This window comes from Carica papaya, chromosome 6 (genome assembly GCF_054855325.1).
Source record: "Carica papaya isolate Zhongbai chromosome 6, ASM5485532v1, whole genome shotgun sequence".
NCBI classification, from domain to species: domain Eukaryota; kingdom Viridiplantae; phylum Streptophyta; class Magnoliopsida; order Brassicales; family Caricaceae; genus Carica; species Carica papaya.
Window position 1 is genome coordinate 18,350,068 of NC_142314.1, and position 72,089 is coordinate 18,422,156.

Below are 72,089 nucleotides of genomic sequence, written 5' to 3' on the forward strand. Positions count from 1 at the left end.
ATAGTATCTCTCGTTTTTTATTTAGGAAACTATTCCTAAAGCACAAAGTTCACACCCTGAAGAACTTATACCATTAAGGTGATCCACTAAAAAGAGGAGAAAGGCAATTTCATATGATTATAATTTATATCTCCAAGAACATGAGTTTAACATTGGTACGATGAAAAATAATCATATCAACTTCTATCAAGTCATGAAAAATTCTAACTCTTAAAAGTGGATTGATGCCATGAATGAAGAGATAAAGTCCATGAAGGATAATGACTTTTGGGATCTTGTCCCATTGCCTAAAGAGTCAAAATCCATTGGTTGTAAATGGATAGTTAAAATCAAGAGGGATTCAAAGAGGTACCAGACTCGTCTTATCGCTAAGGGCTTTATATAAAGAAGGCATCGACTATAAAGAGACTTTCTTTTCTATTTCGTCAAAAGACTCTTTCAAGAATTTAGTAATTTTAGTGGTACATTTTGATCTTGAGTTACATCAGATGGATGTTAAGACAACATTTCTTAATGGTAACATTGATGAGACAATTTATATGGTGCAAGTAGAAAACTTTGCATATAAAGATGCACAAAAAATTATTTGCAAACTAAAAAAATCTATCTATGGACTTAAGTAGGCTTCCCCGTCAATGGTATCACAAATTTTATTAAGTCGTCATCTTGTTTAGCTTCGAGATGAATTTAGTGGAAGATTGTGTATATCACAAGTTCAGTGGGAGTAAGTATATTTTTCTAGTTTTATATGTCGATGACATACTACTTGCCAGTAGTGATATAAACCTATTGCACGAAATAAAGAGATTTCTGATAAAAAAAATTTGAGATGAAAGATTTTAGAGACACCTCTTTTGTATTAGAGATCCAGATACACTAAGATCGCGCTTGGAGTATTATTAAATTATAACAAAAAAGCTATATAAAAAAGTTTATTAAAATGTTTGGCATACAAGATTGTAAACCAGGTGACTTTTCTGTATCTAAAGGAGATAAATTTACTCTAAGTCAATATCCCAAGAATGATCTAGAGGCTACGAAGATGCAAAAGATTCTTTATACTTCAGTTGTGGAGAGTCTTATGTATACATAGGTTTGTATGCATCCAAATATTACGTACATTATTGGGATGTTAGATAGATATTTAAGCAATCCAGGAATAGATCGTTGGAAAGTTGTCAAACGTGTCATACGGTATTTTTAGAGAAAGAAAAGTTATATGCTCATATACAGAAAGTCAGATCAGTTTGAGATCATTTGTTATTCTGACTCCGATTTTGATGGATGTCAAAACAATAGAAAAATTACATAAGGCTATATTTATTTGCTTGTTAGGGAAGCTATTTTCTGGAAGAGTACTAAGCAAATACTTGTAACTTCTTCTATTTTGACAGTAGAGTTTGTTGCTTGTTAAGAGGCATCCAATCATGGAATATGACTGCGAAATTTTATCACTGGACTGCATATTATTGATGACATAGAAAGACCATTAAAGTTATTTTGTGATAAGAACTCAGCAGTTATATTTTCCAACAACAATAGAAGCCCGATGAAGTTAAAGCATATAGATATCAACTTTCTCGTTATTGAAAAAAGAGTTCAAAATAAACAGATATCGGTAAAGCACATTAGAACAAACTCCGTGATTGTGGATCCGCTCACTAAGGGATTACCACATAAAGTCTTTCATGAACACACTACTCATATGACTGTTGTATCATTAGATGATGTATAGGTTCAGTGGGAGTCTTGTATCATAGTTGTATTTATTTGGTAAAACATGTCATAAATTTTGTACTTTGGTTTTGGTTAATGTATATATGGTTTCATTCCAGTTTTTATATTTTAGTCTTGTTTATATATATTATCTTTGATGATCCCACTAAGGTTAAGGCACGACCAGTTAGAAATAGTCATACTTAAACCACATAGCATGTAATTTCCATGCTACACATTCATGTTTGATCCATGTCGTTCGGCTATACATTAATATGTGACCATTGATCGGTTTAACTATGTTAGCTGTAGCGAATGCCGCTTTGATCTATGTCACTATGATCGATGGACGAGATTATTTGGTGATGCATTCAGGTATTGATAGCACAGTTCTGAGTACTCCTACGGTTCTTTAATGCATAGTTAATGTGTCACCTAAAGCTCAAGTGGAAAATTGTTAGATTTTTTCTGACATGTGAGTTTAATGTGGACCTTGATATGCGTATAAGACTATCAATTTAGTGGACTCGTTTAAAAGAGATCAAATATGGTTAAATAATATTAAATCTTAATACATCGAGTTTAAGTATGAGCTTGTAATGTGTAAATACTATTTGTATAATATTCTCATTTTATGATGGGCGAAATGAGAGTTACAAAAGTTTGTCGATATAAAAGGCAGTTATGGTCCCCGAATCATAAAATTGTCATTTTATTTTTTTAAAATCTCATCATTAAAAAAAAAAACTAATTTTTAGGCATCGTATTGATTCAGAATATTCTACAATTGGAATCGAACAATTCTTCCGCGATGGATTCAGGTATGTTTCCGCTTACATTTCTCATTAATTAAGTACGAGATTGTGTATTTAATTTTTACAAATCAACGGATTTGAAAAATATTTTTATTCCAACAAATCTTACTTCGATTAGTACTCATAAATAAAAGCCTATATAAACGCTTAAGCTCTTAGTTTGTAAATATAATTTTTTAGATTAATAAAATTAAGCGTTGTACTTTCTTTAAGAATTAGTGTTGGCTAATGCTTTTAGTGTTGTCAAGTTCTTCAAAAGGTATGGAGCTTTTTGAAGTCTTGTTGAACCGAGAAGTTAAGATCGACTTATCTGATAAGCCATGACGTCTTTTTTTTCGTTTTTAATTTTTCTATTTCTTATTTTTGCATGCAATATAAGTGGATGTAGATTCAAATAGAAGGGAGTTATTTAAACAGTTAAATTTATTATTTGCATGCATTGGTTCAGGTTTTAGGAGTCAAAATGATCATTCTCATACCCTCTCGCATCACATACATTATGTCTAATTACTTAAATATCCTTGTAATATAAACAAGGAATTTCTTTTTATCCTCGCTTGTAACACCCAAAAATTGTATTTTTATTATTTAATATATTTTAATTTTTATTAGAATTTTTGTTTAATTTTATTCTATTTTAATATCTAATTTATAAGATTTTAATTTAATTTAATTTAATTTAATAAAAATAAAAATAATAATAAAAATAAAATAGGGTAAAATTATTTTTGAGATTTAATTGAAATTGATTTTGGGAAAAATGGGTGAAAATTTGGATTCTGTGGGTGTTTTTGAAAAGAAAATCGAAAACTAGAGGGTCAAAATGTAATTTAAAAAAGTTGTGCTACGTCAGCAGCCACGTCAACAGCCTAGTCAGCAACCTCGGCCAACCAAAACACGCCGCGGGGTAAGGAAGCTGATGCGGGAGGCCATGTGGGATGGAGCCACGTGGGCGATCCGCGTGCACGCGATCGAACGATCCAGATCTCACGCATACGGACGGTCCAGATCTCACCCGCACGGACGGCCCAGATCTCACGCGTGCGGACGGTCCAGATTGAATCACGCATGGACGGCCCAGATCGTATTGCGATGGACGATCCAGATTAAATCATGATGGACGGCTGAGATCAAAAGGAGAATGTTATAAATAACCTCACCCACACCCAAACCCAAACCCTAGCCGTTGGTACCCTCGCTGGAGAAGAAGAACCAGTCACCGGAGGAGCCGGCCACCGCCACCTGCCACCGCACCGGAGGATTTTTCGACTGCCAAATGAGATAAATTTTCTCTCCTTGGCTTGTTTTTCAGTGCTGAATCCGCCTATGGCCAAATTGAAGCCAAACCACTGGCCAATCGGCCGGAAAACACCGTCAAAATCCAGCGGCACTGCCGCAGCTTCTCTCAATTTTGGCCTCCAATGAGGCACTTCCCGGTTCCCGTTCGATGCAGTTTTTATACCACTGTGATTACCGTCCTTTTCTCTACAGGTTGACCGGAGCAAAACATCAAATCGCGACTCGCGCCGGAGAAGCCGCCACACCCGAGAGCTCTACCGCCGGTAAGTCTCAGTTTTTCGTAATTTTTTGGCCCACCGAGGGCCCTAGGGTTGTTTTATCGCAGGAACCAATGTAAGTTTGGTCGAATTCGGCCGAAAACGGCCAACCCGAGGCGGATTGCCGCCGCGTGTGGCGGTGCCGTTGCCGGAGTACGGCGGAGCCTCCGTGCCAGAATTTTGATATTGGCCAAAAAGGGGCCTGGATCTGATTTGGGATTTTTTGGGACACGTGCAAGTACTGGTAGTGTGTTTCAGTTTCTCGAAAAAAATTTAAGAAATTTAGGGACAGCCCGTAGGCGCAGTGAGAACTCGATTTCAGACTCCGAAATAAGTAAGAATTTCTCACCCTATTTTCTATCACGGTATTAAAGCTCAATAAATAATAAAACGGTATTTCATGAATTATGTATAATTAATTAAGGTTGCTAATGGAGCCCGAATCTGATATATTTTTCGGTCAGTTGTTGATTGATCTATTTTATAGTTTAGAATGCAACATGGTATCTGATGTATTTATTTTATGGTTCTGTATGCATGAATCACGGTTTCGTTTATTATGGTTTGAATTATTGTGAACCCGTTGTTGTCTTGTTTGGTGTTCATTACTGGTTTACGTGTTTATGTTTGATTGGATAATTGAAACAAAAAAAAAAATGAAAAAAGGTATGTGAATTGATAAATGGATAATGTCGACAGCCCAACTAGATATCCTAGGAGATGGTGGACGGACCGGGTCCGTAAGGAACCCTACCGGGAACGTGGTCTCTCATATCGGACGGGATATGGAGACCTTATGTGTTTTGGCGTCCATACCGGACGGGGTGTGGGGACGACCCTAGAATCAAGTTATCAATGGGAATGGTTCACGTGTAACGGGAACCCCCTATGGATCTTTATGGATACTAGTAGGCTGATAAAAGAGAAAAATTATTGTCTGATGATTGAAAAACGAGAGTATGATATGTGTTATGTTACAGAGTCTGCATGAGTTTATGATGTTTATGATGTTATTGTGTTTCATAAATTTTCTTCATGAATCTCATCGAAATAAGTGGATAGTAAAAATTTTTATTATTGATAAATGAATTTATCATGAATTATGCTCCATTGGTTATTTTTGTTTTCTACCAACTTTTACTCATGTGGCAGTGAGATAGTGTGATGTTTTTACTGGGCTAGTGTAACTCATTCCTTACTTAATTATTTCAGATCAGGAGGTCTTGGTTCCCAAGCCCGTCCCGCAGGAAGACGGCGAGTAGATGACTAAGGACTTCATAGATTTATTTATAGCATTCATTACTAATATTTACCTTAGTTTATTATTTCACACGTTGAATACGTTTTTTATTATTGTATAAGGGATGTTAATCAGAATATTTATTTCGTTTCCGCACTTAAAATTTTTAATACATACATTTTCTTTTAAATTTTCGGGGTCGTTACATCGCTAGTTTAAAAAAAATTAATTTACTGTTAAAAAATTATGATACTTTAAATATGAAATTAATTCTACCTAATAAACGACTTAGATAAAATATTAAATTTAATGTCTTAAACTAAATTATTGTAATTTCTTAAAATATATAAATTAAAATTAAGTAAATGGTAAGACATAGTTAAAAATTTAATTTGAAGTAAAAATTATCATATCAATAATATTATGAAAAATGATATATTGAAATGAAATTTGATAATTGTTTGGTAAGCAATGAGACAAGAATATATATACCCTTGGAACCATACATTTAAGGTTACAAGTGTAAAAAACATAATTTTAGTTTATTGGTGACTCTGAATATATATTAATTTAATTATAAAGTCTTTGAAATGATTTATTAATTTAATTATATAGCATGATGGTATGCATTATAATGGCTTTACCAAATATTAATTAGAAGCTACCAAATTAAAATTCATTTAATTCTTTAGATAATTATTTAATTTAAGCTTGTTGGAGACTCTATGTTTATTAAAAGTACCCAACTTTAAGATAAAGTTAGTTTCATACTTCATTTCTTAATTGTACATTTTATAAGCACAAAAAACATGTATATAGCACTATTAAGTATGCATTAGGAATTGTATGCATAAAATATGTACTATAAGAATGGTGATTTAAATAGTTTTTAGCATATAATATTATCCAGATACAAAGTTAGAAAAAAAAATTGTTTACAATATGATTTAAAATTATCTTAAAAACAATAACAAAAAATGTTTCATTTTAAAAACTAAGTTAAAAATTAATTTTAAAAACAAATTATAAAGATTTAACATGACCCCGAAATGAATTTAATATAACAAAAATGAAAAGAAAAAGGCATGAGTTATAGCCTTTCTTTACCTTATATTGCAAGTCTATAGCATTATGGTTTTTGGTTAATCTCTACATGTAAATTGACTTCATTTAATGTATGATATTGTATAATTTTCATAATAGTTTATTAATATATGGTATTATATGGTAATTACAGAATATAGTAATGACAAAATTATATCAAGTTTGGAAAAATTGTGAATTAATGTATGTTAATGACAGTTGTGTTTTTTTAATTGATAGTATGATATAATTGTATATTTGATCAAATTATCTATTTTTCTAATATCTTATTATACGCAACAATAAATGAAAAAATAAAAAGAGAAAATATAAAAAATATATATAATTATATATATCATATATATGTATATACATAATTAAATATATACATATATATAATTAAATATATATGTGTATATATAATAAAATAAATAAATAAGAAAATAAGATGAAGTTATAAATGTAAATAACAAAAAAGAGTAAGGGTATAAATGGAAAAAAAATCATCCAAACCACATAAAACCATTGATTCAGTGTTTTAAAAAAAATGAAAAAATTTGTGATTTTGAGAACCATGCAACAACTACCAAAAAATCATGTTAGATGTATAAAAATGAAAACAAATAAAGGTAAAATCATTAAATTATCATATCATATATTAATAAATTATTATCTAGATATACCTTTAATATAAACAAGTTGGGGTTGGTATCCGTGTTCAACAACAACTTCCCTATTTTTGAAATTTACACTCTACCTACCAAAGTAATGTGGATATTTTCAAATGATCTATTGTCATATATAACATAAGTACATACCACAGTATATATATATATATATATACACTAGTTATATAGAGAAAAAATCTAGTAGTTAATATTTTAGCATTAAACTTAAATACTATGAGTTTAAATTTTACGAAAAGTATAAGATATATTATTTTGAAAGAAATATTTTGTAGATGTTATATTAATTATTGTTAAAAAAATATACTATATTAATTATAAATTAAAGAAAAGTTTTTGCTTTTGGAAGATAAACTAAAATTGTAGATGTTATACTTATTATAGATTTAAGAAACATTTTTTATTTTTAGGAGATAAACTAAATATGTAGATGCCATATTAGTTAAATATTGAATAAACATTTTTTATTTTTAGAAGATAAACCAAACATGTAGATGCCATATTAGTTAAATATTTAATAAATATTTTTATTATTGGAAGGTAAACTAAATTCATAGATGTTATATTATTTTTTTATAAAATGTCATATTTCAGTAAGTAATTAAAATAATTAATTTTTTTTTCAATAATATTAAGTTGATTTTGTTATTATCAAAATTTTGTTTTTCTAATAAAAAATAAAAACTAAAAAATACATTCCAACCACAAAATTTTACTTTTAGAGAAAATAATTCAAAAAGCTTTCTAAAACAAAAGTTTAGGGATAATGATGACTATAAATTCTTTTACCGATAATTATTTATGTGGGAAGATTTTAACCTATAAATTTAGATGGAAATTAAAGTATATAAAATAAAGTTTTCATTATCAACTTTCAAAGCAAAAAGATATTCATGGTGGAAGTGTATGTTTTCTCTCTAGGTTGTGATCCTTTTGAATTCCACTTGATACCTTTTATTTTCTCTTGCAATCGTTTACTCATCTTTATTTATCCTATATATTAAATATAACCCAAGATGTCCTCTTTTCCCTTTTGTCCATTTTTTATACATTTCAATTGTTTGCTTTTTCAGTGTCCATTACCACATCTTTTTCTCTCTATCTTTTATTGTTCTAGTTTGCCGGTCTTTTCTTAATCTCCACTTCCTCAATGTGAACAGTCTTTTCCTCTAACCATGCGTTCTTAAAGTGCATGTTCTGGTGTATATTTCTTTCATTCACATAGTTTGTGTAACGGCCCCGGAAATTTAGAATGAAATATGTGTATTAAAAATGTCAAATGCGGAAGCGTAATAAAAATTTTGATTAACATCCCTTACGCTAAAACAAAAAACGTGCTCAAAGTATAAAAGAACAAACTAATTAAAAGAGAAATTCGAAAATAAAAATTATAAATATAACTACGGAGTCTTCAGGTGTCCCCTTCGCCATCTTCCTGCGGAACGGGCTCAGGAACAATGTCTTCCTGATCTGTAATTGTTAAATAAGGAATGAGCTACACCAGCCCAGTAAAGACATCACACTATCTCACCGCCACGGATGTAAAGGTGGGTAGAAAACACAAAAAGACCAATAAAGCATAATTTATAACAAATTTTTTTATCAATAATAAAATTCTTTACTGTCCACTTACCTCGGTGAGATCCATAAAACAACATACGAAAGTAATAACATTATCATCATCATGAAATCATATGAACTGTATAACATAATACTTACTACGCCTTTGCATTTCAATCATTACACAACATATTTTCCTCATTTACCAGCCTACTAGTATCCATGGGGATCCATAGGGATCCCGCTACCCGTGAACCCTTAACATTTATAACCTGATTCCAGAGCCGTCTCCATACCCCGTCCGATATGGGCACCAAAACCATGAACCTCAATACCCAATCCGGTATGAGAGTGAAACGGACCGTCCCCATACCCCGTCCGGTATGGGTGCCAAAACACCGACGGTCTCCATACCCCGTCCGGTATGAGAGACCACGTTCCCGGTAGGGTTTCCTACGGACCCGGTCCGTTTACCATCTCTCAGGATATCTAGTCAGGTTGTCCACATTATCCATTTATCAATTCATGTAACCTTTTATTCTTTTTTTTTCCTCAGTCACCATCATCAAATCACACACAAACATGCAAACCAGTAGTTTATGCCAAACAAGACAACACATAACATCAGGTTCTCAGTCATTCAATCCATAATCAATAAAACAGTGATATATGCACACGAAACTATAAAATGAGAACATCAGACATCATACTGCATTTAAAACTGTAAAATAGAACAAACAACAACTGACCGACAAATACACAAGACTCGGGCTCCATTAGCGACCTTAAACAATTTCACACATATATTGATTCATGAAACATCGTTTTATCATTTATTGAACTTTAATACCGTGATAGAAAATAGGGTGAGGGGTCCTTACTTGTTTCGGGGTCTGAATACGGCTCTACAGTGCGCCTACAGGTTATCCCTAATTTTTCCTGAATTTTTCCCAGGGAGCTGAAACGCACTACTAGTACCTGCACGTGTCCCAAAAAATCCCAAATTAGACTTAAGGCCCCTTTCGGCCAATATCGCAATTCCAGCACGGCGATTCGCCTCGGGTTGGCCGATTTCGGCCGAATTAGGCCACACTTGCATCGGTCCCTGCGATAGAACAACCCTAGGGCCCTCGGTGGGCCGAAAAATCAAGAAAAATCGAAACTTACCGGCGCGGTACTCTCGGGTGCGGCGACTCCTCTGGCGTGGGTCGCGTTTTGATGTTTGGCTCTGATCAACATGTAGAAAAAAGAACGGTGATCACAGTGGTATAAAATTTGCATCAAACGGAGGTCGGGAAGGGCCTCATCGGAGGCAAAAACCGAGGAGGGACGCGGCGGCGCCGCTGGGTTTCGGTTGAGTTTTCCAGCCGTTTGGCCGGTGGTTTGGCTCCGGTTTGGCCATAGACGGACTCAGCGTCGAAAAATGAGCAAGGGGGAGAAAAATTACCTCGATCGACGGTCGGAAACCTCCCCAGTGCGGCTGCGGGTGACGGCGGCCGGCTCATTCGGCGAGCACTGGCGGCTAGGGTTTCTTTGGTCAGGTGTGGGTGGGGGTATTTATACCCTTTGCCTTTTAATCTTGACCGTCCATCAAGATTGAATCTGGGCCGTTCGATCGCGATTTCATTGGGATTAAATCTGGGCCGTTCATCGCGATGCAATTTGTGCCGTCCGTGCCTGATTGAATCTGGACCGTCAGTGCGCGTGAATCTGGGCCGTCCGTGCGCGTGAATCTGGGTCGTCCGTGCACACATTTGATCTGGGCCGTCCATGCGCGCGGGAACGGATCTGGGCCGTCCGATCGCGCGCACGCGGATCGCCCCCGTGGCCCGTCCCCTGGTCAGCGTGTCCCTGTCACGCGGCGCGTCCTGGTTGGCCGGGGCTGCTGACCGGGCCGATGACGTGGCTGCTGACGTGGTGCAACTTTTTTAAATTACGTTTTGACCCCTGGTTTCTGATTTTCTTTTCAAAAATACCCTAATAATCCAAATTTTCACCCTTTTTTCAAAAATCAATTTCAATTAAATCCAAATAATATTTTTACCCAATTTTATCATTATAATTATTTTTATTTTCATTGAATTAAATTAAATTAAATTAAATTAAATTAATAAAATATTTATTTTCATCTGGGTGTTACAACTCTCCCCCGCTTAAAGAAATTTGGTCCCCCAAGTTTTCCTCTTACTCTTGGTCGAACAAATGGGGATACTGGGCTCTAAATTCTGATTCTAGCTCCCAAGTAGCCTCCCTGGGCGTGTGGTTCTGCCACACGACCTTTACAAATGATATTTCTCGGTTGCGGAGTATTCTGCTCTTTCGGTCCGTGATACCGACCGACACTTCTTCATAAGACAAGTCCTCTTGGAGTGGAAGCGGTTCATGAGCCAAGACATGAGAAGGGTCCGGATTGTACTTACGTAGCATGGATACGTGGAACACGTTGTGGACTCTGGAGAGCTCTGGAGGCAGTGCTAGTCTGTAGGCAGCAGTACCAATCCTGTCTAAGATTTCGAAGGGTCCAATATACCGAGGGTTTAATTTTTCCCTCTTGCTGAACCTACTAATTCCCTTGAAGGGAGTGACCTTAAGAAACACCCGGTCGCCTTTCTCAAACGCTAGGTCTCTCCTCCAGGTATCTGCATAACTCTTCTGCCTACTCTGAGCTGTCTGAATGTTATTCTTGATTTTAACTATCTTGGGCATGGTTTCTTCTACCAACTCCGGGCCGAACAATCTTCTATCGCTCACTTCCTCCCAGCAAATCGGTGATCTGCAAGGGCATCCATATAACGCCTCATATGGAGCTATGCCGATGCTTGCTTGGTAGCTGTTGTTGTAGGCAAACTCTATCAGAGGTAGATGGTCGTCCCAATGGCCTCCGGAGTCAAGGACACAAGCTCGGAGTATATCCTCAAGCGTACGAATTGTCCTCTCTGATTGTCCATCAGTCTGGGGATGAGATGCAGTACTAAGAGCAACTTTGTTCCCATAACTCACTAGAAGCTACTCCAAAACCGAGAAGTGAACCTGGGATCCCTGTCGGACACTACTGTCACTAGAACCCCATGCAATCTGACTATCTCCCGAATATACATCCTTGCCAACTTGTCCAATGAATCGGTCATCCTGATGGCTAGGAAGTGGGAAGACTTGGTAAGTCGGTCAACGATTACCCATATGGCATCATGTCCTGAACGCGCCTTGGGTAGCCCCGATACGAAGTCCATATCAAATCAATACCAATAAAAACCTAGTTAAAGGACATCCACCTCAACAAGGCTTAAGACAAGGAGACTTTGTATCTTCATACCTTTTTATATTATATATAAATGTTGTATCTCACTTCTTTTTACATGTGGAGACCTAAAATAAAATTTATAACTTAATATATAGCACCATCTATCTTTTTTTTTTTTTTTACAAATGATTTGTTGTTATTTGGCTTAGTTATAACTACTAGATTTTCTTTAAATCTTGCACCTCTTTTGTTATCTCCTAATTTACCTATATATAAATGAAGTACAAAAGAGGTGCAAGATTTAAATAAAGTACAAAATTTTCATTTGTATCTTATCTAGATATAAATCCCTCTAGTGGCGCATGATGCATAAGGCTCTTACCTATCTTACCTAGATATAAATGAAGTACAAAAGAGGTGCAAGATTTAAATAAAGTACAAAATTTTCATTTGTATCTTATCTAGATATAAATCCCTCTAGTGGCACATGATGCATAAGGCTTTTACCTATCTTACCTAGATATAAATGAAGTACAAAAGAGGTGCAAGATTTAAAGAAAATTTTGTAGGTTACTTGATGTTGTACTTCATTTGTATCTTACCTATATATAAATTCCTATGGTGGTGCATGATACATAAGTCTCTACCAATTATGTTTTCTTTTAATCCTAACATTTTTTTTTTGGATCCATGTAGGTTATGTGAACAATCAAAATAGATGATATTACCCATTTACTTCTAAAATGTCAACTAGATGTCTTTGCTATGTTTTCCTATGGACTCCCAAATATACCATTTTCAAATATCCACAATCAATGAATGAATTGCCACTTTACTTATAAATCAAACCCACACTACCATACCCTATGCTACTTAGGCCAAATAAATTTTTCATTATGCCTTAATCATGATATATTACCTTCACTATTAGAGAAACCAAATAAACATTCAAATCTCATCCTAAATCCTTTTGGATATATCCAAAACATAAATGCTACCCATCACTATTAAATAGACATACAAAATTCTCAATCAAATAACAACACAATATTAAACATAATGAATGAGCAACAAATGTAACAAGTGGTTACTTATGCATCCAAAAGCCAAGACGATTAGTTCATTTTATGCCTTTATTCTCTAAACCGAGACACGTTGTACCCTTCAACACATGCATTGCTAAACTCAACATCATCAAAGGCTTTTTTAGAGAATTTTAGTTGGTTAAAAGAACAAATAAAATGATTAGAGTTTCAACAAGTGAATATATATATGTAGATCATTTTATATATGATGAATTATCTTTAACTATGGGCTCCAAGTTTAAAACCAATCTAATATTTTATGTATAAGGTCAAGACCACTCTGCAGCCTAACTTGATTTTGCATGGTTTTCTATTGATCTTGGTAAACTTTTTATGGCCAGAATGTGTTAACTTGGACTAATACTTTGGATAAATGGAGTTATCATTAAATATCATACTTTTTTGAATAGATTTAAGTTCATGTTAAAAAAACAAAAAAGAAATTCATTTACTTTTATAAAGGTTATTGTTCTTTAGTTTTTATCTTTGGAAATAATAATAAAATTAAAAACACATTTAATAATACAAATATAAAATAATTTTTCAAAATAAAAATGAAGACATTAAAGAGTCAAAGGCTTGAAAAAAAAATCTTTCCATGTTTCATCGTTAAAAAAACAGTTTGAAAAGAAGAAGCAACCCTAAAAATTTTGGGTCAGATTGGGTACCCGACCCGTTACCACATATAGTGTCAGAGGCGGCGCCACACCCTACAACGCTCTTTCTTATCGATGGGAGCTCTGCGACTTTTCCCCAGAGATTCGATATTAGCGTTAAATTGAAGGAGAAGGCGCAGCAGCATCTTCTTCTGGGGTCTAATCTTCTTTTTGCTCCTTTGACTTCCATTCCTTTTGCAGTGGCGACTAGGCTTTATCGCTCTCGTACTCTACCTCCATTTCTCTTCAACTTTTCTTTGTTTTCTTCCGCTTGTTTTTCTTCTTCGTCTCTCCGGACCATAGCCATGCCGGGTGCTGAGTCCCAGGAGATACAGTGGCCTGCGAAGAGAGTGAGGGATACCTTCATCAAGTTCTTTGAAGAGAAGAACCATGTTAACTGGAGATCTAGCCCCGTTGTTCCTCATAATGATCCTACTTTACTCTTTGCTAATGCCGGTATGGTTTTAGGTTTTTGTTCCTTCTAATATTCTCTTCAGTTGCATTCAAAATCATGGATTTGTAATCTGTTTTCTGGTGGATTTGATAATTTTGGATTCCTCAGTTCTTCAGAAAACATTTTCGGTTTTTCGTTTCCTGAACTTACATGCGTTTTATAAGTGAACTATCTAGAAACACACTATTCCTTTCATTTTCATGAGCAAATATATGCATTGACATGTTAACTCGGAAAATGAAAACTAAAAACTAAAAAATGCTTTATATATTAAACAAATATTTAAAGTATTTAATTAAATTAATATTTTGAATTTCAAAAACTAAATTTATATCTTCTCTGCAAAATAAAAATAAAAAAATTCAACAAATAAGCGCTAAATGAATTAGGAGCATGTTGGACAGTGTTGATTCTATATGGTGTTTATATTTTAATTATAACGAGTAAGATAATGAATCATCCAAATATTATTTTCTTTCTTATTCCATTATTGAAAATTTGAACCTGATGTTATTTTCTTTCTTCCATTGCTGTCAGTTTGAATGATGAAATTGCAGTTCAAGTCGATTAATATCTCAATATCTTGTCCCGCTATCTCAATTAACTAATTGGTCTTTTAACTTATGTCAGGAAGTTCAATGAGTAAAGTAAAATAAAAATGAACAAAGAATTGTCGCAATCAAACTTTAGTTGAAACTTAGGCCCTGTTTGATTCTTGAAGACAGTCAGTTTTCTGTTTTCATTTCCTTTGAAAATGAAAATTGAAGAGAAGATATGTTTGGTTGGTGAAACTAGGAAATTGTTTCCCGAAAAGAGAATGAAAATATTGGAAACTTGGAAGGAAAAAAGTTTAAAAATGAGAACTGTTTACTTTTTTATTTTGTAAAATTGAAAACTAGAAAAAGCTTTTTAAAAACAAACAATAGCCTTAGTTTCTGATATTTTTTGATAATTTCCACAAAGAGTTTAAGAAATTAAGCATTTGTTACCTTGAATAGATAATTTATCATTAAAACTTATTAAATTTGTTCTTTTCCCTCCTTTTCTTGTAATTCAAGAGAATGGAAAAAATGAATCTTTAAGGGAAAATGATTGTTTTGGATTATTCCTGCTTTTGAGTGTTCTATAACTTGAATTGGGGGGGGGGGGGGGGGGGGGGGGTTGGGGGTTGGGGGGGAGGGTGAGAAAAGTAGCTAAAATTTTTTGGTAGTGCTCTGTTTGCAGGTTTATGAATGTTATGGTTAGAACGAGATCATGGTATTTTGAACATTGTACACCTTCTGATCCAGGTTCTTTGGGACAGAATGATGATTTTGGCCTCTTTCTGACATCTCTATCCCTGTCCTACATAGAACCTTTTTTTAAGGGTTGGGGGGTGGGGGAACTGATTTTCGGTGGGTTTTTCTGTAACTATTTCTTGATTCAGAGTTTTTCTTTTAGAAGGCTCCAGGAGAATATTTTATTTTCTGTCCTTGTAATGTACCCTTTCTTGTTCCTAATAATACTTCTTCTTTCTGCCAAAAAGAAAAAAAATTTAAGGAAAAAGGAAGATATTCTCAACATGGTGCATGTCTTGAGTTGGCTTTTATGTTTCATTCATTTGGAAGGAACAAGCATTAATGGGGTGTTTTTTTTTTTTTTTTGAGATAAAAAGTTGAAGTATATTATTCACAAAGTACCAAATGGGTACCAACCATGTACAAAGATTTACATATTAGTTAGGGTATCAATGATAAACCCAAAATCCTCATCACTAGTCATGTCACGCCCCATAAACATAAACCCAAAAAAGGGAAACCATATTAACGGGGTGTTTTTGACAGGTATGAACCAGTTCAAGCCAATATTTTTAGGAACAGTTGATCCAAACACTGCATTGAGCAAATTGAAACGTGCCTGTAATACTCAGAAGTGTATCCGAGCTGGTGGGAAGCATAATGACCTAGATGATGTTGGTAAGGACACTTACCACCATACCTTCTTTGAAATGATTGGGAACTGGTCATTCGGTGATTATTTCAAGAAAGAAGCAATTGAATGGGCCTGGGAACTTCTCACCCAGGTATGTCAAAGCATGCTATTTTCTTTTGTACTCTTGTTTTTCATTAGTTAGACGATAAAACGCTATGCATGCTGCTTCTATTTTGAAGTGCTCTTATACTGGTGATTGTGGTTCATGGCGCTTCATGTTTGAATCTGACAGTCCTTATGTTCACCTTCAGAATTTTGCTTATTATTTTTCCTGTTGAGGTATTCCGTAGGTATATGGCTTGCCAGCTGATCGAATTTATGCCACCTATTTTGGTGGAGATGAGAAAGCGGGTCTTGCGCCTGACACTGAAGCCAGAGATATATGGCTAAAGTTTCTTCCGTCTGGAAGGGTGCTCCCATTTGGTTGTAAAGTATGTTCTTATTTTTCTTGTTTGTCGAAACTTGTTGGGTGAAATTTCAGTCATTCTAAATCTTCGGAATGAAATGAAATTTCCGTTAATGACACTATATTTAAGATATTATATGTAAACATATATATCTTCAGTTCAATGTAACAAATAATATTGCATTTCCCACATATCACTTACTTCGCGTTGTATGTTATTGTTATATTGTTAACAAATACATCCACTGGAATTTATTTTGCATTGCATGTTATTATTATACTGTTAACAAATATTTCCACTGAAATTTAGTGATGTTGTTTCTTTCCGTTTGTAATGTTCATTGATTTTACTGTTCTGGTGTAGGATAATTTCTGGGAGATGGGTGACACAGGGCCCTGTGGGCCTTGCACTGAAATACATTATGATCGAATTGGTAATCAGGATGCTGCATCCTTAGTTAATAATGATGATCCAACGTGTATTGAGATATGGAACCTTGTGTTTATTCAGGTGCTGCCTTGCACTTCTTTGCCTTGGGTTACCCTTGATATGAGGTTTACTGATTGTTTTTGAAGTTGTCAAGATTTTGGATGGCCCATTAGTGGATAATGTTTTTGATTGATAAAGCATGTCAATATTTTTTCTCTTTCTAATGCTTGGAAACTACGTATACAAAATTAAAATTTTTATTTTTCTGTTAATTCATTTACAGTACAATAGGGAAACCGATGGTTCCTTAAAACCTCTGCCTGCTAAGCATGTTGACACTGGAATGGGTTTTGAGAGATTAACTTCGGTGCTCCAGAACAAGTTGAGCAACTATGACACTGATGTGTTCATGCCCATCTTTGATGCTATCCAAAAGGTAATGTTCAGAATAATTATGATGGTTGTTTGCTAGTATTTCCAACTATTTTCAATGTCAGTCAGACTACTTAATTATATACCCAGAGAACTCTTGTTTCCAGTTGAGGTAGCTTTTATTGGATCTATTTCGGTCTAAGCCTTGTAGCTCAAGTCATGAGCATGCAACCTATGTGCATGCAGTCACTGTCAATATTCATTATTAGCACTGGGAACAAATAGTCTCTTGAATCTTCGTTTCAGCAAGGATTCAGACTTCTCCTATAAAAATGTATAAGTTTCTATTTGCATATGTTGCCGAATTGGCTTTTTTTTTTGCTTTCAGATACTATTTGTTCAACTTGTCATCCAATATCATCATCATCATTATGAACAGTTTTCATTATAGTGATTGTCATCTAACTAAGGTTGTCATGTTCATAGGCTTTGATGGTAGTAAAAGATTAAATTTCAAGTGTGATTTATCTTCATCCTTTTTTAGCATCGTGGCCTTCTAGTTGATATTTTGTTACTATTTTCTTTTGTGGTTGGAAAAGAATGCCAGCGTCTGTAAAGGTTCTTTCCAACTTTCCCTGTTGCTATGGGATGTCAGGGATTGTTATTTTTGGTGTCACTTTGAGTTACAGCTCATGACTTCAGGGGTTTCTCTTTTGAATTTTGACTTTTTTCCTTTTTATCTTTTCTATTTTCATACTGTAGGAAGGGTTTTTTTTTTTTTTTAATAAAATTCAGCTATTATTTACACTTCTTTTCTCTTCCTAATATTTATTCTTCTTTTATCCAAGATAATCATAGTTTTTTAGCAAAGGTCTTTTCCCATCTATTCCTGCTGTCTTTCCTTTATGTTTTTCGATTTCACTGCTTATATGATTTTGTTTTTTATGATGTTAGCTGGTCTGCCATCAACTATTGGACTGTGATGATATGTATCCAAGTGATGGGTCAGTGTTTGACAGTTAACTTTAATGGATAAGTAATGATTCCAAGTGAGGGAAGAAAGCAAAGCAACGATTCTAGATGCAGAATTTGAAATATGATAGAAAAATTTAATGTTTTACAGTCATCCTTTAGTTCTCTTGAAGTTTATTGCATTCGGTTGTGAGTTAAATTGAGTTACACATATAATTTTGAAGTGGTATAGTGATTTAACGTGCATTCATGTCCAAGTTGTCATTTTGAAATTAACCCTTCGGAAGTGTATATTTACATTGTTTAGGCAACAGGTGCTCGAACATACTCTGGAAAAGTTGGGCCAGAAGATTTTGACAAAGTTGACATGGCATATAGGGTTGTCGCAGACCACATTAGGACTTTATCTTTTGCCATAGCTGATGGATCTTGTCCAGGTATGTTTTGCACTGAGTTTTCACATTTCTTTGTTTCTCTTGTGCAGTCATTTCTTTTTTAGTAGAAATACAACTTTTTTTAATATTAGTGTTCTTGTGAGCTATTGTTGCCTTTTATAATTGTTTGAAGAGTAGATTAGTTTTAGTGGCCAATAATTGAAAATCCTAGAGATTACGAAGTTGTTCGTGTTTAGGAGTCTCATTTATTCATCATAGATTCTTGGTAATTTTTTTTTTTGTTTTTTTGAAATATCATAGATTCTTGCTAGTATATATAAGTATTAAACAGGGAATAGCAGTGAGAAGATACAAGATTAACTAATAATCTCTTGACTGATATTATCTTTTGGTGACTTCAGCTTTATTTATATGAATGTTTTTTCGTTTTTTTCCTGAAAATTTGTGTATAACATTCTAGGATGATGGACCACTTCCAATATTAGATAGAACACTAATTTTTGTGTCTGCACTGGTGATGCCACTACAATGGTGAACTTCTGCTATCTGGCAACCCAGAAATTAGGAGTTAGGGGTATTTTTCTTCTGTGATTGATCTTGTTGTGCTATAAGATTGAAGAATACTTGGAATTCTGTGAATTTGGAGATGTTACAAAATGGACGTAAGGCTATTTCGGGACAAATCTAGAAATTTTGTGGAATTCATCGGTAAATCCGCACTTAATTCAACTAAAAGACAGCAAAAATCCTCTAAATGAAATAATTGATTTCTTATAGAATTCTGCGCAGATTTTTTCAGAACATAGCATAAGTATATGTTTGGAACTATGAAATAAGGGCCATGCGAAAGGTGTCTTTACAGGGGTGAGATGTAGTAGGTGAGCATTACCTATAACTGTAAAAAGATTCTTTTGGAATGGAGAACCTTGATATTATGTTTGAAGGTACCACTGAGTCGTACATTTTTAAAATTTTTTTATGGATAAAGTTTCATATGAATAAAGTGCTTTTGATGATCTATTAGCTACTAAAAGGTTGCGTAAAATTTACTATTATCAGGTAGGATGTTTCTCTAAAATTAACTCTCTCTGTCTCTTACACTCCAAATTGTAACTCGATCAACCACATATTTTTTGTAGGCAATGAAGGCCGTGAATATGTTCTAAGGCGTATTCTTCGTCGAGCTGTTCGGTATGGAAGGGAGATCCTACGTGCCGAAGAAGGGTTTTTCAATGGGTTGGTATCTTGAACATGATTTATTTATTATTACTTTATAACTTTTTGTTTTGGTAGTTATTATGCTTGTTGAACTGTGGCATGCATGTTTATATAGATATATACATATATGTGTGCATTGAGAAGGAAGAACATATAATCTCATTCACAAGGGAGTGCCACTTGGATGTAAAAGAGAGAATATACTAGTGTTAGACAAGATATTTAAGTTTTGCTTGATCTCCCACATTAATGAGAGGGGGGGCTCTTTAAGCAAAACACTTTAATTGGGTTTAATTTAGATTCTAATTCCATGGGATAGGAATAGAATAGATTACAAGTAAGATTTTACAGAAAACACTTAAATTGGGTTTAGTTCATATTCTAATTCTATAATATAGGAATATTATTATATTACAAATAAGATAAAATCTTAAATGAATATAATGTTCTAATTTTAAGTCAATTCCATGTCCAATTCAAATGAGATGGTTTTGTGTTTCATTCTTTAACATGTAGGAATGCAAATTTATGGTTGAGGAATTGAAGTTATGAGCTTATCTGATTTAATTATGCATCAGATGTGTAAATTGTAACTAATTTGTATATATTTGATAGCTAAGATCTATGAATCGAATGAGAATAGAATAGGTTTGAAGTAGATGTATTAGACTTAACATTTTCTTTTTGAAATAAAAGTAGACGCAACATTTTATCTAAATGAAGAATCTTTAGTTCTATGGGAAGAAAATAAACAGGTTGTTTGGAGCTGCTTATAAAGAACTAGATGTTTGTTGCAATTTAAAGCACTTAGATGTTAATTTAAAAAATATTACATTTGGATAGAGATTCTCATTGTAAGAAATAAGTATTCGTTGTCTTTTGGTTAGAAAAGAAATAGATGAAACTACATAGGTGGTGAATATGTTAATTAAGTAAACCTTTAAATCAATATGCAAAGAGTTAGAGAAAGATGTCTATTTTTTCTTTTTTCTAAAGATGCTTATAAGCATCTAAAAACAGCTTGCTGATTGCATTAGCAAACGGGTAAAGTGTAGATAGGTGCTTATAAGTTACTTTTGGTATTTCTTGGGATTTGCCAGACACATTTGAGGGCCTCCTTTCATCTTCTTTTGGTTTCGAATTTGATGATAGAGGTTAAAGCCTTTTGGTCCAGTGCGTTCTTTGCTTAGTTATGGGTGATTTGGCTTGGAAAAAATGCAAGAGTATCCAGGATTGCCCTTCACCATTTATGATTCTTTTAGAAGACTTGTGTTTCTTGGCCTCCCTTTGGTCTAAGGCACATGGTCACTTTAAATATTTTCTTTGTTGCTTTACATAAAGATTGGTAGCTTTTCTATCTGAAGAATTAGTTGACCTTCTTATTTTTTCTTCTCTTTGTTTTACTTTCTTTTTTTAGGATAACTTATCCTTTGTTTTATGTACCTTTCTTCTTTCTTCCTTAATAAGATTTGTTTTTAAATAAAAAGAATCTTAAGCAATGGTGGAGACCCTCGAAATGCTTGCAAAATTCTTTTCTTCCTTCTTGCCACAACCCACAATAGCTAATGAAACACAATCATATAAGCTATTACAAAAGCTTGGAATCTCACTTCAGACATTAAATTTTCATAAGATTTTATTGATGTATAATTTGATATATGACTGTCACCAGATTTGGTTGTTGGTTTATTTGCTGAATGCAGCCTTGTGAGTGTTGTGGTTAAAGTGATTGGCGATGTTTTTCCAGAGCTGCAGCAACATGAGGCGCACATTAAGGACGTAATTAAAGCAGAAGAAACAAGTTTTGGCAGGACTTTGGGTAAGGTAAGGATCAATATATCTGAATCTCAATATTCATTAAAAATAATTTTCAGTTATTTGAGAATTTACTTATCCTATATCATGACTATATATTAACAAGTTGACTCAATATCTGAAAAGTGATACTGTTGTCTAATTATTTTTAGTTAATATCTCTCTCTCTAGCTCCAAATTCTCTCTCCTCTCTCTCTAGCTTTTCTTTGTCTTTGGACTCGTGGTTAGCCGACTTGGCTGACCAACCGTTGATTCTGGTCTAATGACCTCTTTTGGATGAAGGTATTTGGTTATCGAAAATAAATATTATGATTTGGTCTGCGAAGGGAAAAGATTGGAAAACCTATGGATAACTGAAAATAGGCGTGGTTTCTGCCGTTCAATAGTTCTCAACAAAGAGGAGTACTGCTGGTTCTTAGACCACTCCATTATTTTTGGTGGAAATGAAAGTCGGGGAAATGGGCGAAACATTTGGTGCAGAGAAGTTATGAGCTCTAGTTGTCGTATGCAAGCGACAGAAGGGGTGAATATTTGGCTCTTACACTACAGGGAGGTGTTCAAGTGAAGAGGATTTTTTTCTCGAGTGGTATGGATGGAAAAGGACGGTGGCTGTGTTCGAGCTCGTTGATAGACAATTGAAGAGCCCCGACATGAAGGCAGATGGAAGTAAACTGGTAAATCTGCATGTTCATAGCAATACTCTGAAACAACCATGGAATGTTTCCTTTAAATGTCCTCACTGTAAAGAGGCGATTGATGTGTTGATGGAAGTAGGGGGTTCAAAAACTTGGCAGCGCTGGGAGCATACAAGGGGAGGCCAAATCGGGTAGGGCAGAGGAAACCCGAGACAGATTCGAGTCGGGTTGCCCCAAGGAAATCGACTCGGGCATCTAACAGTGTCAAACTAAACGCGATGGGTTCCCCCCATCGTTTTGGTCATTTGGGGTATGGTGCTACAAATGCTGTGGGCCAAACACAGCTAAAACTGAATGGGCCTGATGAGAAGATAAGGTTTACCTGGAAAGAAAAAGAGAAGTGGATTGCGAGACCTGATATTATTGGAGGCCCAAATTTAAACCTGAGCCCGCGAATGAATAGGGTTTTGACCCGGGGGGAGCATTTGGGTACAAATGACCTCGAGTCACCTGACTTCGTAAAGGATGAGGAGTGTTGACCAAAAAATGATACAGACATAGAGAAGCTAGGGTTCGTCGAAGGGTCACCTCTGGTGGAATATATGAGCAACGAAGTGGGTGTTTTGCCTTTAGACCTCATCGAAAGGGACGACGATGATGTGTTTTCTGTTTTTTCCACCATGGAGGACTTCGAAGGCGAAGAGAGGCAGATGAACGAGTTTCAATTTGATGAGACAGAAGCAAACCGCCTCGAGATGGTTTTGGTGAAAGTAGATGCCCAGGTGATTGCTAGGGTTCGTGACTCGGATTTGGAGGAGATTATTGAGCTGAGTTTGGAAGGTGTTACTATCACTAAGACTGAGATGGATTATTGTTCATAGTGGGTGACCAACAACACTCAGAAGTTTGGAAAGATGATGGGCGTGTCACTAGCAGGTATGGAGAACTTATTCTTTCTTTTTTTCTCTGAAATTGCAAAAAGGAAGATGTTGAAAAAAAACACAGGAACCAGACTGTAAAAAAAGAAAAAAAACGGGTGAAGGGACATCAAGGGAGCTTAAAAGATTGCAATCGTCGATTAACTATGATGGGAGAAGAAACAGAGGTAAGGTAGGGGAAGGGGTTCAGATGTTATGTAACTGATTGGTAGAGTAATTTCTTGGAATGTTCGGGGAATCAACTGCAGGGGTAAAAAATTGATAATTAATGGGTGTTTAAAAAAATGGAGTCCTTCTGTTGTCTGCTTCTAGGAAACCAAAATATCCGACTGTACCGGTGAGATAGTTGATGGCTTGTGGCGTATAAAGGAAAAGGGATGGGAGACTCTACTTGCAAAGTGGTCGGCTGGTGGTTTGATTATTTTATGGAAGGAGGAACAAGTTAGTTGCTTAAAGATTATCAAAGGGGAGTGCTCCTTGTCGTGTATTTTTAGAAACAAAAAAGGGGGCTTTGAATGGATGTTCACGGGTGTTTACTCTTGGGGGAATAGAGAGGAGAGGAGTTTGCTGTGGAATGATTTTGAGGTTTGCAGAATTAGTTGGGCCGGGAAATGGATTATAGGGGGAGATTTTAATATGACATTGAGAAGAGAAGAGAGAAGTGGAATTAACTTATCTGCTACAGAAGCTAATGAGTTTAAAGAGATGATGGAGATGTATGAAATGGTTGATCTTCCTTTGAATAAGGGTCAATGGACCTGGTCAAACCAAAAGAGCAGTTCAAGAATTGATAGATTCTTTATTTTCTCCTGTTTTCTACTTGACCTGATGGGGGTGAGCCAAAAAACTTTGCCTAGGCCTATCTCTGACCATTATCCCATTTGTATTGAGGCTGATGGTATCAGTGGGGTCTTGTTCCATTTAGATTGAATAACAAATGGTTGACGAAAGCCGAGTTTCATGATTTGGTGGAAAGTACCTGGAAAAATTATGAGATCTGTGCCAGCTACAGATTTGTACATAAACTAAAGGCAGTAAAAAATGCCATTAAATAGTGGGCAAAAATGGAAAGAGAGCAGAGTTAGGCGTCCTTTGATTCAGTACTGTCTTTTATTTCTAAGTTGGATTTCAAAGAGACTGCAGTGGGGCTGAATGAGGAAGAGCGGGACAGGCGAGGGACCTAAAATTACAATTGGAATATTTTTTAAAGGATGAGGAATTAACGTGGAGGCAGAAATCTAGGGAGAAATAGTTAGCGGAGGGGGACCGTAATACCAAGTATTTTCATGCTCTTGCCTCCTATCAAACAAGACTAGGGTTGGATGGCTTGTTTTTTAACAGAATCTCATATGAGAGTTACTAACAGCTGGAAGCCAAAATTATATACATTATTCTTGAATCACCTATTAACACCATTCTAACTGGTGATAATTTAAGCCAACAAGCATAGCTTCTATTGGAGAATTGTATGATTTAGAACCAACAGTACGAGATTCAATTAAAATACAAGAGTATACTCTTTTTGACATAAATAAATACCTTTAGGTAATCAAGATATTGACAATAAGAGGAATTGTTAGTTTCACATTTAAGTCAACAACATAGAGTAGAAGTATTGAAAAGAATCACCATAATATAAAGTGCAAAGTGAATTATTGGCTTTGGGTTAAACGTATCTAATATAAATCGATGCATATAATTTTTTAAGTCATTTTAGATGTTCAATAAATAGAGATATGAAGGCGAAAAATAAATTTATCATTAGATTATGTAAAGACCTATAACTTAAATGGAAATAAAGTCATAAATTAAATGCGAAAACGAAATAATAGAGTTAAGATTTGTATTGTTTATACAATAATTTAGAATATCCAATAAGATTATGAGAATGTTCTTTCTAAAAGAACAAACGGAAATCAAATAAATAAACGAAAGGTAAATAATTAAGCTATTCTATAACGACTTTCATTAGTTCTTAAAGGGGTCCGGGTGGTGAATTATTCACAACCCCTTTATTGATTAGGATCTGGATCTTGGTTCTCTTGATCTGAAATAGTTAATGAATGGGTGAGCTATACTAACTCAGTAAGAATATCACACTAATAACAGATATGAAAAACTGAAGATTAGTAAAAATTAGAAAAACAACTAATAAATCCCTTAATTTAATGTAAATTCGTTTAGTATAAAAAAAACTATTTATTCCATATTTGTATAACAAGTCTTTTCCAACAATAACTTATGAAAACTCATATTCATGCATTATTATTTATCACATAAAAAAAATAAGAAATGATCATTTTATATTTTTATCCATTTATCGGTATTTTTGGGGGTCTATAGGAATGTCATTTTACTCGTGAACCCAATATCTAATTAAACAATTAACCGACCGTCCCCACCTTCCGTCTAGTAATTGATGCCAAACATTCCACCATCTCGATACCCTGTTCGGTATGAGAGTGAAGAGACTTCCCAGTACCGTCTGACTAAGGTAACGTTTACGATAGGTTTCCCTATTTATCAAGTCCGTCCGCCATTTCCCGGGTACCAGTAAGTTTTTTCCATACAGATTTTCATCAGTATAATAATTAACCATGCAATAACTATATCTAATTTTATACTTACTGTTTACTTAAACAATAATATAGTTTAACACAGCCAAATGACGAGAATACCGACACGCAATGCCGGAAAAACAAATAATAAAATAACCAAAAAGACTTTAAAAACTATCAATTGAGTTACGCACAGTATAATAATAGACAAATATAGAAAATATTGAAAAATAAACAGGAAATCGAAATGACTGTGAAGTAACTGGTTTCGTCTCCACTAGTGAACTGTAATTATTTTTAAGATTCTCTAATTTTTTATAAAAACACACAATTATTAATTATTAAGTATCAATTTGTCGTAACGGAGAAAAGAGTGAGAGATTTTTATTCGAATCGGTGTCCGAAATACTGAACTTTTTACTGCACCTACTGGCGGTCTCCGAGTTTCCTGAATTATTCCTGCAGAATCTAAAACACTTGTCACGGATAATGATCGAGTGACATTGCTTCTTCGGTCCGAACCAAGGAATCCCTTATATATGATGCAAAATGGATCTTGTTCTATCGTTGATCAGAGATTTTTCTATGAAAAATACGAATCGGAGTTTGAAGAAGGGGAAGGAGAAGGAGTCCTCGACCCGCATCAGATAGAGGAGGATTTATTCAATCACATAGTTTGGGCTATCCTTCAGAGACTACGAGTGTAATAGGAGCATCCGTCGACAAAAGGATCACCCTAAGATGATCATCTCATGGCTATTGAGAACGAATCAAATCAAATGGTTCTATTTCTCAATCTTTATGACTTGCTCCTACGGAACCAAGGTCGAAAAGATTGAGAAAAATTAGTCATTCACAACCACTGATGAAGGATTTCTCGAAAAGTTAAGGATTAGTAATCCGTTTTAGAAATCGAATGGATTCGATCTTATACATACGCGAGGAAGGTAATCAAAAAAGAAAGAAGATGAGTTCTTACTTTTATCACTTAGGCCTAAAAATACCATAAGAATTCAAAATCGGTGTAAAAAAATCATTTTTGGCCAATTTCGGAGTTTCGATGCAGCGACACTGCCATGTTTTGGCGATGGCACCACCACCCACGACGGTGGTTTGTCTCGACCTGACCCTTTTTGGCTGGTTTCGGCCTGTTTCGGTCGGCTTTATACATGTCCTTGCGAAAAAAAACACGTTAGGGGCCTTGGTTGGCTGAAACAATCAGAAAACAGAAACCTACGACCAGTGGAGTTTCTCGGGTGCGGCGGCTCTGCCAGCTCACCTTCGCGGCTAGGAGTTTTTCTTCAATTAACCTATAGAAAATATAACGATGAACACAACAGTAGAAAAATCGCACGAAAAGAAAAACGGGAAGGGGTTCATCAGAGGAGGTTGCGAGTTTTGCCTGTGGCGGCGCTGCCGGCTTTTACCTGCTGTTTCTGGCTCACCCATCGTTCATTTTTCTCTAATTTGACCGTAGGGGTGCTCAGAATCAAATTTTAAGCGAGTAAGAGAATTTTTTATCTTTTCTGGCGGTCAAAGGTGGCTCTAATGCGGTGACGGTCAGCAGCCGACTTCCTTCTCTAGCGATTGGTTCTTCTCCGGCGGGAGGCTGGCGGTTAGTGTTTAGGTTCAGTGTGATGTGAAATATTTATACCCATCTCGCGTTAATGCAGATCGTTCATCGCATTTGATCTCGACCGTTCGATCGCGCTTAAGGAGAAAACGAATTTGGACCGTTCATCATGTTTGATCTCGACCATCCGATTGCGTTTAATGAAGAAATAAATCTGGATCATTCATCGTGATTTGATCTCAACAACTCGATTGCGTTTAAAAAGAGAACGAATCCAGGCCGTCCACGTGTGCAGGATCAATCCTGAGCCGTTCGATCTCGGGGCACGCGGGTCGCATGTATGGCATCCTGTGTGGCATCCCGCGTGGCACCGATGTTAGCGTGCCTTGCCACGCGGGGTACTTTGGTTCGTCAAGATTGCTGACTTGGCGGTCCTACGTGGCAAAATTTTTTTTATTTGCACTTTGACCTCTATTTTTCGATTTTTTTTTCAAAAACACTTCCTGAATCTAAATTTTCACTTCTTTTTTTCAAAATTATTATCAGTTTTATTCCTAATCTATTTTTTCCATAAATTCAACAAAAATTAAAATAAATTAATTTAAAAATAAATTTTTTTATATATTTAAAATGTTAAAATTAATCGCGAACCAAATTTTGGATCTGGATGTTACAACTCTCCCCACTTAAAAGAAATTTGGTCCCTCAAATTTGTCTCTCTCACTTAATCAAACAGTTGGGGATATTGGGTTCTAAAGTCTGATTTTAGCACCCATGTGGCCTCTCTCTGTGTGTAGTTTCGCCATAGATCCTTAATGAAGGGAATTTTCTTGTTACAGAGTACTCTACTCTTTCGATCTACAATACCCATTGGTACCTTCTCGTAGGATAGATCTTCGTTGAGTGAAAGGGGTTCATGGGCCAAGATGTGAAAGGGGTCCGAGTTGTACTTGTGTAGCATGGACACATGAAGCACATTATGGACTTGGGATAGTTCTGGAGGTAGTGCCAGTCTGTAGGTAATGGTACCAATTCTATTTAAGATCTCAAATGGCCCAATAAACTGGGGATTTAATTTTCTTCTCTTACCAAACCTATTGATTCCTTTGAAAAGAGTGACTTTGAGAAACACTCGATCACCTTTCTCAAATTCCAAATGCCTCATTTAGGTGTTCACATAACTCTTCTGCTTACTCTGAACCATCTGAATGTTCTTCTTGATTTTAATTATTTTGGCTGTAATCTCCTCTACAAGATCTGGGCTGAACAATTTTCTATCACCTACCTCCTCTCAATAGATCGGCGATCTGCATGGGTGGCCATATAACGTCTCGTACAGAGTCATGCCAATACTTGTTTGGTAGCTGTTATTGCAGGTGAACTCTTATAAGGGTAAATAATCATCTCAATGGCCCTCGAAGTTAAGAACACAAGCTCGAAGCATATCCTCCAGTGTGCAGATTGTCCTTTCTCATTGTCCATCGGTCTGGGACAGTTTCATTCCCATGGTTTGCTGAAAACTAGACCAGAACTGATAAGTGAACCTAGGGTCCCTGTCGGATACTACTGTCATTGGCATTCCATGTAACCTAACTATCTCCCGGATATACATTTTTGCTACATTGTCTAAGGGGTCGGTCATCTTTGATGGCCAACAAGTAAGAAAATTTTGTGAGCCGGTCAATAATTACCCAAATGTCATCATGTCCTGAATGTGCCCTAGGCAATCTTGTCACAAAATCCATTGTGATGTGTTTCTACTTCCATTCCGGAATCGGTAATGGCTGAAGTAGGCTGCCTGGGCGCTGATGTTCTGTCTTGACCTATTGACATACTGGACATTTGGAAACAAAGTCAGATACATCTTTTTTCATCTCGTTCCACTAAAACCGGAGTCGCATATTTTGATACATTTTAGTACTTCTAAGATGCATAGTAAACTTTGAGTTATGAGCATCTGTAATGATGTTCCTTTTTATTATGCTCTGTTTTAACCTGCTGACATACTGGACACTTGAAAACAAAGTTGGCTACCTCTCTTTTCATCCCATTCCACTAAAATTGGGATCGCATACTTTGATACATTTTAATGCTTCTAGGACGCATGGTAAACTTTGAGGTATGAGCTTCTGTTATGATGTTTTTTTTCAAGTCACGATCACATGAAACACATACCATGTCTTGAAATCTGAGCAACTCATCGGCAGAGACTTGAAATTCTGAATTTACTCTCTGTTCTATATCTTTTCTGAGAGCTGGTAGGGTGGAGTCAGTGGATTGGACTTCCTTTATTCTCTGGACCAACTCAGGTTGAACAATTGGGTGGGCCAAGCATGTAACTCTCTTCAGGTCCTGAAGTTGTATCTGTTGTGCGACTCCTATTACCCTACATTCTGAAACCATTCTGATTGTGTCAGCTACCATATTGCCCTTGCCCGGGTGATACAAAATGTTGCAATTGTAGTCCTTGAGGAGTTCTATCGATCATTTCTGACGCATGTTGAGCTCCTTTTGAGTGAATATGTATTTCAAGCTCTTATGGTCGGTATAGATATGAAAAGTCTCCCCATACAAGTAATGGCGCAAAGTTTTCAAGGTGTGGATAATCGTGGCAAGTTCTAAGTCGTTGGTGGGGTAATTTTTCTCATGACTCTTTAATTGCCTGGACCCATAGGTCCTATGCTGCATCAGAACATAACCAAATCCCAGGTATGAGGCATCACTATAAACTATATATTCACATGTCTCACTCGGTAAGAGCAACACGGTATAGTAGTCAACCGCTTCTTTAATTCTAAAAAACTCTTTTCAAAGTTCTCGTTCCACTCAATTTTAACGTTCTTCTTTGTGAGCCCAGTCAAAGTAGCAGCTAGGTTTGAAAATCCTTTTACAAACCTGCGGTAATAATCTTTCATTCCCAGAAAGGTACAAATCTCCTTTGCTGAGGTCAATTTCTCCCAACCAAGTACTGTTTCAACTTTTTCGGGGTTCACTGATATTCCATCTCTTGATATGATGTGCCCTAGGAAGGTAGTCTATTCGAGACAGAACCCATACTTACTCAACTTTGCATACAACTTTTTTTCTTTGAGAATATATAAAATCTGAGTCAGATGGTGAGCGTGTTCCTCTCTACTTTTTGAATAGACCAGGATATCATCGATAAATATAAGGACGAACTGATTAAAGAATTGTTTGAAAACCTTGTTCATCAAATCCGTAAAGATGGCTGGTGCGATGGTTAGACCAAATGGTATGACCAGAAACTCATAGTGTTTGTACCTAATTCGGAAGGTTGTCTTGGGAATGTCCTCTGTTCTGATCTTTACTTGATGGTAATCTGAACACAAATCTACTTTGAAGAAGACCTGGGCACCCTGCAACTGGTCAAAAGGTCATTAATCCTGGGATGAAGTACTTGTTTTAGATCGCGATCCTGTTAAATTCCCTATAGTCAATACATAATCTTAACGTCTCATCCCATTTCCTTGCAAATATAACTTAAACACCCTAAGGAGAAATACTGTGTTAGATGAACCCACTGTCCTGCAATTTTTTGATCTATTTCCTCAACTCTTCCATCTCTACATAACTCATACAGTAAGGGAAAACTAAGATAGGCTACATGACAGGCTGAAAGTTTATGGTGAACTCAACTTTCCTGTCTACTAATAGTCTGGAGAGTTCATCAGAAAATACATTTGGAAAATCTCGAACTACCGAGATCTCTTGGATACAAATTTCTTTCTTAAGTTTGTTCGGTGTAGAGAAAACAACCAAATTAAAGTGTTATATAATAAGGAAATTATTATGAGGGAATAATATTCAAAATTTTTATCGGATTGTAAATGATTCTTCGTTAAGAGGTTAAAATAGAGGAGGAGATGTTCCAAAGCTTGAAAGCCTGCGATGGTTAGTTCAAATGGTATGACCAGAAATTCATAGTGTCCGTACCTAATTCGGAAGGTTGTCTTGGGAATGTCCTTTGTTCTGATCTTTACTTGATGGTAATCTGAACACAAATCTACTTTGGAGAAGACCTGGGTATCCTGCAACTGGTCAAAAGGTCATTGATCCTGGGATGAAGTACTTGTTTTAGATCGCGATCCTGTTAAATTCCCTATAGTCAATACATAATCTTAACGTCTCATCCCATTTCTTTGCAAATATAACTTAAACACCCTAAGGAGAAATACTGTGTTAGATGAACCCACTGTCCTGCAATTTTTTGATCTATTTCCTCAACTCTTCCATCTCTACATAACTCATACAGTAAGGGAAAACTAAGATAGGCTACATGACAGGCTGAAAGTTTATGGTGAACTCAACTTTCCTGTCTACTAATAGTCTGGAGAGTTCATCAGAAAATACATTCGGAAAATCTCGGACTACCGAGATCTCTTGGATACAAATTTCTTTCTTAAGTTTGCTCGGTGTAGAGAAAACAACCAAATTAAAGTGTTATATAATAAGGAAATTATTATGAGGGAATAATATTCAAAATTTTTATCGGATTGTAAATGATTCTTCGTTAAGAGGTTAAAATAGAGGAGGAGATGTTCCAAAGCTTGAAAGCCTGCGATGGTTAGTTCAAATGGTATGACCAGAAATTCATAGTGTCCGTACCTAATTCGGAAGGTTGTCTTGGGAATGTCCTTTGTTCTGATCTTTACTTGATGGTAATCTGAACACAAATCTACTTTGGAGAAGACCTGGGTATCCTGCAACTGGTCAAAAGATCATTGATCCTGGGATGAAGTACTTGTTTTAGATCGCGATCCTGTTAAATTCCCTATAGTCAATACATAATCTTAACGTCTCATCCCATTTCTTTGCAAATATAACTCAAACACCCTAAGGAGAAATACTGTGTCAGATGAACCCACTGTCATGCAATTTTTTGATCTATTTCCTCAACTCTTCCATCTCTACATAACTCATACAGTAAGGAAAAATTAAGATAGGCTACGTGACAAGCTGAAAGTTTATGGTGAACTCAACTTTCCTGTCTACTAATAGTCTGGAAAGTTCATCAGAAAATACATTCGGAAAATCTCGAACTACCGGAATCTCTTGAATACAAATTTCTTTTTTAAGTTTGCCCAGTGTAGAGAAAACAACCAAGTTAAAGCGCTATATAATAAGGAAATTATTATGAGGGAATAATATTCAAAATTTTTATTGGCTTGTAAATGACTGTTCGTTAGGAGGCTAAAATAGAGGAGGAGATGTTCCAAAGCTTGAAAGCCTGCGATGGAAATAAAGCCCCGGGTCCAGATGGGTTTAATATGAATTTCTTAATATCATTCTAGTCGCTGTTAGAAGCGGATATTATGGAGGTTTTTGATGAGATGCATTATTCTGGTAAATTTATGAAATCCTTAAACTCATCTTCATCTCTCTTATTCCCAAAAGAACTGGAGTTAATGAATTCAAAGATTTCAGGCGAATTAGTTTGGTGGGTTGCATTTATAAACTAATCACCAAAGTGTTGGATAGGAGGCTATCCAAGGTTTTGGGTGAGGTTATAGGGGAGTGTCAACATGCTTTTGTGGATGGTAGACAAATCCTTGACGCGGTGATGATTGCCAATGAAACGGTTGATGACCTTGTGACTGCGAAAAGAGATGGTTTAGTTTGTAAACTTGATATGAAAAAGCTTATGATCATGTAAATTAGAACTTTGTTGATTACATGCTGTTTAGGCTGGGTTTTGGTGTGAAATGGAGGTTATGGATGAAGTCTTGTATCACTATCGCTTCTTTTGCTGTTCTGGTTAACGGGGACTCTTCAAATTTCTTTAGTGCTGCAAGAGTGCTTGGACAAGGGGGATCCCCTATCCTCACTACTGTTCATCATGGTAATGGAAGGTTTAAATGGGATTATCGAAAGGGCTAAAGAGCTTAACTTGTTGAAGGGGTTTTGGGTTGGAAAAAGAGATAATTTTACGGAGGTCTCCCATTTATTATTCGCGGATGATACTCTTTTTTACTGCCAACTAGATCTGAAAAATCTGTTGCATTTAAGATGTGTTTTCTGTTGGTTCCAAGCTATTCTGGGTCTCAAAATTAAACTCATCAAATCTGAATTGGCTAGAATTTGGGGCAATGGCGACCTTGTATATTTTGCTAGAATTTTGGGATGCAAAGAGGTCAAGTTTTCTTTCAAATATCTTGGTGTCCCGATGGGAGCCAAATACAAGGATCAAGGCACTTGGGAACCGATCATTGATTTATTTGAGAGTAGATTAGCTGGGTGGAAAAGGAACTTTCTATCTAAAGGGGGCAGATGCACCCTTATAAAAAGCACTCTTGCAAATCTTCCAATCTATTATTTATCAACGTTAACCATTCTGGTGAAGGTGGCTAAAAAATTGGAAGCAATTCAACGTAGGTTCTTATGGGGTGATAAGGATGAAATTTGTAAATTTCACCTTGTGAATTGGGAAGCGTTAAAAGATCCAACTGGAATCGTATATCATATCCTCATGGAAGAGGGCTGTGGAGGAGAGTTCTCAAGTTAAAGTTGAGATTTTTTCAGTGTATTAAATGGAAGCTGGGTCAGGGGAATTTGATTAACTTTTGGGAAGATAATTGGATTGGAGAGGGCAACCTAAAGGGAAGATTCCCTAGCATTTTCAATATTTCACAGAATAAAAATTTGTTGGTTGAGGAGGCCTACCAAGTGTCTAATGGGTTGGTTGTTTGTCCATAAACCTTACTAGGAATTTGAACGATTGAGAATTGATGGAATATGAAAATATGTTACAGCTGCTCGCCAACTTGATTGTGCCTACTGGTGCAGATCTTCCTGTGTGGACCTTGGAAAAAAATGGGGCTTTCTCTGTGTCTTCCTTCTACAATTTTCTGTGCATGAAGAGTGCTGCTGCCAATAGCCATTTTCCTGCCAAACAAATATGGAAAACAAAGGTCCCCCCTCGTGTTGCTTTCTTTGCTTGGGAGGCTTGCCTGGAAAAGATTTTAACAATTGATATGCTGAAGAGGAAGGACTGTATTTTTTGTGAATGCTTGTTATGGTTGTTTGAAGGCGGAGGAAACTTGCAACTGCCTTCTTTGGTGTCCTCTTGCCTACAGATTGTGGACCTTTTTATGTGGTATTCTGGGCATTAAGTGAGTCATGCTGGGTCGGTTATGGGTGAGATTTGGGCTTGAGATGGTCTTAATGTTAGAAATAAATTTGATAATGTGATCCCTTTAACGGTTTCTTGGGTTTTGTGGAAAGAAAGGAATCCTAGAGTTTTTGAGGGTGAGGAATGCAATTTTTCTAAGTTAAAAGATAGATGGCTGAATTTTTTTTGGGTCTATCTTATTAGGTCACGACATTATTTGGGAAGAGGATTTTGGGAATGTCGTCGAGTCTCTAACTATAATGTAAATTCTTCTGTATATGGGTGGTACCCCTTTTTTGTTGGTACCTGTTAATATACTGATTACTTTTTATTTAAAAAAAATAAATACAAAGTTTTTTGGTGGATGCAATTTGTTTATTATATTTTATCACATTTCATCAAACAATGGTTTTGCTAAAATGTAGTTTATGAAATGAATTGGTGGTGCACTAGAATCTTTTAAAATACTAAAATTTGTTTCATATTTTTGCTATCTTTATGTGCATGGGCTCATTAACTTCCATGATTGCTTGCTTCTTGGACAAGCTTACAAAAAATTTTCTGAGGTTTTACTATATGGTTTTTTTTGGCTCATTGTTTGAACTCTTTATATCATGAGAGATGCATTTGGAATTTATCATTCATAATATATGTTGCTGGCAACTGTATTAACTAACACTAAATGCAAATTCAGGGCATTGAAAAATTCGAGAAGGCTGCTCAGGCTGTTCAAGGAAAAATATTAAGTGGGCAAGTAAGTTTTATTTAATCTGTCTTTGTTGCTTGATCATATTAGACTTGATTAGATGAATCATGAAATTTAGTGGAAATATGTGGTCTTCAATTTTCTTGACTCCTGTTCCATGTCTTACTCATTGTTCTTTTTTCCCCCAATGCTTTATAACGGGAGTTTAAGTTATTGGATTGAACTCAATGGCAAAGTCTTGGGGTGCCTATTTTCTGCTCAGTTATTGTATATATAGACTAAGTGGAAATATAAGGAGTTGAGCTCTTCAGCTCAATATTGGATTTCTGTTATACCAAAGAGGCATATAGAAATGATTAACTAAAAAGGTGGATGCACTGCTTCTAATATTGTTAGCCAGAGGTGATTTTTATATATTTCTCAAAGAATGAAAATAAGAGCTTAGTATGTTCTATTACAAGAGAAAAAATGTTGACCTTTCCTCATTTTATCCTCCCAAATTTTGTAAATACATGTGGCTATTTTCAGTTATTTTGTTGATCTCGTGGTTGCAGGATGCTTTTGTCTTGTGGGATACGTTTGGGTTCCCGTTAGATTTAACTCAGGTACATGGAGTTATGTGGTGTTTTCTTGTGTGTTCTCTTTTTTCTATATATATCCTTACATTTTTTTCCTTCAGCTGATGGCTGAAGAAAGAGGCTTGCTGGTTGACATAGAGGGTTTCAATAGTGCGATGGAAGAGGCAAGAGAAAGATCAAGGAGTGCCCAGAATAAGGTTGTTCAAATTGCCTTGCTGAGTCCTTTTCTTATAAATGAAAAAATGTTGCATATAAAGAAGCCAAAAATGTGTTCATCCAATTTTACTGTGTTAAGGATGTTTCACGTTAAAAGCAAAAGTTTTACTAATGCTTTTGTGCTGATATCAACCTTTGCCAGCAAGCTGGTGGTGCTATTGTCATGGATGCTGATGCCACATCTAAACTGCATAAAATGGAGGTTTCTGTGACAGATGATTCACCTAAATTTATTTGGTTCCAGGTTAGCATACACGTTATTTATGTTTTGTGACTTAAACAGCTTTACTTTTTTTTTTCTTTTGAGAACTTCAGTTTTGGTGAATTTGGTCAACATTATCTATGGCGCTTTTTTTTCCCTTTTTCTTTTCTATTTAATACAGTCTCGTAACCTCCTGTTCATTACACTCTTATGGGATAGCTGCTTTGTGACTTCGAGAATGAGTCCATTGGCCAAGCCACTTTGGGTAGCAATAAGGCTAATTCTGTTTGGTTTTTCTCCTTATATAAATTGGGAAATGTAATACCTTTTTATTAAAGATTAGAGCTTTTTTTTTAATCTTTTTTTGCTTTCTCACTTTTTATTTAAAAAAATTAAAGATTAGAGCTTTTTAAAGTCAAGTTTTGAGACAATTTTGGATGTTTTTCAGAAATATATAAATATAAACCAGTAATATAAGTAAGATATTTTTGAGATTGTATGTGCATATACTTTTATCTCAAAAGAATATTATATCTGCCTATAAATATATATATATATATATATACACACACATATATATGGTGCATGTATATCAGAGACGGGGTGGGTTGGAACTATGTATTCGTTTCTGTTTAAATTTTGGTCAACAGGTATTTAACATGGCCCCTATATAGAATCTTCAGCAGGAACCAGTATAACTAGGCCATACTACTACCCTTTTAAAACTATAGAAAGGAACCAAGGGTTTTGGTTTGAATTGGACAAGCAGGTTATTAATTTGGTGGTGAAGGATTGGCAGTTTGATACTGTAGGACAGGATCTGTTAGCTAATAGATTTCTGAGGAAGCTTATCTCAAAAAACAAATAGATTTCTGAGGATGCATATTTGGAAAAGAAAAGAAGCTTGTGTAGATTTCCGTGCTTGCGGAGCTGTGCGCGAATAAAGGACCCTTGCGATTGACAGTGTAATGAAAAGAGGAAAAGTGACATATTTATTTAAGTTCTTAAATCCTCGATGCTCTGTGCTAAATATTCAATAATGTAATCTTAGTTATTCAAACACAATAACCATGTGATGTATAACTTCGTTGGGTAGAGAATATAAGGTGTTCCGCTGAGTTTACTGAGTTTGATCACAAGTTCACTATTTCTTGTATGAGTTTAGGAGGTTAGCTGTGGATTGGACAAACCATGATATTTGCTCTGCTCCCTTGAGATTTTAGCATGTATATTAAGAGGGTTCATATATTTGAGGCCATACTGGTAATTGCCTAGCATGATTGTTAGCCAAGGTATGCGTGTGTAATGGTCAAGTCATTTGTTGTTTTATCTCTAAGGTTGCTTCTTGGAAGCTGTTGGTCTATTTTATTTGTTCCAATTCTTTATTTAAAAAAAATTTATTTTTCCAATCCTCATTTGCAAACGATAGAAGCCAATAACTGAACAAGTATCAACTTCAGATTCTTGCTTCTCCGATCTCGTAGTTTAGAAGTGTTCTGTTCTTTTCAATAGTTAGTGATGAACATGTTTATGTGTACTCAGTTTCTTCTTTGAAAAAAATTTTCATTTTAAAAGTTCCATTGCAACAGAACAGTGTGATTAGTATTTACTAAAGATGCTGTTCAATGTGAATCAATTCTCATGGTTTTTGTTTCAGGACCATAATAGTGTTATAAAAGCTATTTATACTGGTTCCGAATTCCTGGAATGTGCTGGTGCTGGTGATGAAGTTGGTATAGTTTTGGAGTCTACCAGTTTCTATGCGGAGCAGGGTGGTCAGGTATTTTTCACCCAGAACATACTAGTTTCTGTGTGATAAGTTATTCTCTTTCATTGATTGGCGTTGTAGTTCAAACTTAATTTCATTTTCTTTTTACTAATTTCATGTTTGAATCTAGGGGGTGCAAAACATGCAGCTCGTGTTTAAAGGTGTCTTTTTTTTTAGAAATAGTGTCTAAAGGGATCATGTTAGTATGTAGTATAAACAGCCACTATGATTAACTCATGCACAATCCATTTCGTAAATGGTTTATGATCTTCAAACAATGCATGATTTGTTTATAAATGGGTAAGCCCGTTTAAACTTGTTTCATTTGTTTATCTAAAATGTAAGATGAACTAACCAATCAGAAATTTTAAGTAATTTGTTTGACATGCATATTAAATTTATTTATATTATAATCTCTTCAAAAAAGTTTATATATATTATAGTATGTATGACATATTGTACACGTATATATGATTATGCATGTGTATTTTATATATAATAATGAATTGAATATATATATATATATATGGCTTAAACTATTTGGCTAATCAAATGGATGTAAAAAGTGTGGTCAGGTTGGACTTTTAATGGCTTTAACTCGATAATTTAACCGAATAGTATAAAGCCAATCCCACTTAAGTCCATGTCTTGTTAATGGATGATGTTAAATTTTGCCAGCGTATTGGAGCCACAATTTCACTTCTTTGCTTTGATTGCTGTGGGATAAGGGAGCAACCCTATGTATCTTCCAGGTTGGCACTTGGAGGATGAGGTGGGGGGTTGTTGAGAGAGAGATGAAGACTGGACAAAGCTATCCCGTGCCATGGGTGAGAAAGTTGGAGACTGATATCATTGTATTCTATGGTACATGGGAACAACTCTGGGTAGGGTAGGCCAAATCTTGTGGGTCAGGATGGTTGGCCACCTGGAGGATGAGGGGGTAAGAGAGAGATGGGTGCAGGATAAAGCAATCATATGCCACGTTGGTGATAAGGGTTGAAGACTGCTATCCTTGTTTGCTATGGTATATAGGAACAACTGTGTATAGCAGGATCGGGACTTTGGAGGATGAGAATTGAGAGGTAGAATGAGAGATAGGAGAGAATAGAGCAACTGTGTATGACACGTGGGTCAGAGGGGGTTGGAGACTGCTATCTTTGACTTCTGTGATACATGTTAACAACTATGTGTTGGAAGGGTTGGAATCTTGGAGGATGAGTCGGGGAGAGAAATCTGAAAAAATAGTAGAGTAATTAGGTTAAATTTGGCTATCTTCACTTGTTTATATGTGGTGAAAGTGGTAGAGTTTTGATCATCCCCATAGAAAAGAGTTTTGAGCACGGAGAATCTTGGATTTTTTTTTTTTCGAAAAACGGAGAGCATTTCTTGCGGCTGACCTGATTCAGTAGGGGGCACTCTTATTGGGTCAGCTCATCTGGCTTGGCCTGGTTTGGTCTAGTCAGGATAAGATATTAGATGGCGTAGTGGTGCTTAATGTTGCCAAATATTGGTAACAACAAGACATTTGCTCTCAGGAAAAGCAGGAGTTCTTTTTGTTATCCAATTTGTTATTTAAGCACTTGCTGTTTACAGGACGGTAAGTCTATTTTTGAGAGTAATTGAATGCCTGAAATTTCTACATTTTTCTGAAGTACAGCATGAGGTGCCTTTAGTTAAGTAAAATAGTAAAATGAGTGGTATATAGCTTGTGCTAATCGGTGTATATGTTAACTTCTAATGACTTTTTGGATTTTGGAAATTGATACGTACTTTTGTCGTTTATTTCGATCAAAGTCCTTAAAATAATATAGTCATGATATCTTTTTTTTGTATTTCTTTGTTTTATATATGAACATTTCTCCATCTGACATAGTTGGTGTGCCTGTAGATCTTTGATACCGGCTCAATCAAGGGTTCCTTTGGTTCATTCGAAGTGTGTAATGTTCAAATTTATGGTGGTTTTGTTCTTCATATTGGTTATCTTACTAGTGGAATTGCCAGATTTTCTGTTGGTGACCACGTAATTTGCAAGGTAAGAGGCGTATAGAATACTAGTAATGGTTTTTTATCAATTAATTTATCAACTTCGTCACTGTTTTCTATTCTCTTATGTCATGCCAGGTTGATTATGAGAGGCGCAAGCTCATTGCACCTAATCATACCTGCACACACATGTTGAACTTTGCTCTTCGGGTATATGCTTGAAATGACAAGTGCTTACAAAATGTCAGTTAGCTTTTACTTCTTTTCCCCCTCTAACTTTTTGTTTGAGAGCAGGAAGTACTCGGGAATCATGTTGATCAGAAGGGATCAGTTGTTCTCCCAGAGAAGTTAAGGTTTGATTTTTCCCATGGTAAGTTAACACTAAATGTATTGAATTGTATTGTTATTGAATTTATGTTCTTTCTAATTGCTGCTGATCTGTAAATAGGCAAGCCAGTCGATCCTGATCATTTGAGAAGAGTTGAGTCAATTGTAAATGAGCAAATCAAAGCTGAACTACATGTGTATGCAAAGGAGGCAACCCTTGCTGAAGCCAAGCGTATCAATGGGTTGCGAGCTGTTTTTGGAGAAGTAAGTTGCTTCAGCTTTTTCCATCATTATTTTCTATCACCCTTTTATGCATAACTTATCGAGCAATCCTATAATATTTTCATCTCCTTAAGGTATATCCTGATCCAGTTAGAGTTGTGGCGATTGGCCGTCAAGTGGAGGATCTCCTTGCAAATCCAGAAAATGAAGAATGGTTATTGATATCCGCAGAATTATGTGGAGGTTAATTTCTTGAAATCTTGAAATTTACTGTGCCTTGCTCTGAAATTGTATTGAAATTATTCTGTGGCTAAATACAGGCACCCATATAACAAATACACGGGAAGCTAAAGCATTTGCTCTTCTATCTGAGGAGGGAATTGCTAAAGGAGTTCGAAGGATTACTGCTGTCACCACTGATTCTGCTTTCAGTGCAATGGAATTAGCGTCTGCACTTGAACGTGAAGTAGATTATGCATCCCGGATCGAAGGAAGCTTGCTAGAAAAGGTCTCTCTTACTTTTTTATATATTTTCCCTTTTGATTTTGTCCAGCTAGTTAAATGATGGTGTCTAACTGTGTATGACCTAATATTTACACATGATGACAAAACCACAGTTATAACACCCTTAACCTATGCTTCAATTTTGGTCCTGAATGATCCTTTCTGCATTCTCTCATGGTTGGCTGTAGTTACTGAGGTGGGTCCAGGGTAGGTGCTTTTTTCTTTTATCATAAGGTTGATAGTTGATAACTTGTTACTTTCTATATAAACAAAAGCATAGAAGTTGTAGTTATCTTGAAATGTATAATTAAGACTGTTGAAAGTAAATTCTCTTTCTACGATTACTTTTGTAATCTTGTTTATTAATAATGAGCAAAATGGACATCATGTGTATCTACGAATGTTTCTTGAACGTCTCTTTTGGAGTTGATTGTTGGTGTAGTAAATTGAAAATTTTCACTTATGGTTTTGGCTATTATTGAATTATTAGATCTTATTCCAATTTGGTTATTGGTTTGAATGTTTGCAGAAAGTCGCTTCATTCAAAAGTCGTGTAGACTCAGCTCTTATTCCAGCTGCCAAGAAGGCTGATATCAGGGCCAAGATTATGCTACTTCAGGTGTAGTCACTACTCTAGGCCTACTAACCAATTCTTTGCTGCTTTTTCCCTTCTTTTATTTTCCGCGCATTTCTTTTCTTTTGGCTGAAAGCATCTGCCTCTTTATGTTAATGTCTGCTGTTTTACCTCATACTGTATTATCTTTTTTTTTTTTTTATTATTTGGATAATTCAGAACCAAGTGAGAAAAGCACAAAAGAAAATTGCTGAAGCAAATATCCAGAAAGCCGTCAAGATTGCAACTGAGACAGCAGAAATTGCCACTTCAGCTGGGAATTCATTCTGCATATCTCATGTTAATGTTGGTCTAGATGCAGCCGCAGTTCGCGAGGCTGTTTTAAAAGTCATGGACCAGAAGGTTAGTTGTTTCTGGATATTTCTTTATCGAATTTGCATTGCAATTATGTCAAATTAAAATTGACACATATTTGTGCAAAGAAGTAATCAGTGTCTTGGTGGATGGGCAGGGAATACCGGCAATGGTTTTCAGTACAGATGAAACTACAAACAAGGCAATTGTGTGTGCTGGCGTACCAGAGAAATCAGATAAGTGCATGCAGTTGGAGGTATCCGAGTGGTTGACTGCTGCTTTAGGGCCCCTAAAAGGTAGATGCGGAAAAGGAAAAGGTGGTCTTGCTTCCGGCCAGGTTAGTCATTAGTAGTTCTCACATGATATCTTACCAGACAATAGTTTGATACTTGATAAACATTAAGACTCTGTTGTGCATTTTGAGTTCTCTTTTTTCTCAAAGCCAATAACCCTTGTAGAAAATTAGTTTTTGTCGATTTGTTTTTTCATTGTTTTAAAAAATAAATATTGATTGATCCGGAAATGTAATCATGTGGTTGCTTTTTATCAGCAAAAGCAGAAACCAAAATCTGGGTAAATAAGGGCTTGCTTGATTCAAGTTCATCGCATTACGTTCTGTTGTTTGCTGATCTATGATGATTCTTTTTTTGATGTTAGGGAACGGATGCATCAAATCTCAAGGAAGCAATTGATTTGGCAACATCATTTGCCTCAATGAAATTGAGATAATACTTGTGTAAGTGGCAGGTCTTGCCACCGCAACCAGCTATTATTCCAGGTTGATGATGTACTTGCTATTGCAACCAGCGGCTAAGGCAATGATATACTGAAGCCTTATTATGTTTCTCGTCATATTAAAATATACAAAATGAATTGTTTATTTATTAAATTTCTTTTAACTAATTCTTTTGCACCAGTTTGAGTTACTGATATAAAAGAGATTAATCAGATTGGTTATGCTTTTTTTTTTTTTTTTCTTTATTAATGTCATAGAGATCAATATCATGCTGGGTTCCATTTTATTTTTTTAAACAATTATAAGGTATTCTCAATTTTGTTGATTAATTTAATTTATTTTTGCATTATGTTAAATAATTGAGTTGGAAATTTGGTTTAAAAATATTAGACCAAAATTCTAATTAATAAAAATTGACCATATTTTATTTTTTATATAAATAAATTTTTGGAGGTTAAAAATGTAAGTATAATTTATTTTTTATTTATAGATTTGTCTACAAAATTTATTTAGCAATAGAATTCTATTTGTATATTCAAAATGAAAAATTTGTTTTCAAGGTGTTTAAAAAGATTGGCGATATATACATATATACATCTTCATTTTGTTCCACTAAAAATAATAATTAGCCTATGTGGTGTAAAATATTTTATTTTTTTAAAAAATAATGTGAATACTTGTGAGAGAATAAAATAAAATAAAAAACTCAAATTAATTTGCTTGTTTGCGGACAGGTTTGAGCAAATATCTAAAACTCTTCCGAAACAGTTTGCTAAATCCTGAGAATTATTAAAAACACTTATGTATTCCATTTCCCCTTTCTATCCAATCAGACTCAGGTATCTTCTCTTCTTTTCTTCCTCAATAATCCCAATCATCATCTTCTCAACTGAAATTCATCCTCATCATCATCACCATCTTCTTCTTCTTCTCATCAGATGCTGTAGTAACACAACACCTCCGCCAAAACCTTACTACCACTATGACTTGCTTGGAGTTTCCGTCGACGCAGATTCTCTCCAAATCAGACAAGCTTACAGGAAGTTGCAAAAGAAATTTCATCCCGACATCGCAGGCCCAAGGGTCTTCTCTTTTTTCTTTTTTTACATAGTTTCTCTTAAGGTATGCTTTCATTGGAAGTTACGGTTTGAGATAGAGACTAATTTCTATACTTCTTATATATTCAATTCAATCCAAGGTTCATCCATGGGAAGTAAGCACAATTTGTCCAACACTAGTGTCTAATTTTCTTGTTTGCCAAGTACTCGATTAATTTACTTGCTTACAACGTAATGATTTCTTTTACAATATGTAGTCTGACGAATTTTCTTGTGTTAAGGTTCATGATTTCACTCTAATGCTGAATGAAGCGTATAAGGTCTGAGGAGAGATTATGATGCTTCAATTGGAAGAAACTCCTGTGCTTTGGGTTATAGCTCATGGAATGGCCCGGGCCTTAGACCCCAAGCTCTCTTTGTCGATCCAAATGTCTGCATAGGTCCATCCTATATTTCTAATCCCCCTCTTTATGTGGTTATCTGTGTGTGTGTGTATATATATATATATATATATATATATATATATATATCACTGAGCATTTGGCATTTGATAGGGCTGCAGGGAGTGCGTACACCATGCAAGTAATACATTCGAGATGGATGAAGCTCTTGGGTGTGCTAGAGTCAAAGTTCAATATGGAGATGATGACCATAAAATTGAGGTAACATTTTGCTCCAGGTATACAATATATATGTATATAAATAGATATATATATATATATGCATGTATTTAGCTCAAGTGGTATTTGATTGGTGTGTTGAATTTGTGAATAACTTTCACTTTTCTGTTGATTCATGTCCTGTGAACTACACCATTGGGTGGAGAGGGAGGAATTAGGAGTGTAAGAATTTCTTGTTCAACCTCAACCAACGGAAGGGTATGGCGTATATGGAGGTGGTTGGGAAAGACCTGCAAATATTTTCATGGCAGCTAAATCATTTAACAAGCAGCAAAAACGGAAAGCTGCAACTGATATGCTGCCAGCAAAATAAATGGTAGCTCGCAACAAAGTGCTCCTTTTCTAGTATTATATGTTCTTATTGAGAAAAGTTGATTAATTATGTGGTTCATGTGACAGTTGAAGAACAAAACCCGGTTGAAGCAACATCTCCACCAAACTTTTATCATAAACATGGAGCTTGACAGGTTCTCTAGATTTTGGAATTTCTTCAAAGTTTTTGGCTCAAATTTGTGGAATAGGCCTCAATGAGGTTTCGATAATATTTGACTTGAGTTGCTCCTCAAGAAGATAAAATAGGTCAGTTTTAGTAATTTCCCAAATCTTATTCTACTCCAGGAGTATATTGTAAGAACATTCCATGTTATGTTTTCCTTTTCTTGGTTCATGAAATATACTATTCCTATTAAAATATCATAAGATTGAATGACAATATTGTTTTGGAGGGTTCACTTGAAATTTCCAATGTTTCTGAATGTGATTTCTACTTGGCTTTAGTTTCTTTATTTGAATAAATTATTAAGCTATCTGTAATTTGATTGTAAAAACATGTATTTTGTGATTGAAATAAAACCATCAATGAAATTTTTGGTAAAATCAACAAGTTTGCATTTTGACAAACATGCTGAAAAGACACTTTAGAGCAGGTCTTAAACACTCGCTAATTTCATTCTCAACAAAGCACAGCCTCCCATGGAGCATCTATCTTTCTAATGCCACCATCAATCACTTTTAATCACCCTGAGTACAAAACTTTTTCCATTCTATATTAGATCTAAACATAATAAGATGCTTGTAAACTCTTAGAAGGAAGTTATGGTTGTGCTAAAAATTAGAAAATTGAAGATACAATTTCACTATATTAGATTGTACATGCGTTTATCTCAAGAAATATGATTGTTCTAATTAATCAGTTATACAGAGGATGGATGAACAAATGCATAGATGAATAAGTTCATTATAATAGGTTGTATAGATCCATGAGTAGTAGTTCATCACTTGTTATTTTGTAATTATTCCATACTTATGTTTGATCGAGTGAAGGAAAACATAATGTAATTATTCCATTCATGCAAGATTCTATTATCTTCTAAAGCTCTCTTGTGTTTAATATTTCTAAATATATACTGCATGATCCTAAGAGATGCTTGTAATGATCTATTTGTTTGTACGAACATGTTAATTTAGAAATATTTATCGGATACTTACTATAATGATATACTTATAATAGTTAATATATGCACTATTTTTAAAAATATTTATCAAATGGTACAAACATATAAATTTAGAAAATAAAAAATTGAACTATTTTCGTAAATAAAAATATTTTTTTTTGTTTTAATTTTCTAAATTATAACTGTTTAAATATATATATATATATATATTCACTAAAGGATATAAATATATGTATTTTTTAATAATTTAAGCACAAAAAGAAAGATTTTTATAGAAAATGCCAAAAACAAAAATTTAAAATTTCCTATACCTATCATCATCGTAGTAGTTAATTAACTTGTATGTTTTTGTGAATAAAATAAATATAATTTAAACAAAACGTTTTCATATTAAACATATACCAAACAACACTTAAAAATTTGAAAGTAAGCAAACACCAATTAGCCTTCTTCTCCTGAAAAATCAATTAGCTGTTATAAAATTACAAAATATATCCAATACCAGATAGAAAAATCTGTTTCACATTAATTGATTCAATTAAAATCACAAATAACAATTCGATATGATATTACAAGTAGAATGATAACCATAGTAACTTAGTGTAGTAATATACTTAAAATTTGAATTCACATACTTTTGACATATAGCCAATATTAGTTGGGGGAAAAAAAAGGTAAAATTAGTGAGTGTGTAGAAGAACAACCATGTATTATAAAAGGAGCATGTTACCAGAGGGGAAGGTTACCTAGGCCATAAGACTCCTAAACGTCATATACTATAATTAATGCTTTGAAAAGATTACATATACATACATATCCCATTGTATATACTATAATGCTTTAAAAAGATTATATATATATATATATATATATGTGCTCACATACACATAAAAAAAATAGCTGTCAAAATTTTTTAAAGGGAAAAAGGGACTGCAAAAGACTATCTTACATCGATGCAGCAATAGCGTCTTAATATGTGTACGATAAGTAGTGAACTAATGAAGTCTGCATTTTTGGGTTCCAGCACAAACTGCACATTCATCTATATCTCCTTCTACATGGCTTAAGCAGTGTTTTATCCTGTCATTTACAACATCCTGCAATGCATATCATCCTGATTAAACCAAATAAAAACAATTAATTGCTCTAATTACAGAAAACTCATATGCATAAGCTTTCAAAAGTCAGGTGGAAACTCATAAAGAAAGAGGAAACTAATTGTCACATTACTAACCCTAGTCATCTAAAACGGGAGAGAGGGAGAAAAGGGAGGAGAAATTATTTACAAATGGATATGATCAATGAAAAAGAGAAAACTAGTTGTAATAGCCAGAGTAACATCACTCACTGCCACGTTACTAAAAAAATGTTGGTTGCTTCTGTTTCTTGATCTCATTTTAGCCTATCCTAACACACTATCAGTGTGAAATATAGGGTGTCACGAATTCTATCCCTTGAGAATCAGAAATACCAAATACTTCTAGCCTTATGAGCCATATGGATATCACACACGTTTTAATCCCTTGAGCTCTCAAAAGATGAAATAAACCATAGTCCAACATGCTAGTAGGACAAGGTCTATCTCATAACCGCACAGGTCTGGTTACCTAAAAGTACTACTTGATGGTGTTCTTGGAATTGGAGTATTCATTCTTAATAAAAAAAGTATGTAAGTTCCTAATTGACTACATTCTTAATTAAAAGTAGTTATAACTAAACTATGAAATTCGATCGCAATTATTTGATCAAGCCAGTGAACAACACTGCAAATCAGTGAAAAGTTTTTGAAAGCTGGTGAAAATCAGTAATAATAAGGATGAAAGTTTTTGTTTTAGTTTTAACTAAATTAAGAATGCAGTCAGTCAGGAACTTTTTTACATTTTGTTAAGAACGCTGTTAACTGGAACTGAATTTAGTGCCTTTATATATATATATATACATATATCAAAATTACTACAGATTTCATGGAGATATTTGGATAAAAATTGGGAGTTAACAGCATTAACTAAGTAGTATTGTCACATTGCCAGTACTCGTGAATAATCTTCATATTGCTCAGGTAAGGATAACTAACGGCAAAGTTGAGCGCAATTTGAAAATACAGTGATGAGTCTCAAAGTCTCTTGCACGGTTAATGTAAAAACTAGGAGAAAAAAAATGAGGAAAATCCCATACCACAAGGAGCTCGTGCAAGCCAAGAGGAGCAGTTATGATGTATGGTACACCAGGATATTCTTTTGCAGCATTAGCAGTTAATGAAGGAATATCCTGTGAAACATGCAATCAAATTAACAAAGTTAGAATTTTAATATTTTCCACGATACCTTCAAAAAAATGGTGCAGCCATTAATCAAGCATATAGATTATGGTCAAGGGAACGAAGCAAAGATCTAATAAGTTACCTGATGCCAGTGCCGCCCAGGAAAGAGAAAAAAGGGGCTTACTATCACACGATTTGCTCCTTGTTGAATACATGAAGCAAATGCATCTCTTATGGATGGCTCTGCCAACTCCTATTTATATTAAATGGTATTACAAAGCCCAAGATTTAAGTTTTATAGAATTAACAATGTCATGAAAGGTATAGAACATTCTATCAACCTCAAAAATAACTACACCAAGACAACACAGTACACACACTAAACTGAACAAATAACATCAAAGCTAAAGAATTGTGCCATCTTCTTTGCAATACTACCTTTGGGAAAAGCATGAGAAGCATCTGGACAAAATAAATATGGGCTTTAAGAAGTATGTGCATAAAAAATAACTGTATAGAGCTATGAGTATCTTGAGTGTGCTTCAAGACAAATTGCTGCTTTATAACAGCAGAGAAACAAACTAGAAAAGCAAGTTTTCACAAGTTACAACTTTTCAACTTCCGCACCTTTCCTAAAACATAAAATGGTATCACTCGCATCCTTTTCAGATCTAAACCACCTTGAAGGAAAAGTAAAATTTCTAGCTTATGACATAACTAAATTATACTTTAATAAATTAAATGCTTTGTTCTTCAGAAATACCAGTGAAGAACATCTGCAGACTGCCACCACCATGAGAAGAATATCATAGAGCACAATATGTGCAATTGTTTTTCCATGAGTTTCTTGTAAAATAAACAGAAAACTAGAGTATGTTCATTTAAATGCAACAACACAGACATGAACAATCAAAACGATTCTGGTTAAATCGAGTCAAAAGTTTAACTCAATTGAGGCGTATACAGCATAGAGAGCCAAACCAAAATCTTATTTGAAATTTAAATATCATATTACAAGAACAGTGACATCATTCACTGTCCATACATGACCAGAAATTTTTCTGAAATAATTTTGCAATAGATCATTAAAGATTGAGAAGCTTTCCACTACCTTAACCCATTTTACTACTAAAAGATTTTGCATATTTGAGATATAACTACAAGAACCTCAGACTTCAGAATGAAGAAAGAATTATAAAAGAAAATGATTCTCCTGGAACTCATTTGAGCATGTAAACAAACTGATAACATTCACAACATGGAATTTCTAAACTATAATTTGCTAAAAGGTCTTCAAACTGTTAATCAACTAAACCATATGAAACCAAATTTTGGACATGGATATATGTGCACATGTAAGCGCAGGCAGTTGAAAATGTACCATATGAGCAGGCTCCACAATTTGGTACCCAGTTTCATCTCTGAACATGGCAACAAATTCATCTGAAATTCACAATGTTGAGACACAAATCACGGAAGCACTTAAGTCGAAAATAAATATAATTAAAAGAAAAACAAAGAAGAAGATTTGTGACATTTCTTACTTAGCATGAGATTGGATTCTTTCCGACGCGAGCCATGGTCAACAATGATGATGCCATCTTGATCACGCACGCCATGTGGGTAATCTCTATATCTGCCATTTTCAGTGCTCAGGCACGGTCTTCCCCGTTGATGTTTCGGTAATTCGAGGAACTTGGGAAGTACCCATCTGCTTGTTCTTCCAGTTTGGGCTGCTGAAAGACTGCGATTTCTGCAAAAAGAAAAATTATCAAGAACAATCCCAGACAAACACGAATATCAAAGAAGAAATATTAGTCGACTGCTGACATATTTTTATTGATGAGAAAAATTTGATTTATCTGTGCCAAGGATTCTGTCAACATCTTCAAGGTAAGCTGAATAAATGAGAACTCTCGGGTTCCCCTTCTCATTTAGCAAACAGAAAGAGAGTAAATTACTTAAATACCCTTTCATCTCTCTCTCTATATAAATATATATATATATATATTTATATATTTATTTGAGATTGCATATCTATCATTTATTTATATGGTGATACGATATATACATGGTGATTTTTGTATTGTTTGAGTGAAAACTCTTGATCATCATTTTACATAAAATTTTATAATGTTTAATTGTATGTAGTTGCAATTAAAAGTCTTCATGTATACTGATTATTATTTTTTTGATAGTAATACTTTTCTAATGTCTAAAGAAATTAATTAATACTAATTGCAACCATTTGTTGAAATTTTGAAATATATAATTAAATTTTGTTAGAAATAATGTATAATTTTGACTTGAAAAATCTGTACATTAAGTTTTTATAATGCTGATTTTAATTAATTTTCCATTTGAGTAGGAATTAATTTCAGTTTTCGAAACCAAAATTGTGTTAATTAGAGCATGAAACTTGAAATGGAAAATGGATTCATATTCTTATTTTAGTCACCACCTACACATTAATTCTTATTTAATTGACAAATTACTGTCAAGTAAAATTTTAATTTCAAAATAATATTTTTTATTTTAGTATGCAATGACTAAAAATAGGATAAAAATAGATCTCTACTTACGTTTTTTAAAAATTGTAATATGTTCATAATACACAACGAAAAATATAAAACAATTCGATATGATCTATTTATATTTTAAAAATTATATTATAGGTTAAAAATTAAATTTAAAACATACATAACAGCGGATTTTTAAATTGAAATTATTCGAAAATACGAAAATTGTACAGGTTAACTTTGTTTCATGTCAATTATACTAACTAATGAATGATATAAGAAATTTTTTTTTTCCATTCAATTATCTTGACCAAAATTTTAATTTAGTCATTATAATAAATGACAACATAGAGGTTAAACTTATTATCAAAATTGATAGATTGTGTTTTAATCAATTACTAATTCTACAAGTATTTAATCACACTTAATATTTTTTCAACTATAATTCTATGACTATAGGTGTTCAGAATCAAAGTATGATAAATGACTTGTTAATTACTGTAATGATATCAGGTCAAAAAAAATTCTCACATCTCATCATTTTAAGAGAATATTATATTAATAGTTTAAGGTAATATTAGCGATTAGAAATTCTCAATTAAATCGGTTCAATGATCATATCTTCATATGCATTATTTATATATGTGATTTAGTTAATGAGATTAACTAATTTTTATCTTATAGAGATCATCACATATATATTAGTCTTACTGGATCATCAATGTCCTATTTTGATGATCCAATAATTAAGAATATTTTAGATTAAATCATAAAAATTTTTACTCTTATTATAAAAATCTCTATCTTGATGTAAAGTCTCTAAATTTAATTAAGAACTTTATCATATAAATTAAACAACAAAATAATAAATATGATAATAACAAATATTATTACTATATATTAAAATAAATTATCAAATAATAATATATTTAATATATTACATGAATAATTAGATCTTGGGCATAACAATTATATCTCTAACAATCTCCTACTTGTAGTAGATCCAATTTATCATGTACTTCATTCCCAACTTCCACTTATGCTTGTCAAACTCCTTTGCACTAAGAGCCTTAATGAATGGGTTGGCTGCATTATTCTTTCCATCAACCTTTTGAATTTTAGCGTCCTCACGTTCAATAATTTCTCTAATCAAGTGGTATCTCTACAGAATGCGTTTGGATTTTTAATGTGATCTTAGCTCCTTTGCTTGAGCAATAGCTCCAGTATTGTCACACAATAATGAAACTAGACCTTCTATTGAAGTGTGACATCCCAAATGCTAACTAAGGCATAAGGGTGCCAGATACATAAACAAATTATGAGTGCATGATAAATTGTATGCAACGAAGCAAATTATTATAAATTTCTTACTAAAATATGTGAGTTCCAATTACAAATATACATAACTAAGGCCAGAAGTGGCAAAATACAAAAATATCAAAATATTAAAAAAATAAAAAGGGGCACTTCTATCATTATGCGATTGGACTCATCTGAGTGCTGGACAAGTCATGCACTCAGGGGTTGTGAATCCATGGATCCTCATAGACTTCAAGGGGTAGGTCAGCGGTCGGTTCCTCGTTATCTTCCTCATTTGAGGGAGGGGGGGAGGCATGGAAATGGTGAGTTTTATATATTTAGTAAGAAAAATAGTATTTAAATAATATTGTAAGATTTTAAAGGTGAATAATTATATCGTAAATACTTACCATCTAGTTACGTCAGAGTCCTATCTTACTTTATGAAAATAATTTTATTAATTAAAGAAAACATAATGTCAAAGTCATAACAATCAAAATCAAACTCATACTTGACAATAAAAAATTAAATAAATCATGAAATGCTCAGATCTTTGTATCATGCTTCGCGAAGTCATTCCAACTTCCATCTTTGAGAGCAAATACGCATTTTAGATTACCCATGTGGAATGACCAGATCAGATACAGATAATGATAATTTGCTTAGGCACATTTTCGGCTAACCAAACTATGGTACGATCCATGACCAAACCATGGTACCATTTCAACCTTGGCTCCAAGGAAACTCCTTCACTTGAAATCACATAACTAAGAAAGGAAACTCAATCCAACTAGAAGGAGCATTTGTTAAGTTTAGCAAACAGCTGGTTCCAACAGAGTGTTTCCAACACTTCAGACAAGTGGACTGCATGTTTTTTTGGACTCTTGGAGTACACTAAGATGTCATTTATGAATACAATGACGTATTGATCCAGTGCATGTCGGAAAATCCTATTCATGAGATCCATGAAGGCAATATGGGTATTAGTTAACCCGAATGACATCACTTTGAACTCGTACAGGTCGTATCTATACCGAAAAACGGTCTTCAAAATATCTTATTCTTTAACTCTTAGTTGGTAGTATCCCGATCTGAGGTCAATCTTAGAAAAGACCATGACTCATTGCAATTGGTCGAAAATGTCGTCGATTCGAGGTTGGGGATACTTGCTCTTTATTATTACTCGGTTGAGTTCTCGGTAGTCTATGCATAGTTTGAGGGAACCACCATTCTTTTTCACAAATAACACTGAAGCACCTCAAAGGGAGTTACTAGGGCGAATAAACTTCTGACCAAGAAGCTCAGAAAGCTAGTTTTCCAGTTCTGTGAGCTTAGCATGACTCATGCAATAGGCATGTTTCGAAATTGGTTAGGTTTTAGGAAACAGTTTGATAGAAAATTTTACATTTTACGGGGGAGGTAGACTAGATAATTCGACGGAAAAAACTTCCAAAAAGTTGTAAACAATAGGAATCGAGTACACAACAAGATTAGCCTCCATTTTCCTGTTTATTCAATTATTAGAGAGAAAAATAGATTTTTTTATTTCTTTTTTAGAGTTTATAAAGTTACAACTTTACTTTAACAATCAATAATTGCCCTATATTTTTTTAACCAATCTATTCTGAGAATAATGTCAAATCTTGAGAAATCTAAGAGTATTAAATCTACAAATACGTCTATTTTCGAAGCTTTTATCTTACAATTTTTATATACACAATGAGTTTTTAATAATTCCCTAGAGGGAGTTTCTATAGTCAATATTTCTTTTAAAGGTTCAATCCTAATATCAAATTTACAAGCAAATGCACAAGAGTTAAAAGAATGGGTAGCACCTATATCGATCAAAGTTTTGGCAAAAGTATCTTGAATAAAAAATATACCCTAGATAAGGACATAAGTGGGGAGGGCACCAGGTTAATCTAGGTGGTATACACGATCCTGAGCTACAGGTCTGACCATGTCCTTCGGCCGCTAAGGACAACCCTTTATAAGATGTTGGGTAGTTATGCACCGATAGCAGGTGATTGATACGCCGACAGGGTAATTCACCATGCGAGTGACCACAAAGCTAACATGGTTGGGAAGGTCGGGTAGGCTATTCAGTAGGTGCAGGTAGAATAAGGGGAAGGGCAACATGGGTTCATTTATCGGGGTGGTTACTTATTAGGTCGGGTAATCTTTTTTTTTATTATTGGGGTTGTTGTCAGGTATTGATTTGGACAATGCTTGGTGCTTGACCGAGATGAGATCTTTGGCCAATTGAGCATGTTCTAGCACCTCGACATATGAGCTGGGTATCAGCATCGCAACCCGATCATAAATATCGGCACAAAGGTCTTTTAGAAACTTTTTAACTTTTCAATTTTTGGGGGTGACCATTAGAGGAGCAAACCTAGACAATTGGACAATTCAGGCTGCATATTGGGCAACCTTCAGATTGCCTTGGTAGAGGTCCTGAAATTTCTCTCCCTTCTTCTCTCGGACATAGGCTGGGAAAAACTTATCAAAGAATGCATCCATGAAAACTTTTCAAGTGGTAGGGGTAGGCATGACTTCCTTCTTAAGTTGCCACCAGTGTTTTGCTTCACCGATCAACATAAAAGCTACTAGGAGAACTTTTTATTCCTCGATTAGGTCTAGAACAGATAAAAGCTTCTCTATTTGTAGGATCTAGGCTTCGGCTACGAAGGGGTTAGGGCCACCTTCAAAGTGTGGCGGGTTAAGTTTCCTAAACTCTGCTATGTTGTGAGAGATAAACCTTTCAGCTATTCGGTATTATGTGGTAGGGTGTTGACAAGGGTTGGCTTGGTTCTATCCTATGGCTACGGTCAATCCTTGGATAGCTCGGAAGAGTTCGGTAAACTAGGCTCTGGTCGGATGGTCCTGGACCTTAGATCTTTCAGTACGTTTTACGGAAGGTCTCCCTTGTGTTATTCTTACAAAAGAAAGGAAGACACGAGTTGTTGGTCTAATTTTGAAAAGATGACTTATTTTTCCTAGATATTCCTATTGGTCTTTTCTTCCTACGGTCTCAGTTGTAAGGGATTTGGTCCACGTAACTACTCTGATACCATCTGTGACATCCTAAATGCTAACTAAAGCATAAGGGTGCTATATACAGAAATAGATTATAAGTGCATGATAAAGTGTATGCAGCAGAACAAATTATTACAAATTCCTTACCAAAATATGTGTAGTTTCAATTATACATATACATAACTGAGGCTAGAAGTGGCGAAATACAAAATATCAAGATACTAAAAATAAAAAAGGGTCACGTCTATCATTATGTGTTTGGACTCATCAGAGTATGGGACAATTCATGCACTCAAGGGTTGTGGATCTACGGGATCCTCATACACTTCAAGGGGTAGGTCAGCGGTCGGTTTCTCACTATTTTTCTCATCCGGGGAGTATGGAAAAGGTGAGTTCCATATACTCAGTAAAGAAAATAATATCTAATAACATCGTAAGATTTTAAAAGTAAATAATTATATCATAAATACTTACTATCTGGTCACATAAGAGTTTTATCTTACTTTATGAAAATAATTTTATTTACCAAAGAAAACATCATATCATAGTCACAACAATCAAAATCAAACATCATACTTAACAAGAGAAAATCAAATAAATCATGAAATGCTCAGATTTTTAAGTCATGCTTTGCGAAGTCATTCTAACTTCCATCTTTGAAGGTAAATACGAATTTCTGACTACCCTTGTGGAATGACTAGATCAAATACAGATAACGATACTTTACTCAAGCACATTTTTGGCTTGCCAAACCATAGTACGATCTATGACCACGACCGTACCAACCATTGTAGTCCTATAAGATCTTCTATAGTCATGGAAGTACTTAGCCAAATATAACCCCCAATAGATATTCACATCACCACTCTCGTCAAAGGGTACACCGTCATCCATAGTGAGCGGTCCTTTCATGTCTTTCCAGACTAGATAGAGGAGGGAAAAACATATACCCCTCAAAGATAAAAAGTCTAACGAGATACTTGATGTATTATGCATGTCAATACAGATACATATATTTCTCGAATCATTCAGGCTCATTCCCCTTCTCTTTTTTTTCTTTTTTTATATTTTTCAGGCAAATATCACTAGATTCATATTATTTAATTTACATATAAATCATCAAGTGCCAATAAAATTACATAGTATGCTTGAAATCAAGAACAATTCACTTTATTAGAACTACTAAACATGGAACATACAAAAAATCAAAACACAAATTCATAAATTTAATTTTCTAGAAATACTCCTTAAGATGTTTAAAGAAATACTAAATTTCTTACTGAAATCTCAAAGTTTTCCTACACCATTCTTCTTCTCCTCCTCTCCCTCTCTCTCTAGATCACTCTCTCTCTCTCTAAACTCTTGGAAGATAGAAGAATGAAATGAAAGTGATGAGGAAATAGGAGGAAGGTCCCTATTTATAGAAAATGGGGATCGTCGAATTTGCACTAAGTGGCAAAATCTAATGAAAAGAAAGAGAGTTGAGTGGAAGATAATCGATTTGACGTGACCAAACGAAAGAAAAATTCCTCCACTAGCAACAACACATTGCCCGAGACAACAGTGTGCTTCACAAGGTTGGCCACGCGTAGGGCCTATAGCGCGCAGGCCTACTGCACAAACGGTGCACAGTGCGCGATGCTTAGCCCTGTCCGCACATAATGTGATGCGCGCGTATTGGCCTGCCTGCGAGTGACAAGACATGTGTGCAGGAGCGGCCCTGTGCTCCGTGCAGATGGGACATGTGCCTGATCATGCGCGGTGCCCATGCTTGGTGAACCTCTCTCGTGGGTGTTTCCCCACAGGATTTTTTCCCCTTTTTTCGTTTTCTCCTGAAAATTATTTTCTTAAAAAAGATAAAATAAAATAAATAATAACAGATAAAATTAAATAAAAATAATCGGCATAAAATTAAAATGACGAATTACGATATAAAGCTGCAAAATAAATTTAAATGAGTTTAGGTGGCCATTATAACAGCCCAGAGCTTAAAAGAAAATAAAATCATAAATTGAATGCAGAAGTGAAATAATAGAGTTAGGGTTTACATTCTTTACACAATAATTTAGAATACCCAATAGGACTACGGGAATGACCATTATAAAAGAACAAGTGAAAAATCAAGAAATAAATGAAAATTAAACAATTAGATATCCTAGAATGACCTTCACTAGCCTTTGAAGGGAGTCCGGGTGGTAAACTATTCACAAATTCCTTGTTGATCGGGATTTGGATCTTGGTTCTCTTGATATGAAATGGTTAATGAAAGGGTGAGCTACATTAGACCAGTAAGAATATCATACTACCCATCGATACAGAAATAAAGGTTGGTAAAAATCATAAAAACAACTAATGGAGCTCTTAAATTAAGTAAATTTATTTATCATAAATAAAATTATTTATTGCATACTTACCGTAGCAAGATTTTCAAAACTGACCTATAGAGGTAATAACACAAACATCATAATCTCATATTCAATTAGCCATAACAACAATTTACTCTTTTTATTTGGTTACTGGTATCTCTGGGAGTCCATAGCGATGTCCCACTACACGTGAACTCATAAAAAAATTTGTCAACTAACCGGCCATCCCCATACCCCGTCCTGTATGAGGGTGAATCGGACTGTCGCCAACCCCGTTCGGTATGAGCGCCAAGGGTACCATCTCTCAATACCCTGTCCAGTATGATGGTGAATCAGGCAGTCCTCATACCCCGTCTAGTATGAGCGTCAAAAATACCATTCCTCGATACCCCGTCCGATATGAGGTAACGTTTACAGTAGGGTTCTCTATGTACCTGGTCCGTCCACGATCTATCAAGATATCCAGTAAGAAAACTGTTTCATTAATTCACTTAACCAAGCAATTTGCCATTTACATTTAATTTTTAGTTTCACAATTTAATTGTAAATCACGCAAGAAAAACAAGACATGCATCAAGGAAATATAACTAAATTATCTTACCAATTTTAGTGTATTATCATGCATTTAAAAATGTAAAATCAAACAATCAATTAAAACAGAACAAACAGTTATAAATAACCGGTTCCGGCTCCATTAGTAACCTGTAATTAATTATCAAAATTTTCTGAATTATGCAAAATACTGTATAATTTATAATTAGACTTTAATTTTATAACAGGGAATAAGGTAAGATATTCTTACCCAAATCGATGTTCGAAACACCAAACTTTTAGTTGCACCTATTGGCAGTTTTTGGATTTCCTAAATTTTTATGTGGAGATTAAAACACTATTTATGTACCTAAAAAATGCTCCAAAAAATAAAAAATCGGTGTTTTAGCCAATTTCGGTCGGTTTTATACCCAACCTTGTGAGAAAACATATTAGGGAGTTTTGGTTGGCCCAAAAAAATTGAAAAACAAAAACTTACCGGCGGTGGAATTTTCTGGTGCTGTGGCTCCATCAGTTCACTTTTACGGCTGGGTGTTTTTCTTTGGTCAACATGTAGAAAATAGAATGGTGAACACAATGGTGGAAAAATTGCATGAAATGGGAATTGAGAAGGGGCCCATGGGAGGTGATTTTTGATTTTGCCTGCGGCAGCACCGCCGGAATTTACTCACGATTTTTGGTTCATCTGTCATTCCTTTTACTCTAGTTTGGCCATGGGGGTGTTCAAAATCAAACTTTGAACGAATAGGAGAATTTTTACCTTTGTTGGCGGTCGAAGGTGACTCCGACACGGTGGCAGGCGGCAGTCGGCTCCCTTCTCTTGCGACTGGTTCTTCTTCTCCGACGGGGGGCTGGCAGCTAAGATTTAGGTTCGGTGTGAAGTGAGATATTTATACCCGTCTCCCTTAAATCTGAGTCTTTTATCGTATTTGATCTCGACCATCCCATCGCGTTTAAAGAGAAAATGAATCTTGACCATTCATCGCGATTTGATCTAGACACGATCATGTTTAAAGAGGAAACGAATTTGAACCGTTCATCATATTTAATCATGACCGTTCGATCACGCCTAAGGAGGGAATGGATCTTAACCGTCCACACACGCGGAAACACATCTGGTCCGTTCGATCGCGGGCATGCAGATTGCCAGCGTGGCCTCCCGCGGGCGCTGAGTCAGCGAGACTTTCCACGCAGTATGCTCCGGTTCGTCGGGGCTTCTGACTGGGCAGTCCTGCGTAGTACAATTTTCTTTAATTGCATTTTGACTCCCAGTTTTCGATTTTTCTTTCAAAAATACCATCCGAACCTAAATTTTCACCTCTTTTTTCTAAAAGTATTTTCAATTTCATCATCCACCTATTTTTTTCTAATTTTATATTAAATAAAAATTTATAAATTTATAAATTTAAAATTTATATTTTTATACATTTTTTTTAAAATTTAAAATTAATTCCGGGCCAAATTTCGGGCTCGGGTATTACAGCCTTAAAGACCAAATAAATAGGAATTTTTAAAATACAAATTTAGTGCGATGGTGAGCGGGGTGTTACATCCCTCCACCTCAAAAAATTTGGTCCCCCAAATTTTTTTCAGATAGGTCTAGGAACTTTTCTCTCATTTCGCCTTCCAACTTTCACATAGTCTCTTCTGGAGTATGGTGCTGTCACTTCACCTTCGTTATGAGGATTGTCTTTTGCATAAAACTTTGTCAGTCCAATTAAGAATTTTCATGAGGAGTTCCTCGTAAGTCATATCGGCTTGTACTTGTGCCTCATAGTGAGGAATGATATGAGAAGGGTCAAGGTGGTAACTTTTGACTATGCAGACTCTTTCTGGCTCAGTGCATCAGTGACTACATTCCCTCTACCGGGATGATAGATGATCTTGCAGTTGTAGCCCTTCGGGAGGTCCATCCAGTGTCTTTGTCTCATGTTCAACTCCCTCTACGAGAAGATGTACTTTAAACTTTTGTGGTTAATATAAATTTCAAAGGTCTAACCAAACAAGTAATGACGCCATATCTTCAAGACAAAGATGATGGTCGCCAACTCCAGGTCATGAGCAGGGTAATTCCGCTCATGGGGTTTGAACTGTTTGGATCCATAAGTGACCACTATACTGCATCAAAACGTATCCCAAACTAATATGAGACGCATCGTAGTAGACCTGAAATTTTTCAGTGTTGTTAGGAAGGATCAGCATTGTAACAGAGGTAAGATGATGCTTTCACTACATTCGTAATCTTAGATAAAAAGTACGCCCTTTCAAGTGAGTCGAGTCAATAGAGCAGTAATATTAGAAAATCCATCGATGAATCGCCGGTAGTAACCAGCCAGGCTAAGGAAACTACGTACCTCAGCTACATTAGTGGGCGGGTTCTAGTTGATCACCGTTTCAACCTTGGTTAGATCTACGAAAACTCCTTCACTTGAAATCACATGACCAAGAAAGGAACTCGATCTAACCAGAAAGAGCATTTGCTAAGTTTAGCAAATAGCGGGTTCCGACAGAGTGTTCCTAGCACTTTAGACTGGTGGACTGCATGTTCTTCAGGGCTCTTGGAATACACTAGGATGTCATCTATGAATACGGTGACGTATTGATCCAGTGCATGTCAGAAAATCTTGTTCATGAGATCCATGAAAGCAGAAGGGACGTTAATTAACTCGAACGACATCACCTTGAACTCGTACATGCCATATCTACATCGAAAAGTGGTCTTCAGAATATCTTCTTCTTTGACTCTCAGTTGGTAGTATCCCAATCTGAGGTCAATCTTAGAAAAGACCTTGATTCCTTGCAATTGGTTGAAAATGTCGTCGATTCGAGGTAGAGGATACTTGCTCTTTATTATTACTTGACTGAGTTCTCGGTAATCTGCACACAGTTTGAGCGAGCTATCTTTCTTTTTCATAAATAACATTGGAGCACCCCAAGGGGAGTGACTGGGGCGAATAAACTTCTAGCCAAGAAGCTCGAAAAGCTGGTTCTCCAGTTTTGTGAGCTCAGCACGACTCATTTGATAGGTATGTTTTTAAATTGGTTGGGTTCCAGAAAAAAGTTCAATAGAAAATTCTACCTCTTGTGGGGAGGTAGACCAGGTAATTCGATGGGAAAAAATTTCGTAAAGTTTCAAACAATAAGAATGGAGTACACAATAAGATCATCATCCATATTCCTATTTATTCAATTGTTAGAGAGAAAAATAAATTTTTTATTTCTTTTTTAGAGTTCACAAGGTTACAACTTTACTTTCACAATCAATAATTGCCCTATACTTTTCTAACCAATCTATTCCTAGAATAACGTCAAATTCTGAGAAATCTAAGAGTATTAAATCTACAAATACGTATACTTTTAAAGATTTTATCTTATAATTTTTATATACACAGTGAGCTTTTTTTAATAATCCCCTACAGGGAGTTTCTATAGTCAATATTCTTTTAAAGGTTTAGGCTTAATATCAAATTTACAAGTAAATGCACAAGAGATAAAAGAGTGGGTAGCACATGTATCAATCAAAGCCTTGGCAAAAGTATCATGATTAGAAAGCATACCCTGGATAAGTACAGGAGTGGGAAGGGTACCGGGTTCATCTAAGTGGTACACACGACTCTGGGCTACAAGTCTGGCCACATTCTTCAGTTGCTGAGGGTAGTCCTTTATAAGATGTTGGGTGTTTCCACATCCATAACATGCGTGATTGATACACCGACATGATAATTTATTATGCGAGCGACCACAAATTTGACATGGTTAGAAAGGTCGGGCAGGCTGTCCAGTAGGTGGAGGTAGAGCAGGGGGAAGGGCAACTCGAGTTCACTTATCAGGGTGGCTACTTACTAGGTCAGACAATCTTCTTTTGGGTTATTGGGATTGTTGTTGTTGGGTACAAACTCGAACAATGCATTGGTGCCTAGTCGAGATGAGATCTTCAGCCAACTGAGCATATTCTAGCACCTCGGCATATGAGCTAAGTCTCAGCATCGTAACCTAATATAGATGTCGGCACGAAGGCCTTTCAGAAACTTCCTACCTTTATGACTTTCGGGAGTGACCATTAGAGGAGCAAACTTAGACAATTAGATAAATCAGGCCGCATATTGGGCAACCGTCATATTCCCTTTGCGAATGTCCTTAAATTCTTCCTCCTTCTTCTCTCGAATATAGGTTGGGAAAAAGTTATCAAAAAATACATCCATGAAAACTTCCCTGGTGGTAGGGGTAGGCAGAACTTCCTTCTTAAGTCACCACCAGTGTTCTTTTTTATCGATCAACATAAAAGCTGCTAGGGGGACTTTCTGTTCCTCGGTTAGGTCTAGGATAGAGAAAATTTTCTCTATCTTCAAGATCCAGGCTTTGGCTACTAAGGGGTTAGGACCACCTTCAAAGTGTGGCACGTTAAGTTTTCTAAACTCTACTATGTTGTGAGAGATAGACCTTTTGGCTGTTTGGTATTCCGGGGTAGGGTGTTGACAAGGGTTAGCTTGGTTTTTTCTTACGGTTACGGTTAATCCTTGGATAGCTCAGAAGAGTTTGGTAAATTCAGTCCTAGTCGGATGGTCTTGGGGCTCAGGTCTTTTGGTACATTCTACGGAAGGTCTCCCTCGCGTCATTCCTACAAAAGAAAGGAAGACACGAGTTGGTGGTATAATTTGGAAAAGATGACATATATTTCTTAGACATTCCTAAGGGTCTTTTCTACCTACGGTCTTAGTTGTAAGGGATTTAGTCCACGTAACTGCTCTGATACCATATATGAAATCCCAAATGCTAACTAAGGCATAAGGGTTCCGGATACAGAAACATATTACAATTGCATCATAAATTATATACAGCGGAGCAAAAATCCTTTGCCAAAATATATCAGTTCCAATTACATATATACATAACTGAGGTTAGAAGTGGAAAATTACAAAATATCAAGAACTAAAAATACAAAAGGGCCACGTCTATCATTATGCGATGGGACTCATCAGAGTCTGGGACAAGTCATGCACTCAAGGGTTGTGGATCTACGAGATCCTAATAGACTTCAAAGGGTAGGTCAGCGGTCGGTTTTTTACTATTTTCCTCATTTGGGGGACATGGAAGGAGTGAGTCCCACATACTCAGTAAAGAAAATAATATTTAAATAATATCGTAAGATTTTAAAGGTAAATAACTATATTGTAAATACTTACTATATGGTCAAATTAGGGTCCTATTTTACTTTATGAAAATAATTTTATTTATTAAAGAAAACATTATGTCATAGTCACAACAATCAAAATCAAACATCATACTTGATAAGAGAAAATCAATTTCCGACTATCTATATGGAATGATCAGATCAGATAAAGATAATGACAATTTACTTAAGCCCATTTTTGGCTTGCCAAACCATGGTACGATTTATAACCACGGTTGTACCAACCATTATGGTCCTATAAGATATTCTATAGTCATGACAGTACGTAGCCAAAGGTGATCCCTAATAGATATTCGTGTCACCATTCTCGTCAAAGGGTACACCATCATCCATAGGGAGCGGTTCTCTCACGTCTTTTCAGATTAGATGGGGGAGGGAGAAATAGATATCTGTCAGAGATAAAAAGCTTAATGAGACACTTAATGCATTATGTGTATCAATATAAATACATATATTTCTCGAACCATTCAGGCTCATTCCTCTTCTCTTTTTTGAATATTTTTTAGACAAATATCACGCAAATCATCATATGCCAGTAAAATCACATAACATGCTTGGAATTAAAAACAATTCACTTTATTAAAACTACTAAACGTGGAACATGCAAAACATCAAAACATAAATTCATAAATTAATTTTTTAGAAATACTCCTTATGATGTTTAAAAAAATACTAAATTACTTACCGAAATCTCAAAGTTTTCCTACACCGTTCTTCTTCTCCTCCTCTCATTCTCTCTCTAGATCACTCCCTCTCTCTCTAAACTCTTGAAAGATGGAAGAATAAAATGGAGAAAATGGGAGGAAGGGTCCCTATTTATAGAAAATGGGGACTTTTGAATTTGAACTAAGCGGTGAAATCTGGTGAAGAGAGAGAGTGTTGAGTGAAAAATGATTGTTTTGACGCAACGCAACGAGGGCACAAAAAACAAAGAAATATTCCTCCACCAGCATCGGCACACTGCCCAAGATGGTGCACGGTGCCCAAAAAGAGCGGTGGCACACTGCTCAAGGTGGCTGTGCTCCTCACAAGGTCGGCCGTGTGCTGCAGGTCTAGCTTGCAGACGCTGGCCTGCCTTGCCATACGCAGGAGCTAGCCTATGTGTGCACATGGCCTATAGTGTGCAAGAGCTAGCCTAAGTGCGCGCATGGCCTACAACATGCAGGCCAACTGCGCGAAAGGCGCGCGCACAATGGGCTACGCCTGGCCTTTTCCGGGTGCGATGTGATGAGCGCGGACTGGCCTGCCTGCGTGCGACAAGACATGCAAGGAGGATTGGCCCTGCGCCCCGCGTGGATTGGACGTGCACACAGTGTACACATCCTGCGCTTGGTCACATGCGCACGTACTTGCACAGTGCGCGGTGCTCGCACAGGCGAACTTCTCTCGCGGGTCTTTTCTTTCTGAATTTTTTCCCATTTTTTGTTTTCTCCTAAAAATTATTTTTTTAAAATAAAATAAAATAAAATAAAAATAAAATAACGAAATCGGTATAAAATTAAAATTACAAATTTAAATAACGAATTATGATATAAAGCTGTGAAATAAATTTAAATGAGTTCAGGTGGTCTTAGGGCCCAAATAAATAGGGATCTTTCAAATACAAATTTAGTGCGATGGTGAGCGGGGTGTTGCATGAAGGAACTACACCAAGTCCAGTTAAGAACCTTTTCATCCAAACAACTTCTTCAGCAGCTTCACTTCCCACTATATATTCTGCTTTGGTTATTAAATCAACTACTGTAGTTTGTTTGAAACTTTTCCAACTCACTGCACTGCCATTTAAGGGAAACACATAACCAGATATAGATTTGCTATAATCTTTATATGAAGTAAAACTTACATAAATATAACCTTCCAGTTTTAACTAAGATTCTCTATAGATGAGAAATTGGTCTTTAGTTCTTCTTAAGTACTTAAGAATGGTATTTATCACTTTCCAATGTTCCTCACCAGGATTCGCTTAATATCGGCTAGTCACTAATAGTGCACAAGCCACATCAGGACGTGTACATGTCATGGTATACATGATAGCTTCCACTGTGTTAGTATATGGGACTTTACCTATGCGTTCTATCTCTTCAGAGGTTTTTGGACAATTTTCTCTACTGAGAGTAATTCCAGTGCCTATTAGCAGATAATCTCTTTTCAAATTTTTCATATTAACTCTTTTCAAAATGGTGTCAATGTATATAGACTGGGAAAGTCCAAGCAACTTATTAGATCTATCTCTATAGATCTTCATTCTCAATATATAAGCTGCTTCTCCCAAGTCTTTCATGAAGAACTGTCCAAATAGCCAAATCTTAGTATTTTGTAATGCTGGTATGTCATTCCCAATGAACAATATATCATCAACATACAACACTAAGAAAATAATCGACTCTTACTAATCTTTTTGTACACACAAGGTTCCTCTTCGTATATAACAAAATTAAACTTTTCAATTGTTTTGTTAAAACGAATATTCTAACTTTGAGATGTTGCTTTAATCTATAAATAGATCTTTGTAGTTTATATACTTTATCATAATCAGACGGGGATATGAAACTTTCAAGTTGTGTGATATACACATCCTCTTCCAACTCACTATTTAGGAAAGTTGTTTTATATCCATTTTCCATATCTCATAATCATAGTAGGCAGTTACAACAAGTAGAATCTGAATTGATTTGAGCATTGCTATAGGAGAAAATGTTTTATCATATTTAATTCCTTCTTTTTGAAGATATCCCTTATCAACAAGACATGCTTTATAAGTCTCTACCTTTTTGTCTGCTCCAATATTTTTCTTGAAAACCCATTTACAACCAAAAGGCTTTATATCCTTTGAAGTTTTAGCCAAAGTCCAAACTTTGTTAGCCTTCATGGATTCCATTTTAGATTCCATGGCCTTTATCCATTTCTCAGAAGTAGAACTTTGCATAGCCTCTTTATAGGTCTTGGGGTCATTATTATCATGTTTAACCTCATCTGATACATCATCTTGAACCATAAGATTCAACCTATCTAGTGCATGATGTTATCTAACAAACCTTCAAAGAGGTTCGAGTACAACTTGCTCACTTTATACTAGATTAGGTTGCTATTCAATATTATTTTAAACAGGTTTACTAACTGGTTCTTGAACAACATTTGTTTCTTGAATCTCAACCATTGGAGATGATAACTTCCTTATCGTCTTCAACATCTAGTAAATGTTGCTCAACTTGTTTCTCATGATCCTCTTCTTGTATTGATTCATTAGTTTCTTGAAATTCATCACGTTCAATTCTTTAACCATAATTTCCTTCTAAAAGAAATTTCTTTTCCAAAAAGGTTGCTCATCTGGTTACAAACACTTTATGGTCAGATAGGTGATAGAAATAATATCCCATTATTTATTTGGGATATCCAATGAATATGCACTTATCAGATTTTGAGTCAAGTTTATTAGTTTACAATCTTTTAACATAAGTTGGACAACCCCAAACTTTAACATTCTTAAGGCTCGGTTTACGTCATTTCCATATCTCATATGCTGTTGTAGAGACCTACTTAGTGGGTACTTTATTTAACAAATATGCTACAGTTTCTAAAGCATATCCCCATAAATTAATCGAAAGATCTATAAACCCCATCATTGATCTCACCATAACTAATAAGGTTCGATTTCTTCTTTTGAACACACCATTATGTTATGGTGTTTCAAGAGGGGTCTATTGTGAGAGAATCGCATTCTCTTTGAGATATCAAGTAAAATCATTACTAAGATATTCCATTCCTCTATCATACCTTAGCACTTTAATGCTTTTGCTAGTCTGTTTCTCAACTTCACTATGGAATCTTTTGAACATTTTAGAAGACTCAGATTTTTGTTTCATAAGATACACAAATCCATTTCTTGACATATCAATAGTGAAGGTGGTAAAGTAAGAATATCCTCATCTGGCTCGAATTTTTATGGGGCCACAAACATTAGTATGAATTAGTCTCAATAATTTAGAAGCTCTTTCTCCACTTCTAATAAATGGAGATTTGACCATTTTTCCTTTAAGATAAGATTCAAAAGTTGGATATGATTCATAATTATATTTGTCAAGGTATTCTTCCTTGTACAACTTGCTTATTTTCCTCTCCAATATGACCAAACCTATAATACCAAAGATATATATGATTTACTCTATTATCTCTTTTTCTCTTAAGATTAAAAACATGCAAAATTGAATTTTTATTCATATCAGATAAGATATAAATGCCATAGTGGAGATAATCATTTGCATATAAATCATCACCATGATAAATATAGCAAATTTTATTATTTAAAATAATATGAAAACCATGTTGGTCCAAAAAAAATATTGAAATTATATTTGAAACAAATTTAGAAATGTAATAACAATCCTCCAACAAAAGTAGGCATCCTAAGAGGATCATACAGCTAAGACTGTAACTTTTGCACCATTCCTAACTTGAAGATTAACTTCTCATTTTTTCAATCTTCAAGTAATTTGTAGTCCCTCCAACGAATTGCAAATGTTAACCTGACTACCGGTATCTAGTACCCATATAAATAGATTAATAGAAGTTAAAAAAATCATGAAAATACCTTTCATTGAGGTCTCACCTTGTCTCTTATCTTTCAGAGATGCAAGATACTCCTTACAGTTTCTCTTCCAATGCCATTTATTCTTGCAGAAGAAACATTCAGTATCAGATTGGTCATTTTTTCCCTTACCTTTAAGTTTGGTCACACCTGTAACGGCCCCGGAAAATATTAAAAAAGAAATGAGTATTTAAATATATCGAATGCGGAAGCGAGATCAAAATTTCAGTTAACATCCCTTACACGAAAAAAACCCAAAAAAAAAACGTACTTAAAATATAAAAGGTTAAACTAACTAAGAAAGAAAACTCGAAAATAAACTATGCGTATGACTACAGAGTCTCTAGGCATCCCCTTCGTCGTCCTCCTGCGGAACGGGCTCGGGAACCATGTCTTCCTGATCTGAAATGGTTAATTAAGGAGTGAGCTACACTAGCCCAGTAAGAACATCACGATATCTCACCGTCACGGAGATAAAGGTGGGTAGAAAACCACAAAAAGACCAATGGAGCATAATTTACAATAAACTCGTTTATTAACATGAAAACCTTTACCATCCACTTACCTCGGTGGAATTTATGAAAACAATATAAGAAAAATAATAACATTATCACAATCATGGAATAATATAAGCTGTAAAACATAGCACTTATCACGCCTTTTGTAATTCAATCATTATACAACATATCCTTTTCTCATTTACCAGCCTACTAGTATCCATGGGGGTCCCTAGGGGTCCCGCTACCCGTTAACCTTTAACATTCATAATCAGTTTCCAGGGCCGTCCCCATACCCCGTCCGGTATGGGCGCCAAAACCATAAACCTCAATACCCCGTCCGGTATGAGGGTGAAACGGGCCGTCCCCATACCCCGTCCGGTATGGGCGCCAAAACCATAAGATCTCCATGCCCCGTCCGGCATGTGAGACCACAATCCCGGTAGGGTTCCCTACGGACCCGGTCCGTCCACCATCTCCCAGGATATCTAGTCAGGCTGACCCCATCATACAATTATCAGTCTATACAATGTTTCATTTCCCTTTTTCCTCAATAAGCATCATCAATTCACATTTAAACAAGCAAATCGTAATTCATGCCGAACAGACAACATACAGTATCAGTTCTTCAGTCATTCAACCCATAATTAATAAAAACGTAGTAAATGCACACAAATATGTAAAATAAACACATCAAACCTCATTTTGCATTTAAAGCTGTAAACAGGCCAAATAACAGTAAACCACCAATCACACTAGACTCGGGCTCCATTAGCTACCTTAAGCAATTTCACACATGCATTAATTCAAGAAATACCGTTTTATCATTTTGAACTTTAATACCGTGATAGGAAATAAGGTGAGGGGTCCTTACTTGTTTTCGGGATCCGAATACGATTCACAGTGCGCCTGCAGGCTGTCCCTAATTTTCCCTGAATTTTTCCCGGGGAACTGAAACACGCTAACAGTACCTGCACGTGTTCCAAAAAAAATCCAAATTAGGTCCAGGGCCTCTTTCGGCCCAAATCGCAACTCCGGCACGGCGGCTCCGCCGTGCTCCGGCGACGGCGCCGCCGCTGGCGGCGGCGAGTCGCCTCGGGTTGGCTGTTTTCGGCCGTTTTCGGCCGAATTCGGCCACACTCGCATCGGTCCTTGTCAGAAAACAACCCTAGGGCCCTCGGGGGGCCAAAAAATCACGGAAAAGCGGAGCTTACCGGCGGCGACGCTCTCGGGTACGGCGACTCTCCGGCGAGGTTCGTGTTTTGGTGATTTGGCTTCGGTCAACCTGTAGAGAAAAGAATGGTGATCACGGTGATATAAAAATTGCATCGAACGGAGGCCGGGAAGGGCCTCGTCGGAGGCAAAAACCGAGAGGGGGCGCGGCGGCACCGCTGGGCTTCGGCTGCGTATTCCGGCCGTTTGGCCGGGATTTCAGCTTCGATTTGGCCATAGGAGGAATCAGTGGGGAAAAATGAGTCGGGGGTATGAAATTTACCTCGATCGGCGGTCGGAAATTTCCCCGGTGCGGCGGCGAGTGGCGGCGGGTGGCGGCGGTCGGCCTCTGGTTCGTCTTCTCCGGCGAGCGGCTGGCGGCTAGGGTTTGTGGTCTGGTGTGGGGGTTCTATTTATAACCCCTTGCCTTTTGATCACAGCCGTTCATTTTATTTCAATCTGGGCCGTTCGTTTTTGATTGAATCTGGGCCGTCCGATCGCGCGATTGATCTGGGCCGTCGGATCGCACCCACGCGGATCGCCAACGTGGCTCCTTTTGGAATGACGCGATCTTGCCACGTGGCAGGCCCCGGTTGGTCGGGACTGCTGACCGGGCCTGCTGACGTGGCTGTTGACGTGGCCCCCCCCTTTTTTTTTTTTTTTTTTTTTTTTTTTTTTTTTACTCCTCCTTTCCGGGCGCTACAACTCTCCCCCCCATAAAGAAATTTGGTCCCCAAATTTGCCTCATTACTCTTGATCAAACAGATGAGGATATTGGGCCCTAAATTCTGATTCCAGCTCCCAAGTCGCCTCCCTAGGCGTGTGGTTCTGCCACAAGACTTTTACAAATGATATTTCCCGGTTACGGAGTATTCTGCTTTCTCGGTCCGTGATACTGACCGGTACTTCTTCATAAGACAAGTCCTCTCGGAGTGAAAGCGGTTCATGAGCCACGACATGAGAAGGGTCCGGATTGTACTTGCGCAGCATAGATACATGAAACACATTGTGAACCCGGGAGAGCTCAGGGGGCAGTGCAAGTCTGTAGGCAGTGGTACCAATCTTGTCTAAGATTTCAAAGGGTCCAATGTATCTGGGGTTTAATTTTCCCCTTCTGCCGAACCTACTAATTTCCTTGAAGGGGGTGACTTTAAGAAACACCCGGTCACCTTTCTCAAAGGCCAGGTCTCTCCTCCGGGTATCAGCATAGCTCTTTTGCCTACTCTGAGCTGTCTGGATGTTCTTCTTGATCTTAACTATCTTGGACGTGGTTTCTTCCACTAAATCCGGGCCAAACAATCTTCTATCGCCCACTTCCTCCCAACAAATCGGTGACCTGCACGGACGCCCGTATAGCGCCTCGTATGGGGCCATGCCGATGCTTGCTTGGTAACTGTTGTTGTAGGCAAACTCTATCAGGGGTAGATGGTCGTCCCAATGGCCTCCGGAGTCAAGGACACAAGCTCGGAGCATATCCTCCAGCGTACGGATTGTCCTCTCTGATTGTCCATCGGTTTGGGGGTGGAAGGCAGTACTGAGGGACAGCTTTGTTCCCATAACTTGCTGGAAACTATTCCAAAACCGAGAAGTGAATCTGGGATCCCTGTCGGATACCACTGTTACTGGGACCCCATGCAGTCTGACTATTTTCCGGACATACATTCTTACCAACTTGTCCAACGAATCAGTCATTCTGATGGCCAGGAAGTGGGAAGACTTAGTGAGTCGGTCAACAATTACCCATATGGCATCGTGTCCCGATCGTGCCTTGGGTAGTCCCGATACGAAGTCCATGGTGATGTGTTCCCACTTCCATTCTGGAATCGGTAAAGGCTGAAGCAACCCCCCTGGGCGTTGATGTTCTGCTTTGACCTGCTGACATACCAAGCACTTAGATACAAAGTCGGCTATATCTCTCTTCATCCCATTCCACCAGAATCGGGGTCGCATAGTTTGGTACATTTTTGTACTTCCTGGATGCATGGCGAACCTTGAACTATGGGACTCTGTCATGATGTCTCTTTTTAATTCATTGTCGTCTGGGACACACATTCTGTCCTTGAAACGAATCAATCCGTCGGCAGAGATCTGAAATTCTGAGTTCACTCCCTGTTCTGCATCCTTCTTGCGGTTTACTAGGGCGGGGTCGATTGACTGGGCTTCCTTTATTCTTTGGATTAGCTCGGGTTGGACTGCTAGGTGGCTCAAACATGTGGCCCTCTTCAGATCTTGCAGTCGAACCTGCTGCGTAGCCCCAATAGACCTGCATTCCGAAACCATCAGATGGGCTAGGGTGCCTGCACTCTTCCTACTGAGGGCATCGGCTACTACGTTGCCCTTACCTGGATGGTATAGGATGTCACAATCATAGTCCTTGAGGAGTTCCATCCACCTTCTCTGACGCATGTTGAGATCCTTCTGAGTGAAGATGTGCTTCAAGCTCTTATGATCGGTGTAGATCTGAAAGGTCTCTCCATACAAATAATGGCGCCAGATTTTCAAGGCGTGTATGATTGCGGCAAGCTCCAAATCATGGGTAGGATAGTTCTTCTCATGATTCTTTAGCTGTCTAGACCCATATGCTATAACCTTTCCATGCTGCATCAGGACACAACCCAGGCCCAGATAGGAGGCATCACTATAAACTGTATACCCTCCTGATCCACTCGGTAGAGCCAGCACGGGTGCAGTAGTCAGTCGCTT

General features: G+C 35.9%; 2 protein-coding genes and 1 pseudogene across 3 annotated transcripts; 2 read left to right on the forward strand and 1 right to left on the reverse strand.

The window, feature by feature from the left end:
* Window positions 1–13,655: 13,655 nt before the first annotated feature.
* Window positions 13,656–42,895, forward strand: ALATS (Alanyl-tRNA synthetase). Its single transcript, XM_088206434.1, has 23 exons — window positions 13,656–14,094; window positions 15,916–16,154; window positions 16,354–16,494; window positions 16,834–16,980; window positions 17,183–17,335; window positions 18,551–18,680; window positions 19,778–19,874; window positions 21,560–21,680; window positions 35,199–35,258; window positions 35,765–35,815; window positions 35,890–35,985; window positions 36,147–36,248; window positions 37,864–37,986; window positions 39,863–40,006; window positions 40,096–40,167; window positions 40,252–40,327; window positions 40,406–40,548; window positions 40,641–40,749; window positions 40,827–41,014; window positions 41,540–41,629; window positions 41,804–41,986; window positions 42,096–42,275; window positions 42,596–42,895. Exons 1-23 carry the CDS (start codon window positions 13,944–13,946, stop codon window positions 42,665–42,667), a joined length of 2,868 nt encoding a protein of 955 aa, XP_088062560.1. The 5' UTR covers window positions 13,656–13,943; the 3' UTR covers window positions 42,668–42,895.
* Window positions 42,896–43,390: 495 nt separating this feature from the next.
* Window positions 43,391–45,143, forward strand: LOC110825693 (chaperone protein dnaJ C76, chloroplastic-like; annotated as a pseudogene). The gene is made up of 5 exons (XR_015812805.1): window positions 43,391–43,757; window positions 44,014–44,172; window positions 44,270–44,395; window positions 44,515–44,728; window positions 44,812–45,143. The product of XR_015812805.1 is annotated as a chaperone protein dnaJ C76, chloroplastic-like (transcript).
* A 1,556-nt stretch (window positions 45,144–46,699) lies between these two features.
* LOC110825692 (sirohydrochlorin ferrochelatase, chloroplastic) lies at window positions 46,700–50,087 on the reverse strand. The gene is made up of 6 exons (XM_022056175.2): window positions 49,957–50,087; window positions 49,671–49,879; window positions 49,508–49,569; window positions 48,269–48,379; window positions 48,042–48,134; window positions 46,700–46,963 (listed from the first exon to the last, which is right to left on the reverse strand). Exons 1-6 carry the CDS (start codon window positions 50,058–50,060, stop codon window positions 46,862–46,864), a joined length of 681 nt encoding a protein of 226 aa, XP_021911867.2. The 5' UTR covers window positions 50,061–50,087; the 3' UTR covers window positions 46,700–46,861.
* Window positions 50,088–72,089: the final 22,002 nt, after the last annotated feature.

What these genes read in the sequence shown, in the direction of transcription:
- ALATS (XM_088206434.1), top strand. Translation starts at nt 13,944, where the DNA reads ATGCCGGGTGCTGAGTCCCAGGAGATACAGTGGCCTGCGAAGAGAGTG. An exon ending in TTTACTCTTTGCTAATGCCG is followed by an intron (nt 14,095 to 15,915) that starts GTATGGTTTTAG and finishes TGTTTTTGACAG; the next exon opens with GTATGAACCAGTTCAAGCCA. An exon ending in TTGGCAGGACTTTGGGTAAG is followed by an intron (nt 21,681 to 35,198) that starts GTAAGGATCAAT and finishes ATGCAAATTCAG; the next exon opens with GGCATTGAAAAATTCGAGAA.
- LOC110825692 (XM_022056175.2), bottom strand. Translation starts at nt 50,060, where the DNA reads ATGAGAAGGGGAACCCGAGAGTTCTCATTTATTCAGCTTACCTTGAAG. An exon ending in TTGTGGAGCCTGCTCATATG is followed by an intron (nt 48,380 to 49,507) that starts GTACATTTTCAA and finishes TAATATAAATAG; the next exon opens with GAGTTGGCAGAGCCATCCAT. An exon ending in GCTTGCACGAGCTCCTTGTG is followed by an intron (nt 46,964 to 48,041) that starts GTATGGGATTTT and finishes TATGCATTGCAG; the next exon opens with GATGTTGTAAATGACAGGAT.